General features: G+C 36.7%; 1 protein-coding gene and 2 non-coding genes across 3 annotated transcripts; 2 read left to right on the forward strand and 1 right to left on the reverse strand.

The window, feature by feature from the left end:
- Positions 1-28,999: 28,999 nt before the first annotated feature.
- TRNAS-UGA (transfer RNA serine (anticodon UGA)) lies at positions 29,000-29,081 on the forward strand. The gene has a single exon. It is a non-coding gene; the product is annotated as a tRNA-Ser (tRNA).
- Positions 29,082-40,235: 11,154 nt separating this feature from the next.
- Positions 40,236-41,950, forward strand: LOC131148683 (uncharacterized). The gene is made up of 2 exons (XM_058098561.1): positions 40,236-40,565; positions 41,564-41,950. Exons 1-2 carry the CDS (start codon positions 40,322-40,324, stop codon positions 41,791-41,793), a joined length of 474 nt encoding a protein of 157 aa, XP_057954544.1. The 5' UTR covers positions 40,236-40,321; the 3' UTR covers positions 41,794-41,950.
- Positions 41,951-46,068: 4,118 nt separating this feature from the next.
- TRNAV-UAC (transfer RNA valine (anticodon UAC)) lies at positions 46,069-46,141 on the reverse strand. Its single transcript has one exon. It is a non-coding gene; the product is annotated as a tRNA-Val (tRNA).
- Between the last annotated feature and the right edge of the window lie 25,948 nt (positions 46,142-72,089).

Here is a 72,089-nt window from a genome sequence, read left to right on the forward strand (position 1 = left end):
TGCCTTACCCTAAGATTGGGACGAAATCCAACCCAACTTTTCTAGCAATCAGTTCCAGCAGACTTACAGAGAATCTCGCCAGGAGCGTCGTGGTAGCCTTAAATCTTCGATTCGCCGAGGAACAGGCCCGAAAACAAAGAGAAAAGTGAGAAAGAGTCGTAGAGGGAGAGAAGAGAGAGAGAGGGGCACGGATAAGTGATAAAAATCAGAGTTTTCCCCTTAAATACTGCAGCCTTCGTCGATGAGACACATCATCTCATCGACGAGTCTTTCAATAAATTCGTCGAAGAATCAATGTATTCGTCGACGAATTTCAGGTTGCCCTATAACCCCTCTCAGTATTTTCTCATCGACGAGGCCCTGTATTCGTCGACGAGTTTCCTTATGTACTCATCGATGAAGCTCTGTATTCATCGATGAGTTTCCTTATGTACTCATCGACGAAGCCCTGTATTCGTCGACGAGTTTTGGCAATTCCTTGAAATTATTATTATTATCCCCAACTATTATTATCTCCAAAATGCGATGTCGTCGTTCGTCGACGAAGTCTACTGCCTTCTTTTATTCATGTTTCCATTTTTCCCCTCTCTTTAATATTTAAATATCAGTATTTTCGGGATCGTTACATTCTCCCCTCATAAAATTTCGTCCTCGAAATTTACTAGTTGTATCCCATCAATATACTCCATCATTCTATAGAAGAAAAAAGGTCTACTTATTTTATTTCTTGCTCTCACTTGTGGTGGAGGAATACCATGATTACATTTACGTCCTGGGAGATTAAATATATAAACTAAAAACTATCTACTAAATAAAATCAGTACATGTACCTGCAAAAGAAACCTATCTAACTATTATACTTTACCCAAGTACCTCTATACCTCTTGGAACAACTTCGAGTATCTTTGTCTAATATGCTCCTCAAGCTCCCAAGAAGCTTCCTCTATAGCATGATTCTTCCACAAAACTTTAACTAACTGTATTTCTTTAGTGCGTAAAGTCTGAACCTTTCTATCCAAAATTTGTATTGTTACTTCTTCATATGCCAATGAATCCTTAAGCTCTATCGCTGCATAGCTAATGATGTGGGATGGGTCTAGGACGTATTTCCGTAACATGGCAACATGTAACACGTCATGAATACAAGCCAAAGCTGGCAGCAAAGCTAGCCTATAGGCAACTAACCTTATTTTCTCAAGTATCTCAAAAAGGCCAATATACCTTGGGCTCAACTTGCCCTTCTTCTCAAATCTCATAACTCCTTTCAGAGGAGTTATCTTAAAAAATACTCGATTTCTCACATCAAATTCTAACTTCTGACAGTGAGTGTCTGCATAGCTTTTCTGTCGACTCTGTGCTGTACTAATTCTTTCCCTAATTAATCGGACATTGTCGGACGCCTGCTGTATTATCTCGAGACCCAAAACTCGCCTTTCACCTACTTCATCCCAAAAAAGAGGAGAACGACATCTCCTGCCATATAATGCCTCGTAAGGTGCCATGTCGATGCTAGCTTGATAGCTATTATTGTAAGCAAATTCAACTAATGGCATAAATTGAATCCAACTACCTCCAAATCAAGTACACAAGCACGAAGCATATCTTCTAGTATCTGAATGGCCCTCTCAGTCTGACCATCAGTCTGGGGATGAAAAGCAGTGCTAAAAGCTAGCTGCGTATCCATAGCTTCCTGAAAACTTTTCCAGAATCATGAAGTAAACCGAGGATCTCGGTTTGAGACTATGGATAGTGCTACTCCATGAACACGAACCATCTCCTGAACATATATCTCTGCCAAACTGTCCATGGAATAACCAATTTTAATAGGGATGAAATGAGCAGTCTTTGTTAAACAATCAACAACTACCCAAATTGCATTCAATTCCTGCCGCATCGGTGGTAACCCCGTAACAAAATCCATTGAAACGTGGTCCCACTTCCACTCCAGAATAAACAACGGCTGCAACTGTCCTGCTGGTCTCTGGTGTTCAGCTTTAACCTGCTGACACGTCAAACATTACTGAACAAATTCAGCTATCTCTTTCTTCATTCCACTCCACCAGAAATACTCTCGCAGGTCTTTGTACATTTTAGTACTGTCGAGATGGATTGTGTATAGGGATTTGTGAGCCTCCTCCAGTATAGTCCTCCTGATCTCAACATCTGCAAGAATACATAGCCTAGTACGGAATCGCAGAGCTCCGTCATCTGATATGCTGAACTCCTCACCCTGACAATCACGTACTCTAGCCATCACCGCTTCCAACTATGCATCGTCACCCTAAACTGCTTTAATCCTCTCGTAAAGCGTGGGCTCACTATTAGACTGGCAATAACTGCTTGAGGACTCTCCTCCACCAATTATATACTGAGCCTCTCCAAATCCACCAGAATTGAGTGCTGAATCTCCATGGCTTCTAGTACGGATCCCAATGATTTTCTACTCAGAGCATTTGCCACAACGTTCGCTTTTCCTGGGTGGTAACTAATCGTGCAATCATAGTCTTTATAAGTTCTAGCCACCTTCTTTGCCGCATATTCAACTCTTTTTTAGTGAAGAAATATTTCAAACTCTTGTGATCCGTGAAAATCTCGCACTTTCCACCATATAAATAATGTCTCCATATTTTGAGAGCATACACCACTGTAGCAAGCTCTAAATCGTGGATAGGATAATTCTTCTCATATTCTTTAAGCTGTCTAGACGCATAAGAAATGACCCTGCCATGTTGCATCAACACGCATCCAAGACCCTTCAAAGAGACATCACTGTATATCACAAAACCATCCTCCCCTGATGGAATAGTCAATACTGGAGCTGAAACTAACCGCTATTTTTAACTCTTGAAAGCTTTGCTCACAGTCATCAGTCCATTCAAAATTTACATTTTTCCTCGTAAGTCGTGTTAATGGACCTGATAGCCTAGAGAAAACTTCTGCTAACCCCAGAAAACTCCTGACTTCCTAAACATTTCCCAGCCTCTCCCAATTCACCACTGCCTCTATTTTGCTTGGATCAACTGATACACCTGCTTCTGAGATCACGTGGCCAAGAAATGTGACTTGCCTTAACCAAAACTTGCATTTCTTGAATTTTGCATATAATTTCCTTTTCCTTAATACCTATAACACCAGCCTCAAATGATACTCGTGCTCCTCCCAACTCCTCGAGTAGACCAGTATATCATCAATAAACACCACCACAAACTGGTCCAAATACTGGTGGAACACCCGATTCATCAAATCCATGAAAACCGTGGGTGCATTAGTTAACCCAAATGGCATCACTAAGAACTCATAATGCCCATACTTGGTACGAAATGCGGTCTTCGAAATGTCCTTTACTTTAACTTTCACCTGATGGTAACCTGACTGCAGATCAATCTTAGAGTAAACTTGGGTCCCCTGGAGCTGATCAAATAAATCATCGATCCTAGGGAGAAGATATTTATTCTTGACTGTCATTTTATTTATCTCCCTATAATCGATGCACAATCTCATGGTTCCATTTTCTTTTTCACAAACAAAACTAGCGCACCCCAAGGCAACACACTGGGCCTGATAAAACCCTTATCCAGTAACTCCTGTAGCTGATCTTTCAGTTCTTTCAACTCGACTGGTGCCATACGATACGGTGCTTTAGATATTGGTACAGATCCCAGCAATAGGTCTATAGTGAACTAAATCTCATGATCTGGTGGCAAACTAGGCAATTCTTCAGGAAATACATCTGGAAATTCCCTCATTACTGGTATGTCAACTTGTCCCAATTCTTCTTTTGGCAATTCTTTTATGTATGCGACATACCCCTGGCAACCACCCTGTAACAATCTCCTCACCTGAATAACTGACACTAACTGTGGTGAGGCACGTACACGTGAACCCGCAAATCTAAACTTTGACTCACCTGGGGGTCTAAAAATTACTTCTTTCTGATGGTAATCTATACTAGCGTGATAAATGGCTAACCAATTCATACCCAGTATCACATCAAATCCCTGCATATCCAGGACCACAAGATTGGCTAACAGCACTCTCTCCTGAATGCTTACTGGAAAATTTTGAAGTACCCTCCTGTATCTAATCACAGATCCCATACTCGTACCCACAGACAATTCTACATCTAACGGTTGTATCTCTATCCCAGCTATCTTCACATACCCCGCCGATATAAAAGAATGGGTGGCACCTGTAACAAATAAAACAATCATTCTATATGGTAAGGCAGTAAGAGCACATGTGACAATGTCTCCAACTGTCTCAGCGTCTCCTGGTGTCAACGCATAGACCCTCGCTGGTGCAGTGTTCCTCTGCTAACCATCGCGGGGTGCCTGATATCCACCTTAAAATAATCTGAGATCCTGTGCATAATTCGACGGCATCTGACATGATCGAGCCATATGACCAGGTCTATCGCAGAGATAACAAACATTCTCCTCAAATTGACATTCACCCGGGTGTCTCCGTCCACATCTAGCACAAGTGCCGGGAGGCTGACTGCTCTGGAATCCCCTGTACTCGACCATCTGTCTCTGGCCTCCACTAGATCTACCTCCTCTCCAAGGGCCTCGGCTGGGACTCGCCTGATAACTCGAGGGCTCAGCTCTCTTCTTCTGACTATATGTCTCCGTCTCTCCAGATAGACTCTCCTCCGCTATAGTGGCCCTGTCAACCAGTTCTGAAAAATCCTGGATCCTCAGTACCGCCACCTACCTGTAAATATCACGCCTCAAATTTTTCTCAAACATTCTAGCCTTCTTTGCTTCATCCGGGACAAAATAAGGGCAGAAGCGAGAGAGCTCAATAAATCCCGCCGCATACTATGGAACCGTCAACGACCCCTGGGATAGACTCAGAAACTCTTGTACTCAAGCCTCTCTAACTAAAGTCGGATAATATCTATCAAAGAACGTGTCCCTGAATCGGGCCCAGGTCATCTGCACTGGCATAGCTCTTTGTTCCTCCAACAACCTGGTGGTTGCCCACCATCTCTCAGCCTCCCCCGCCAGCCTATATGTAGCATATAAAACTTTCTGCTTGTCGGTGCAATGAAGTACTGTCAGAATCTTCTCTACCTCCTGCACCCAATTCTCCACAACTATAGGATCAGTCACTCCAAAGAAAGCTGGCGGATTCATCTTCATAAATTTCTCTATGGTACATCCCTGAGCTGAGGATGGACCTCCCTGCACTCTAGAGCTCCGCACTATCTCAGCCATGACTTGCTGAGTTACACTGCGTAGCACAGCATCTGAATCCCCACTTGCTGCACTAGAAGGACCCGCTCCATCATCCCCACTGGCGTGAGCGCTATTGCCTCCTGGGTCCATCCTACAAACACATAGAACACCGTGTCAAAATTCTATCCTCCTACAGACCCAACTTATTTAACTAAAACTCCAAAACCTCTATTAACTATCCCTCCTCATTCTAGTCCCAAAATCCACTCTGGCAACCCAAACACATGACTCGTCGATAGTTTACTATGGTTTTCCTAAAATCGTCACCCCAGGAAAAACACAGAAACGATCACGAAATCCTGTATCCGGATCCCAGAACAAAACCTCAAATCTCTTTCCTATATTCTGGTATTGTTTTCCGTTGCACTCTAGAGTCTATAGAACCTAGCAACCTACGCTCTGATACCAAATTGTAATGACCTTAAAATTCATACCATTTATATATATATATATATATATATATATATATTTTACATATCCATATCCATACCTAAGCAGCGGAAACACAAATCATACAGTCATTCACATATATACTAAACAATACCAGAATCCAATATATATAGACTATAGCCAAACAAAACTACTCCTCCAACATCATCTACTCAGAAATATACACAACTCTGTCAAAAGCTCATCCTATAAATAGGGCGATCAAACTACTCTCTATCCGGGAGCCTGATCTGCTCGCCTAACTGGCTCACCTGAAAAATGGTAAAGTATGGGGTGAGTACGCTCAGTAAGTGGAAATATGCTATTACTAGTGTGTGGCAACTAAGTCAAGAATACTTAAAAATAGTACTGAACTGTAATGCAATAAAACATCAGTAAAGCATATTTTCCTTTCACAATTTAAGATATACTGTATTGTCTGTATTTTCTACTTTTCATACTAATAATATCATATTATACTCATCATATACTATAAAACTGTATACATTTACATATCTATACTTTATCCCTGGGACTCTGTACATCATGATTTGACCCCTCATGACAGGGTTGTGCGGCCCGTAGGCGGGACTTCATCTGGTCGGCCCTCTAGATAAGTCAATATACTCTACACTACCTCAGCTCGGCCAAACTGCATCCTCTCCTAGGCGCGGGACTAGCTGCTACCTCGTCTAACCGGCCCCCTCTACCCAGTGTACTGGAGAGCTACATCCTCTCCGAGCACGATTAGACGATACCCACACACTATCTAAGATATGTGGTTGCACTCTATCTGTATATAGCAACGGTATCGTGCTCTGTAAACTGTATCTGTACTGTATCTGTCTGTAATCTTTCCACAAGGATCTGATACTATATACATATATACATATATACTCTTTTACTATTTTTGCCATGTTTCCAAAGTTACCATAATGCTATCTTTCTATACTGTAAATACTATAATCTATGTATACTATATCGGTAGCATCTTGATGCTACTCCTGTATATCTATCTATACACTCACCCTGTATATCTGTCTATACACTCTGTCTATATACTCTGTATGTTATGATAGTAGGAAACATGATATACTATAACTCTGTATATATATATATATATATATATATATCTGTTTCATAAAACTATTCATATAAAAGTTGTATATGCAGGTACATTTTTCTATATAATCTCTATGAATATATATATCTGTATATCCAGTATAGTATGATTCATTATGAAAACTGTATACATTTCTTCATTACATAAAAATCTGCTCAGGCCACACAAGTATTTAAACTCATGTTCTATAAATATTGTATAATAAACTGGTATAAATATGTATCTATGAAGTCTCTGATAGCATTATGAAAATTCCTAGCACAGCATATTTCCCTTACTTTAGCTTTGAAAAGCCCCTATAAAATTCTGGCTCTATACCCGCAGGGTTCCTAACTCAACATCTTGAAAACACAATCCCCCAGAACAAAACATAAGTATTTTCTTATCTACAACATTTCTCATAACTGAGGGGAGGCAAATATTGAATAAAATACCTTACCCTGAGATTGGGACGAAATCCAACCCAACTTTTCCAGTGATCGGCTCCGGCAAACTTGCAAAGAATCTCTCCAGGAGCATCGTGGTAGCCTCAAATCTTTGATTCGGCGAGGAACAGGCCCGAAAACGAAGAGAGAAGTGAGGTAGAGTCGCAGAGGGAGAGAGGAGAGAGAGAGGGACACGGAATAAGTAATAAAAATATGAGTTTTCCCCTTATATACTGCGGCCTTCGTAGACGAGACACGTCATATCGTCGATGAATCTTTCAATAAATTCGTCTATGAATCCCTGTATTCATCGATGAATTTTAGGCTGCCCCATAACCCCTCTCGGTATTTTCTCGTCGACAAGGCCCTGTATTCGTCGACGAGTTTCCTTATGTACTCGTCGACGAAGCTCTGTATTCGTCGACGAGTTTCCTTCTGTACTCGTCGACGAAACCTTGTATTCGTCGATGAGTTCTAGCAATTCCATGAAATTATTATTATTATCCCCAACTATTATTATCTCCAAAATGCGATGTCGTCGACGAACACTAAGTCTAGTGCCTCCTTCTATTCCTATTTCCATTTTTCCTCTCTCTTTAATATTTAAATATCAGTATTTTCTAGGTCGTTACAGCTATTCCTCATAACAATAAGGAGGTGTCAATCTCGTCCCCGTTGGAAGCTCACATTTTGCTTCCTCCTCCTTCATCCATGCCTTTACCTCTGGGATCCATCCCTGAATATAAATATACAACAGAGGCAATTTAGAATCTCCATATCTTAATATATCTGACATAATCGTATAATAAGTAATTATTTCAATATCCATATCCGCCAGTAGTATCTAATATCCAATTATCTACAATCATATTAACCTTCAAATATAAATTCCAAATTTCAATTCCTCTGCTCAAAAACATCACCGTCAATGGATTTACCGTGGTTTTATGAAACCGTCGACTGATTCAGAAAATCACAGAAGTCCGTCAAGGGCTGTTTGCCTCCAGGCTAAGAAACAAACTCAAACTTCTGTCAACACCTTAATCTACCCATTCCTACCCTCATTCAACTCAACCTATACTCTGGTATTAATCCTTCTAAAGTCCGCAAGACCGTTATGCTCTGATACCAACTGCAACGCCCCTAGACCCGTCACGTGGGGCCTAGGGTGTTTTGAGACCAACACGTGTCTTTAATACCATTCACGCAGCAGAAATAATAAAATAACCTTAACAAAATATACCAGAGTTCTATATTTACACATGCAGTTCCATAATAACTACAACCACATTCTTCATATTATAGAAACCTGAAAAAAATATATAAAACATAAAATCTAAAACATAACCGTTCGAGTACCACACACAAAACTACCCCACCCTGAAGCTATCTAAGCTCGATCACCTGGATAACCTGAAAAGTTTAAATCATTGACGAGGTGAGACACCTCTCAATAAGGAAGAAATAATTTATAATAGTGTGTGGTTGAAGTGTTTTTTATATATAATTAAAATATTCATGCAAACACATTCACAATCCACCCGTAACCAAAATATCACGCCCATAATCATACTATGGTCAACATCTTTGTCATCCAATCACGTACCCACAAACATAAATATTTTACTAATAATTCCTGAGAATAGGGAAGTCTACCCCCCCATACAAGTAGATTCCCTCTGCTCTAGTGCTAACGCCAAGGTACTCACCTTTCTTAGTAAGCCATTGGGTTATGTATCTAGGTAAAGTCACCGAGAATAAGGAAGGCCATCCACCTATACAAGTGGCTTCCCTCTACTCTGGTATCCACAAATAATTACCAGAGTACTCACCTTTCTCAGCAAGCTCTCGGGCGGAGTAATCTACTTTACCATAAATACTTAATTAATTGAAGTCATATGCAGCCAACAACATTCGTTTACAGAACTTCACACATATATGCATATCCAAATCAATCCACACAAGATAATCATACAATATTCAATCATACCCACGCAGGGTCTACAACCATATAATAAGTATTCATCCACACAGGACTCTAACACACACATCATTCACATCCACACAGGACTGTCAATTACAACATACCTATCCACACAGGACTAACCAATTACACAGCAAATATGTCCACACAGGACTAGTCCATACAAGACTAATCAAACCACATAGGTTACAACATAAACACCCCATTTATGGTAAATAGGTAAACAACCTCCTCATACCACTGCCAATGTTTACCTCCCAATATAGACGCCCATATAACAACCTCCTCATATCACTGCCAACGTTATATAATGGATATACCAAGTACAATATAATGACTCCTCATACCACTACCAACGTTATATCGTAATTTACATTAACCACAACACAAATCAATAACAAACCTGACCAATCAATCACATCCACACAATTACCACAATATACACAATCATCCAGTATTTTCAACCAAACAGTGTTTACAACCCAACAATATTCGCAACCATCATGATTTATCATTCCAAAATACCCATAACCATTTAATTAGAAAAAATCATTTCAAGCCACACGATTTTTCCAAATATAATATATAATCAAATCAACATTTTCATTTCCTATATCATTTAAATAATTATACCAATATATATATATATATATATATATATAATTTTGTACCCAAATCTAACCATTTTAAAATTATTAGAGACCTATTATAAAGTATTTTCTCTTACTTGCTCGAAATTCAGCCTAAAATCAACAAAATGAGAGCCTTGTTTTAGGGATGTTTCCCAAACTTCTCAAATTGAAAATCTGCTTCCCCTATATTGCAGAGAATCTTCCCAAAAGTCTCATGGTAGCTTCCGATCATCGAACCAAACTAAATCTGGCTCGGAATCTAAGAGAGAAGGTAGTAGGGCCGAAATTCTAATGAGAGAGAGGATACATGCAAAAGATTTCACGCTGAAATGAAAGAATTCACTATTTATAGGCAGCGATTCGTCGACGAGACATGTAGACTTGTCAACGAGTCCGAGTACACCGCTCGGCAGCGAAACCGAAAACTACAAATTTCAGTAATATGAAAACTCCTCTCGATAATTCCTCATCGACGAGACATGTTCCCTCGTCGACGAGCCAAGACAAAACACTCATCGACGAGACCAATTGGTTCGTCAACGATTCTTTGCTAACATTCTTTAAAATATTTCTCTTTCTCCCATTTTCTCTTCTTTTATTATTTTTATTTATTAAATTTTTCTGATTGTTACAATATGTATGTACTATATTAAAACCAAAAAGATGAATGTTTGTGAAATACTGGAACTGTTTGTAAAAACGTAGGGAGTACTATAAGATGGCTGCGAGGGTCAAGTTTTTATATGTATGATGGCTGCGAGGGCCGAGTTATATATATCGTTGTAATTGGTGTGATCCCAAGATGGGGGGTGAATTGGGTTTTAAACATTTTTCTCTAATTTAAACAATTACGCCAATTCACCACATATCATATCCCATTCAATGTACGCGCATGTAAGTGAAATAATTTTAACAGTGAAAGCAAACATACACGTAGTGCAGTATCTTATTTAAATCAAATGTGTGTATGAAAATAATTTTAACTTTAAATAAACATTCACACACATATTGAAATTAAAGTGTAAGAATTTAAGTAAGATAGAGAGAGCGGCACTAGATTTGTTATCGAGGTTCGGCCAAACCAGCCTACATCCCCGCCTTGGGCATACCCCACAAGGATTCCACTATACCTGCTCACATAACCGGGCATAGTAGAAGTCTTTTACATCTTCTCTTTACGGGGTAAGGAAAATCTCAGCACAATTACTATGTTGAGTCAAACTAGTCTCACTTACAGGGCTGCGACTCCCCAGTTCAATTTTCGCGCTGAACCGAACCGGTCTCACTTACGAGGCTGAGACTTCCCAGTTCAATTAACGGGATGAACCCAACCATTACAATAAAACATTTTTGTACATAAAACATGCTTCTGAAATACAAGCAGATATGTACATGATAAAAAAGTATATGGGGGAACTTTGATTAGTAAAAATATTTGAGAGAAAAATTAGGCTAATCAAAGTTGTTAATATGGAGTTATGAGGCGGTATTTATAGATTTTCATAAAATTTTGACCATTGGGGACACGCTCGGTATTTTGGAAAAGATTAATTAAATTTTAATGATGTTTTAATGCATTTAAAAAATTTCAACCTGAGAGCTTTGGTCGACCACTTTTGTGGTTCGGCCGACCGTGGAGCCAAGTTCGGTCGACTAAGGAAATTTTGAACTACAGGTTTGGTCGTCCAGACTTGAGGCAATTTCCAAACCTGCACGGTTTTGTCGATCGGGTCAATTTGAACTACAAAGTTTGGTCAACCGAGCGGTTGGCAATTCCCACTTGTGGGTTCAGTCGATCAGGGCGTTGCCCATATAAATCTAGTTGGTCAACCGGGAGGTCAACTTGTTGACCGAAGGAGGTTCAGTTGACCAGATCTACCTATATATATATCTGGTCGGTCGATCGAAAGGTCAACCTGTTGACCCGGTGGGAGTTCGGTTGACCAAGGAACTCAGTATAACTGAGTTCGGTCGACCAAACATGTCAATTTGGGCATTTTCGGTCCCTTTTCTCTTATAAAATTTACCTTATTCATAAGATGATTAATTGTAAGCCTATAAGACATATTTTTATGAAATATTTAGGGACCTAAAGTCAGTCTAAGGCCTTTGAGAAATAACCCTAAAATTTGGTATCGGTCGACCTTCAGTCGACAGAAGGGTTCCTTAAGGTCATTCGGTCCCTATGGTCATTCTACGGTCATTTGAGCATTTAAAACATATCATGCAAGATGTATGCATTATTATAGACCAAATATAAAAATAAATGTATATACAAGTAAACACACAAATGTCTTCTTCTTTCTTCTTTGCTCTTTAACTCTATGGAATACGCCAGATATGAGCTTTGAGTCGTGTCATGACTTCCATGTTCTCTTGATCTTATGTGTAACCTGAATTATACCTGTTCACACACTTAAAAGCACACATAAGAACCACTTGTGTTTGTCAGCATCAAAACGGAGATCTGACTCAAAAAACCAACATATATGATGGCCGCGAAGGCCGAGTTTTATACTATGACAAGTTTTATATGAAATGAGTTGAAATATGGTTTTATATTACTTAAATTGCATGATATGCTTTTAAAACCCTGAGGACCATTATGTTATGAGTACGGTACCGTTGCTAGAGGTTCTTTATGTGGCCGTGTGTGCCCACGGTGTACTGCAAGAGTGGTGTGGGTGATTTCAGCCGATTAGCCTTGGTAGATGGTGTACCTTCCCCGAAAGCCTGGACTTTTAGGATGTGGTAGGGCAATTGGAACCACGCAAGCAAGTTGCAGATGCTTGCATAGTTGAAGTTAGATGCAGATGTATGTTTGACTTAGTCTGGGTTGATCACTGCAGGCTTTTGTCCAACTTTAGGGCCACACAACCCTGACCATGGGGGTTTATACATAACGTTTAGTCCCAGGGATCATCTTTATGCACATCTGTAGATTTAGGTAAATGATGTTATGTAATTAATGAACTGTTTATATCAAGAATATGAAGCAATTATTTCCAACTATATCAGCACGTACAATGTAAAGTAGTTATTTTCGATTAAATAAAGAATAGGTGTTTTCTATAAGCACTAAATGCATGCTACCCACACACTGATATTAACTTTATCATTCTTACTGAGAAGTGTCTCACCCTAATATACAAATTATCTTTTCAGGAAATAACAAGTATCGTGCTTAGTGGGATAAGGGGGTGAATGTTAGAATAGTCTTTTTCTGAAAATATGTATAATCTCAGGTGTATGCAAATTATGTTGTAAGTCTCTAGATTTGTATAATGGTCGTATGGACCGAACTAGTTGTCTTTTCTTTTGGGTCAAATTGTAATATGGATGTTTGGAAACCTTTATGTATGAAAGCAACTTAGAACTTTGGTAATGTATGTTTGGAGAATGTTTCATTACTTCCACTGCATTTGTTATGATAAATATGGTATCAGGTACACAAACGTCACTAAAGTAGCACCCCAAGCCCACGTGGCGGGTCGGGGCGTTACAGGTGGTATTGGAGCCTAGGTTTGCTAGGTTCTGCAGACTCTGATGGTTAAGGATTACCAATGTGGGATTACTGGAGTGTAGGTTGAGATGAGATGAGGATAAGAGTTAGTAAGTTAGGTGGGTTTTAGTCTGGAGGCTTAAGGCCAGATTTCTTTTGATGATCTTTTGTGCTTTCCTAGAATGACGATTTAAAGAAAACCACAGTAAATCCATCAATGGTTTCATTTCTAGGTTGAGGGACTAGAGCTCAAAAATTTAGGTTGGGAACAATAGGTTGCAAAAGTATGTATGTAGTGTCAGCGTCATGATTAGGGACCGATACCTTGGTAGTTCTATAGTAGAAATGTATAAGTGGTTCTTTTAACTGCAAATTTGTATGTTTTAACTATTAGTCATTCCATACTTGCATCGAACTTGATAAATGTGGAATTTCTAAGTCGTTTTCTATCCTATATTCAGGATGGATTCCAGGGGAAAGGAGGTCTTGGCTGGAGAGGATAATCATGTGAATACCTCTAGCAAAGATGATGTTGAGGCCTTGGCCGTGCTGCGTAGTATAGCATAGCAGGATAAGAAAGAAACTCAGAGGGATTCTTAAGAGAAGGGTCAACTAGCGGCCGATAGAGGCTGCACGTTCTAGAAGTTTTCTCGGACGAGTCCACCGACATTCTCAGGAGGATCAAACCCGATTGCGATGTAAGATTGGATTCATGAGATGGAGGAACTGTTGGGTGTGCTGGAATGCACAGAGGAGCAGAAAGTGAGGTTTGCCACCTTTAAATTAGTGGGAGAGGCAAAGAGATGGTGAAGACTAAGCTGGAGGAAGAACAGTGGCAAGGGTATGCATCTGTTACCTGGAGCCATTTCAAGGAAGTCTTCTTTCGCAGATACTTCCCCATTACCACTAGAGAGGCCAAGGCAAATGAGTTTCTATATCTGACCCAGGGGACCATGACTGTGCAAAAGTATGCGGTCAGGTTCGTGGAGCTATCTCGCTTCGCTCCACATATAGTCGTGGATGAGCTGAAGAACACTCAAATGTTTAAAAGGAGCCTGAGGCAGGGTATTCGATCATAGGTGGTAGCATTACTGGCGCAGAGTTTCACCGAGCTGGTGGATAGATCCATGGCAGTTGAGACCGGCATTCAAGAGGGGGAGTAGGAGTTTAAATTTGTAGGATCATGTGTGCGCTCCACACCATGGATCCTTTCGCCATTCAAGTAAGAAGATTACTTCTAGAGGTTTGCTAGGGGTACTTAGCATGTGTGAAAGATTCACCAAAGGAGGGATTGAAGCTGGAGGATATCCTAGTGGTAAGGGAGTTCTCAGATGTATTTCCTGAGGACTTACCGAGGTTGCCTCCTGATCGTGAGGTGGAGTTCGCCATTGAGTTGACTCCAGGGATGGTGCCAATCTCTAAGGCTCTCTACCGAATGGTTTCGACTGAACAAAAGGAGTTAAAGGAGCAACTACAGAAACTTCTACATAGTGGTTTTTCATCATACCAAGCATATCAACCTAGGGAGCGTCAATGTTGTTTGTGAAAAAGAAGGACAAGTCGATGAGGATGTGCATCGACTACAGAGAAATTAACAAGATAACAGTGAAGAATAAATACTTGTTACCACGTATTGGAGACCTGTTTGACCAGCTAAAGGGTACTCAGGTTTTCTCTAAGATTGATCTGCGATCCGGGTATCACCAGTTGAAGGTGAAGTCAGAGGATATAACAAAGACAGCCTTCCGAACTCGGTATAGCCATTACAAATTTTTGGTTATGTCATTTGGTTTGACGAATGTGCCTACAACATTCATGGATCTGATGAATAGGGTATTCCACACGTACTTAGATCAGTTCGTGGTGGCATTCATTGATGACATCCTAATTTATTCAAGGAGTCCTGCAGAGCATGAAGGTCATTTGAGGCTGGTACTTCAGGTACTCAAAGAGAAAAGATTGTTTGCTAAATTCTAGAAATTCGAGTTTTGGATGAAACAGGTTGCATTTTTAGGGCATGTAGTGTCCAAGGAGGGAATTTCAGTGGACCTGAGCAAAGTAGAGGAGGTAGTTGATTGGATGAGACCGAAGAACATACATGAGATCAAAAGTTTCATGGGTTTGGTAGGGTACTATCACCGATTCATCGAGGGTTTTTCTAGGCTATCAAGTCCTTTGACACAACTTACGAGAAAGAATAGTAGGTTTGAATGGACTAGTGAGTGTGAGCAAAGTTTCTAGGAGTTGAAGCAACGTCTAGTCATGGCCCCAGTGTTGACTATTCTATCAGGGGATGGTGGTTTCGTGATCTATAGTGATGCATCTCAGAAAGGGCTCGAATGTGTTTTGATGCAATAGGTGAAAGTTATTGTGTATGCTTCTCGCCAACTCAAGGAGTGCGAGAAGAACTACCTTACGCATGACTTAGAGCTGGCTGCAGTGGTATTTGCATTAAAGATCTGGCGGCACTACCTATACGGTGAAATGTGTGAGATCTTTACTAATCATAAGAGTCTCAAATACTTCTTCACCCAGAAGGAGTTGAATATAAGGCAACCCAAGTGGTTTGAATTGATTAAAGACTACGACTGTACTATTAGTTACCACCCCGGGAAAGCTAATGTGGTAACTGATGCTTTGAGTTGGAAGTTAGTGTCTGCATCGGTCTCAGAAATTGGAATTCAGCATAAGATTAGGATGGACGTGGAAAGGTTGAAGGTAGAGTTAGTAGAAGGAAATCACTAGGCATTCATTGCTGGTCTGGTAGTGCAACCAGCCTTATAGGAGAGGATCAAATTAGCTCAGCAGAAAGATGTAGAGCTAGTAAAGATGGTGAGTGGAATACAGGATGGGATGAATGTAGATTTTAATATCTCTAATGACGGGGTGTTGAGATTTCACACCCGAATTTGTGTACCAAATGATGACAAGATTAAACGAACCCTCCTGGAAAAGGCACATCGCTCTTTATATACGGCACATCCAAGAAGTACAAAGACGTATAGGGATCTACGAGTTGCTTTCTGGTGGTATAACATGAAAAAATAGATTGTCCATTTTGTAGAGCAGTGCTTGACATGTCAACAAGTGAAAGTCGAGCACTAGGGGCCAGCAGGACCACTACTGTCACTTGACATCCCCAAGTGGAAGTGGGAGCATATCTCGATGGACTTTGTGTCGGGATTGCCTTTAGCGGTGTGTGGGCAGAACGTTATCTGGGTTATTATGGATCGGCTGACAAATACTAAGCACTTCGTTTCGATCAGAGTCAGTTACTCCATTGATAAGCTAGCAGAGCTTTATGTACAGGAGATAGTACGGCTTTATGGCGTCCCGATTTCTATAGTTTCAGATCAAGATCCACGGTTCACCTCTCATTTCTAGAAGAGTTTGCAAGACGCCCTGGCATCTCAACTCACCTTCAGTACCGCCTTTCACCCATAGACAGATGGATAATCCGAGATGACTATTCAGATTCTGGAAGATATGCTGCGAGCATGTGTACTGGATTTTTGTGGTAGTTGGATAAGATACCTGCCATTAGTCGAGTTCGCATATAACAATAGTTATCAGGCCAGTATTGAGATGGCACCATATGAGGCTTTGTATGGTTGTTGGTGCCGATCTTTTTTGTACTGTAATGAGGTAGGCAAGCGACAAGTGTTGGGACCAAAATTAGTTCAATAGACCTCTGCAAAGGTCGAATTTATCAGGGAAGCGGCACAGAGTCGACAGAAAAGTTATGCAGATACTCGTTGATGGGAACTAGAGTTCGAGATTAAGGATATGGTATTCTTTAGGATTGCTCCGATGAAGGGAGTGATGAGGTTCAGGAAGAAGGGCAAGTTGAGCCCTCGGTACATTGGACCATTTGAGATATTGGAAAGGATTGGTCCAGTTGCTTATCGAGTGGCACTACCCCCAGCATTATCTAGAGTTTATAACATCTTCCACGTATCAGTGTTGAGGAAGTACGCATTAGATCCTACGCACATGATCAACTATGAACCCTTAGAGATTGAGGATGTTTTGGCTTATGAGGAGGTACTAATTCAGATTATGGATCAGAAAATACAGGAACTGCGTACTAAGGAAATACCATTAGTGAATGTATTGTGGGGTAACCATGCGGTCGAGGAGGCTTCTTAGGAACTAGAGACAGAAATACTCTAGAAGTACCCATAACTTTTTAGTGAGGATCAATATTAGAAGGACCAGTATTGTTGAACAGGTAAGGGTTAGTTTTATGTGCAGGTCAGGTAAGGTAAGTATGTTTATTTTGTCAATTGTTATGAGTTTATGTATGGATAGTCTCTGGGAGAATTATATATGGTATTGTGAACTCCAAAGACATTATGTGTAACCACGGTATTCCTCCGCCATAATTGAGGGTATCTAATAAACTTGGGACGGGGCCGCTATGTGGGTGGCTATCGACTCTTTGGTAGAGACAGATCGTGAGTTTAGGAAGTAATCAGTATCAGTTAGCAAATTTTGAGGACGAAATTTTTATAAGGAGGGGAGATTGTAGAAACCCAAACTCAAAAAATAGAAGAAAATAAATATAAAAGAGATGAATAAAGGAAAATAAAAGAAAAAGGAAGAAATTCAGCTAGCAGAACCAAAACTGTAGATGGTTTTTGAGAGCAGAGAAAAATCGTCACCAGTTTTAGGTCAATTGGGCGAGTCAACCACAAACCGACGATGGTTTTGTGGGAATAGGGGAAACCAACATCGGTTTTCTCATAAGCTGCTCACCTATAAATAGAAGTGAGCTAATTTTTTAGGAAATTTCAAAATCCTCCTTTGGAGCTCTGCTATACCAAATGTCACGGTCCGCCTTTTTCACACCGTTGTGAAGGGCCGTGCGGCGCTAGCTAAAGCACTCTTGCTTAACTAGCCAGCCTTTTGCTTACCAACATTCATCCACGGAACACTTTCATTAACATTCAATCAGATAGCAGCGGAAATAATAATCAATTCATGAAAGCCGTGGCAACCAAACAGTAAATATTGAAGCAAACGTAATTCATTAACAAATCCTCCGTTAACATGTTGTACTTAGCGAGGGAGGCAAGTAGGCTAAGCACGTTGACAATTGCTAGTGAGTTTTACAATGACTGATGAACACTCACCCTCCCCTGAAGAGCTTTCTAGGCCATTCTCACTCTAGCACTAGGAAACATCAAAGTGACCGAGGAGTCATACTGCCTTATTTGGCTTACAATGAAATAAATACTAGAAAATAACCCTACGCTAGTATTTACATGATGGAAACCCATCCCAAACACACGAGATAAGCGGTCATAGGCAAGCATAATGCCCTGAACAAGCTTAGCCCGTGACATCAATTATTTTTCACTAAAAGGCTCTTACGAGCTCTCTTTTACTCCCAGATCACTCTCTCCCTTCCCGGCTCATAGGATCTCATAGTTTCACTGGTTCAAAAAGCTAGGGTTTCAGTTTTTCCGTCCATTTTGGTTTCATTTTCAGAATCAGGTAAGGGGATTAAATTAAGTCAACTTTTTAATGAATTTGAACTGTACAAAATGTTTTTGGAGTAAGTATTTTTATGTATTCAGTTGTTGTTTCAAAAATCGACCACTCCAAAGACCTATTTTCAAACCTAGGATATATGTTATGATAATTTCATTAAAAACGAACAGTAGGAAGTTTGGTTTTATCTTCTAAACCGATGATGCTATGTTTTTCTTGATTGCCTGCGGGCTATATTTTAAAATACTGGAAATTTTGTGGCAGGTGAATGATATGTATATACTATTTTATAACTGAAATGATGAATGTTTGTGAAATACTGGAACTATTTGTAAAAATGCAGGGAGTACTATATGATGGCTGCGAGGGTCGAGTTTTTATATGTATGATGGCCGTGAGGGCCGAGTCATATATATGATGGCCGCAAGGGCCGAGTTTTATACTATGACAAGTTTTATATGAAATGAGTTGAAATATGGTTTTATATTACTTAAATTACATGATATGCTTTAGGAACCCTGAGGACCATTATGTTATGAGCACGTTACTGTTGCTAGAGGTTCTTTATGTGGCCGTGTGCACCCACACTGTACTGCGAGAGCGGTGTGGGTGGTTTCAGCCGATTAGCTTCGGTAAAGGGTGTACCTTCTCTAGAAGCTTGTACTTTCAAGATATGGTAGGGCAATCGGAACCAGGCAAGCAAGTTGCAAATGCCTGCATAGTCAAAGTTAAATGCAGATGTATGTTTGACTTAGTCTAGGTTGATCACCTCGGGCTTTTCTCTAGCCTTCGAGCCGCACAACCTTGACCACGGGGGTTTATACATGGCGTTTAGTCCCAGTGATCATCTTTTATGCATATCTGTAGATTTATGTAAATGATGTTATGTTATTAATGAATTGTTTATATCAGGAATATGAAGCAAGTATTTCCAACTGTATCAGCACGTAAAATGTAAAGTAGCTATTTTTGGTTAAATGAAGAATGGACGTTTTTTTAAGCATTAAATACATGTTGCCCACACACTGATATTAACTTTATCATCTTTACTGAGAAGTGTCTCACCCCAATATACAAATCATCTTTTCAGGAAATAACAAGTATTGTGCTTAGCAGGATCAGGGGGTGAATGCTAGAATAGTCTTTTTGTGAAGATATGTATGATCTCAAGGGTATGTAAATTATGTTGTAAGTCCTTGGGTTTGTATAATGGTCGTGTGGACCAAACTAGTTGTATTTTCTTTTGGGTTGAATTGTAATATGGATGTTTGAAAACCTTTATGTATGAAAGGAACTTAGAACTCTGGTAATATATGTTTGGAGAATGTTTCATTACTTCCACTGCATCTTTTATGATAAATATGGTATCTGGTACACGGACAACACTAAAGTAGCACTCCAGGCAAACGTGGCTGGTCGGGGTGTTCCATCATCGCCTTGGGTAAACTACCCAAGGATTCCACTATACTGCTCATTAACTTAGGACGGAGCTTTCCGTTACAATAATTTTATCTCAAAAAAAAAAAAATGCATCAACGTGAACACTTAGGCTATGCAATAGGTAGTATTTATAGGGGATGAATGATACAATTGTGGTATTTTGAATTAAAAAAATTAGGCTCCTTGAGACTCCTTGAAGATTGGAATCCGATATTCAATAAATGTGCAGCAATGGTTTAAATTCTTCTTTAATTGGTGAGGGATTTGCTGAAGTGTCTTCAGGGATGGAATTGAAGTGTCGTCATGGGTGGAATTGAAGCGTCTTCATAGGTGGAATTAATTTCTTCATGATTTGCTGAAGTATCCTCATGGGTGGAACTGATTTCTTCATGATTTACTGAAGTATCTTCATGGAGGGAATTGATTGAGGGGAGTGTGTTGCTAATACAACCTACCATCAAGGCAACTTGCCCTTTACCTCCTTGGTAAACTACCCTCTTACAAATAGAAAAAAATATTTGATCCTCGGGTTATTTACTAGCATACTTAGAAATATTCTTTATTAGAATTTGTGAAACTAAAGAAACATATGTTAGTCTCAACCTATTGAAATGATGTTACAATAAGCTTAAAATATTTTTAAAAAATACAATAGGAAATGAAACACTTGTAGTACGTGAGAATTTTAGAGTATGATTCATAAGAGTATGTATTTTGATGATTTTCACACATAGTCGTGCCTTCATGTTTATATATAAAGCGTTATGTTGTTTGACAGTTAATCAATGCTCAACAAACATAAGAAATTGAAAAAAGAACCGTCTTTCCATCTGTCTTCAAGAATACTGATTTCCATGAAGATCTTGAGTTCTAAGATCTAAATTAGTAGTCAAACATCCAGCTAAGCTATATTCTAATTAATTTGAAATATGACATATTTGTTAGCGATATTTAAATCACATAAAAGATTTAGTCCTTCAAAAAAAAACATGACTACATATCATTAGTCCAACAACAATTTATTAAATCAATATAGATAGCTAGGACTAAAGGTATTCATTCTGATAATATTTTTTATTAGCTCATCATTTATAAGACCTCTCGCAAGTCTTCTTATATTGCTTCTTATGAAGCTTCTTGTAATACTTCTTATCAAACTTCTCATAAAGAATCCTACCTTCTTTTCCATTATAAACATTTTACTTTGAATGTCTTGATATGGGTATAAATATGAAGCCAAATTTCAATAGAAGATGATACGGAACCCCAAGAATGAACGTCCGGAGACCCCAAATCAGATTTACCAAAACCCCAAACCCAAAATAAGATTCAACATGACAGTGGATCCTTGACCTATTGCTTGACGTGAAACACAAACCAAGAATATCAAATTAATGGATGAACGCCACCAAGGTTCAGTGAAAGTTGAATGAAGAACTTGAAGAGAAATAAATCTCACTAATTGTATTCAACCAAAAATAATCATGCTTTAATACAATAGAGAGTTGGCTACTTATAGAAAATAAAAGAAACCCATGACATCAGTTCGGTCAATAAAAATAGGCTATGACATCAATCTGGCCAATAAAATAGTCCCACATAACCTTAAGCATGCCATGTCATTTAATGAAACATGTGCAAGTCACATTTCATGCTTAATTGACACAATTGGCCCACTATTTAGTCCATAAAATTCCCCAAACAGCCCTTATTGGCTTAAGGTTCCAGCTTCACACGTCTTTAGACAATTTACCATCTTAGGCACTTCAAGAAAATCCTTTTCTTTAGTGTCCATGGCCCTCATTAACTCTTGCTCAAGCAACTTCTCGATTAGTCCTTGCATAGCCTCCTTGACCTTCTTGGCTCTAACTCTTGTGATGGGTCCGCTTGGCATGTGCAGATCATTGTATGCAATCGGAGCTTGTGGGTTCATATCATTCCCCCTATCTTCAAAAAGATTCGTCCTCGAATCATCACCTACATCAAAAGAGGATAAATCAGAAACATTGAAAGTTGCATTGACCTTATACTCACCCAGTAGATCCAACTTGTATGCATTATTGTTGATCTTTTCTACCACTTGAAAAGGTCCATCACCCCTCGGGTGTAGCTTTGTTTTCCTTTTAGTAGGAAACCTCTCTTTTCTCATATGCACCCATACCCAATCTCCCAGTTCAAAAGTAATGAACTTGCGCCCCTTATTAGCTTGAGATGAATATTGTCGGTTCTTCTTTTCGATGTGCTTCTGTGCTTGTTCATGGATCCTCTTCACCAAGTCAGCCTTGTGTCATCCGTCTAAGCTAGCTATCTCATTCACAGGTAGTGGCATCAAATCTAATGGAGTCAAAGGATTAAAACCATAAACAATTTCAAATGGAGAAAAATTAGTAGAAGTATGCACAGTTCTATTATAAGCAAACTCAACAAGTGGTATGCATTCTTCCCATGATTTTAAATTCCCTTGAATGACCGCACGCAATAAGGTAGCTAAAGTTTGATTAACTACTTCCGTTTGACCATCGATTTGAGGATGATAAGTAGTAGAAAACAATAGCTTAGTTCCTAACTTTCCCCCAAAAAACCTTCCAACAATAGCTAAGGAATTTAACATCCCTATCACTCACAATTGTCTTAGGAATGCCATGCAATCGCACAATGTCCCTAAAAAATAAATTAGCTATATTTGTGGCATCATCAGTTTTATGGCAAGGAATAAAATGTGCCATTTTAGAAAATCTATCAACCACCACAAATATAGAGTCCATACCCCCTTTGGACCTAGGCAAACCTAATATAAAATCCATTGAAATGTCTACCCAAGGTTCACTAGGTACAGGCAAAGGAGTATAAAGGCCATGAGGTAAGACCTTAAACTTAGCTTGTTTACATGAAATGCATCTAGAACACACTCTCTCTACATCTCTACATATATGTGGCCAAAAAAAGTGTTCATGCTAAATATCTAAAGTCTTTTGTACCCCAAAATGTCCCATAAAACCCTCGCTATGTGACTCTCGCACAAGCAATTCTCTTAAGGAGCAGTTACGCACACAAAGTTTATTCTCCCTAAACAAATATCCATCATTCCTATAGAATTTATGAAACGCAACTTTATCACATGCCTCATACACATTAGCAAAATTAGAATCTTTAGCATATAAATCCTTTATGTACTCAAAATCCAATAGCTTAGTGCTAAGTGTAGTAATTAAGGCATACCTGCGAGAAAGCGCATCAGCCACGACATTTTCTTTCCCTTGCTTGTACTAAATGACATATGGGAAGGTTTTGATGAACTCTATCCATTTGGCGTGGTGGCAATTTAGCTTACCTTGCCCCTTTAAATGCTTTAATGATTCATGATCAGAGTGGATCACGAATTCTTTAGGCCACAAGTAGTGTTGTCATGTCTCCAATGCCCTCACCAAGGCATACAGTTCTTTATCATACGTGGAGTAGTTCAATGCTGCCCCATTGAGCTTTTCACTAAAATATGCAATGGGACGCTTATCCTGCATCAAAACAGCTCCAATACTAATCCCGGAGGCATCACATTCAATCTCAAAAGTTTTAGTGAAATCAGGTAAAAGCAACAATGGAGCAGAACATAACCTATCTTTAAGCATTTTAAAGGAATGTTCTTACGCATTACCCCATTTAAACCCCACGTTCTTTTTTATCACTTCAGTTAAAGGTGCAACAATGGTGCTAAAATCTCTCACAAACCACCTATAAAAACTAGCCAACCCATGAAAACTACGTACATCAGTCACAGATTTAGGTGTTGGCCAATATTTTATTGCTTTCACCTTTTCCTCATCCACTTCTACGCCTTTAGCACTCACCATATAACCTAAGAAAATAACTTTTTCCATGCAAAAATTACATTTCTTTAGGTTAGCAAACAATTTTTCTTTTTTAAGAACATCCAGAACACTTTTCAAACGATCCAAGTGATCATCAAGATTCTTGCTATACACTAGGATGTCGTCAAAGTAGAGAACAAAAAATCTGCCAATAAATGCACGCAACATATGATTCGTAAAGTGCATGAAAGTACTAGGTGCATTGGTCAGACCAAAGGGCATAATCATCCATTCATACAAACAGTACTTTGTCTTAAATGTAGTTTTCCATTCATCACCCGTTTTCATTCTTATTTATTGGTAGCCACTTTTTAAATCAATTTTAGAAAAGATGTAAGAGCCATGCAGCTCATCTAACATGTCATCTAGTCTAGGGATAGGATGACGATACTTTACAGTGATATTATTGATGGCTTTATACTCGACGCACATCCTCCATGATCCATCTTTCTTCCGTACTAGTAGCACGGGTACCGCACATGGACTCATGCTCTCCCTCACATGCCCCTTGGCAAGCAGCTCCTCAACTTGTCTTTGAAGTTCCTTAGTCTCCTCGGGGCTGCTCCTAAAGGCTAGACGGTTGGGAATCATAGCCCTAGGGATGAAGTCAATCTGATGCTCAATTCCTCTAATTGGTGGCAAACCATTGGGCACGTCCACAGGAAAGACATCCTTATATTCCTGCAGCAAAGAAACAACAACATTAGGCAAGGAAGAGGTGACTTCGTTAGTGCTCAAATATACCTCCTTGTACATGAGTACAACTAGAGGCCTTTGTGCATAAAAAGCTTTCATACACTCTTTTTCTTTTGCATACAAACTCACTTTTTCCTCTCTCGTTGTTTTTCCCTCATTTTTACCACTCTTTTTTTTTTTTTTTTTTCTAATTTCAATGCTCTCTGCCTCTCCTTTTGTTTTATTCTCAGCCTCTTTTTTGTTTTTCTCATCATTTGCTCTTTTCAGTTTTACTTGATCTTCATACACTTGCTTAGGAGTCAATAGTACAAGGGTCACACTCCTCCCATCTTTTATAAAGGAATAAATATTCTTGAACCCATCATGAGTGACACGTCGATCAAATTGTCATGGCTTGCCTAATAAGATATGACTAGCATGCATAGGGACCACATCACATAGAATCTCATCAGAATATTTTCCAATTAAAAATACAATCAGCACTTGCTTATTCACCCTAACCTCCCCACACTTATTCAACCATTGAAGTTTGTAAGGCCTAGGATGTTTTATGCATTGCAACCCCAACTTCTCTATTAGTGCAGCTCCCTCCATCGATGATCATGTTACACACCTTATCATGGATGTAACATCGAGTATGAAATATATTCCCATGCTGCTCCTCATTTTCATCTTTCACCACATGCATGTTTAAAGCTCTCCTAGTTACTAATGCCTCGCCATGGACAGCATACTCAACATCACTAGAATCTTCTAGTGAAGGCATGGACTCATGATCACTCTCTTCATCATTGGTCTCAATAGTACCATCATCTCTCATAATCATTGCTCTTTTATTTGGGCATTGTGATGCAATATGGCCAGTCCCCAAACACCTAAAACACTTGATATTTCTATACCTACTAGGTTGAGAAGAGGTTATACCTTTTTCATGGCTACTCACTTTGTCTTTGCCTTTCTCCTTCTCTTCCTTGGATTTGGAAACAACCATTTCTTCTTTTGATTTCCCCCAATTCGGTTTCCATGTGGAATGGGAAGCCAAAGTTGTTGTAGCATACTTGTTTCCACCCTTGTGTTTGAGTTGCCTCTCTACTTTCATTGCCATATGTACCATGTCCTCTAACTCCACATAGTGCTGCAGCTCCACTATGTTAGCAATTTCCTGGTTTAACCCACATAAGAATCGTGTCATTGTAGCTTCTCTATCGTCCTCAATATTTGCCCGAATCATAGCCATCTCCATCTCCTTGTGGTAGTCCTCCACACTTTTGGTACCTTGGTAAGGCTTTGAAGACGTTGGTGTAAGTCTTGATAGTAGTGGTTTGGTACAAATCGCTTCCTCATCACCGCCTTCATTTCAGCCCACGTCTCAATAGGTCTTTCCATGTTTCTACGCTTACTAAGAAGAATTTAATCCCACCATACCAGTGCGTAGTCAGTGAACTCCACAACTGCCAATTTCACCTTCTTTTCTTCAGAGTAGTTATGACACTCAAAAATGAGCTCAACCTTCCTCTCCCATTTAAGGTATACATCTGGGTTATTTTCCCTTAAAAAGGAGGAATCTTCTTTTTTATGCTTCTAATGTTTCTATCGATGTTATCTCGACCCTTTGTCTCCCATCGAGGTTGTCGCTCTTGCCTAGCACCTTGATAAGCAAATATGTTCATACCATCATGTTCATCATCACTTGCTTCATTGCTACCTATATCATGTTCAAATTCAGCAATCGGAGGAGTATGTGGCCTTCGCCGCCTTTCATTGGATTGCCCTCTTCTCAGTCCATCAATTGCAGAGTCTTGTCTAGCCAATCTATCTCTGAACTCCCCCAAGAATAAGTTTTGTGGAGGGTTCTCATTCTCGCTACCTTTGCTGGAAGTTTTAGCGCCAACCACCTTTCTACTCATAATTTCAAACCTACAAAAAGGATATTAGAGAGAAAAAAAAATTCTTCACTTACTCCCTTACGTGTTTACCCTCCAAACAATGACACTCAACGCTCGTGTTTTTGACACAAATTTTTTTTTTTTTTTTTTCCCTCTGATACGCTCACACACTCGTGCCTCTTACCACTCAGGATTTCTCTTTTAGTTCTTTAATGAACTAATCCCAAACAAATCAAACGCAACTAAATCAATGAAAACAACTAAATCAAGACACGAAACAACGAAGGAAAGACAAAAAGAAGTCAAGAAAACAATAATAACGCAAACAAAATAAAAAGAAATTCAATGGAACAAAATAACCAACTCGACCAAGGATATATTCAAACACAAATCAAAATAATAAGTTGTTGCCTCCTCTCTCTTTTTTTTTTCTTTTTTTTTTTTTTTTTTGAATGCAAAATACTGCATTTTCTCTTTCTTTTTCTTTTTTTTTTTGAATGCAAAAAATGGTTTTTTTTTTTAATGTGCTCTAATCGGCCTTACTGTATTTCTTGCAATTTCCAACCACAAAAGATTCAATCTTGATGATGGACGATATTAAAGAAGAGACGGAAAATTTCGAAAACAAGAAAACAAGATAGGTAGATTGGATGATAGAAGAATATGAAATAAGGATAAATGATTATAAGATAAAAGAATTTTCGAAAGCAAACAAGAAAAATAAGATAGATAGAACCTGATTTTAACCAAAACTCTTATACCAAATGATGCGGAACCCCAAGAATGAACGTTCGGAGACCCCAAATTCGATTTATCAAAACCCCAAACCCAAAATAAGATTCAACATGGCAATGGATACTTAACCTATTGCTTGACGTGAAGCACAAACCAAGAATATCAAATTAATGGATGAACGCCACAAAGTTAGTACCTTTGATAAGTTCGAAGAAAGTTCAATGAAGAACTTGAAGAGAAATAAACATCACTTGTAATTGTATTCAGCCAAAAATAATCATCCTTTAATAAAATAAAGAGTTGACTACTTATAGAAAATAAAATAAACTCATGACATCAGTTTAGCCAATAAAAATAGGCTATGACATCAATCTGACCAATAAAATAGTCTCACATAACCTTAAGCATGACATATCATTTAATGAAACATGTGCAAGTCACATGTCATGCTTAATTAACACAATTGGCCCACTATTTAGTCCATAAAAATTCCCTAAACAGCCCTTATTGGCTTAAGGTTCCAGTTTCACATGTCTTTAGACAATTTACCATCTTAGGCTCTTCAAGAAAATCCCTTTCTTTAGTGTCCATGGCCCTCATTGACTCTTACTCAAGCAACTTCTCGATTAGTCCTTGCATAGCCTCCTTGACCTTCTTGGCTCTAACTCTTGTGATGGGTCCGCTTGGCATGTGCAGATCATTGTGTGCAATCGGAACTTGTAGGTTCATATTAGAAGATCTAGAGGGAACATAGGAGTGTTGACTCTTATTTCTATATATGGGTAGAAGAAGTTTTCACAAATATCATTGTAGTGAGCCAATCAGAATTATAGATGTAGGATCAGATGGAGGCACCAGTGGACCCATGCTAAAACATTATGAAAATAGAGAGTCCCGCTAGAAATGTAATATATGCCCCCACATTAAGACTTACAACAAAGGAAATGTGGGTATTTGTATAAATTACTAAAAGTAAACAAATAAATTTGAAAGTTTTGATTATATTTTGATATCTAAGGGATCATTAAATTGTGGAAAACTGTTTTTCTTTTAATAAAAAAAAATCAAGAAAATTTAGTTTTTTTTTTTATTTCTCAAGATTTATATTTAAAAAATAGAAAATTATAAAGAGTTTATTAGTTGTACAAATTTTTTTTCATTTTTTTTTCTAGAATTCAAAATACTTATAAAAAAGACAAGTTTTATTTTTTTGCATTTCAAAAATCATAAATCATATTTTTTGAAGCATGAATTTTAGACATTGAATTTGAATTTAAAATACAGAATTGTATTGAATTTCTTTCAAATTGATAGAAATTTAAGTCCAAATTTCAAGATCTATACTCTCAATCACTATTATAATGTATTGTTGGAAAGCGTGGATTTAGCTAGTAAGAAAATGTGTTGAATTTATATAAATTTATACAAATAATAAGGAAGAGTGTTGTGTTTTTTTTTTCAAAACACCTGGGTAGGCCGCGCTGGTTAGTGCGGTAAGGAAACAGTAAATTAAAATATGTTGAAAATGTTCTACGCCATCAACAAGTCGATATGTCCGAGTGGTTAAGGAGACAGACTTGAAATCTGTTGGGCTTCGCCCGCGCAGGTTCGAACCCTGCTGTCGACGTTTCCGGCTGTGTGTTGCTTTTGCCGGTTTCGCTCTGAAGTGCAAACGGAGAAACACCGTTTTTCTTGCGACGTGAAGAAGGCAAGAAGCCGTGGTCTCCTCTAACCCTAAAATTCTAACCCCAAAAAAAAAAAAAAATCCTCAAATCGCTAAATTGAGTGGGCCCAAAAAAAATTTGGACCATGTTTGGCTATGTAAAATATTTTTTTCATTTTTAAAAATTATAAAAATACCAACTTATTTTTTTCAAGATTTATATACAAAGGTCGAAATAATTTGAGTTTGATTAGTTTTAAAAAATATTTCTTTCATAATAAAAAGATATTTTAGAAGTTTCCTATACAAATTTTAAAAATTAAAAAGAAAACAATGTGGTAGTTTGTAATTATGTGAAAATTTGAAAATAAAGAATAAATTATTTTTTTCACAAGTGAATAGTGTCAAAAAAATTTATTTTTTCTAAGTTTTTTGGTTTATACAAGAGTTGCAAAACCAAAAAAAGTAAGCTAACTTTTTTTTATAAATTTTTGATAAATAATAAATAAAAACTATTTTAGTTTTCCCACAGCTAAGCAAACAAATTACGAACATGCACGTGTGCTCTATTATTTTCCGAAAAACCAAACAAAAGATAAAAAAAATATTCATTTACAAGTTTATATGAAATCATAAAAATAAACTAATGCAATTACTTAAAAAAAATCATACATGAATGAACCAATACTTTACTTGTAAAATTATGAATAAAAACAAATTTTGATATTTGGCATTGTAGTACACCTATGTGAATATCAATTTATAATTTTTTCTCTATAATTAATTAAAAGAACCTCTTATATTTTTCAATTGCAATTTTTTATCATAATATTCCCCAAAAAAAAAATTAATAGTGATATACAATCACTCAGAACTAAAGAGTCGTTTGGTATCACTATCAAAACTTATGAAAATAAAAATTAAAAATCAAAAATAGAAACTAAAAAACAGAAACCAACAATATGTATGGTTAATATTTTAAAAATTAAAACAAATTAAAAACTCGGTTAAACAAATGCTCATTTTTGTCTTAAAATCAAATAACAATCACAAAATATGATCAAAATTATAAAACTACAAAGTAATATAAATTTAATAAAACTAAAAATTATTATATTATTTTACTTCATTACTATTATCTACGCGTCCTGGAAATCAGACTGAAGTGCCTCGATTCAGATGGGGAACCAAGAGGGTGGTTGTTGAGGTTAATGCTACATGCGGGAGCATGAATTTCGGGTTTTGAATTTGGATTTGGACAAATTTCTATACGATTTTATATTACATTTTATCAATCTAATACAATTCCAAATCTAAGGTCTCTCCAAACATATAATAAGTGTTTGTCCAAAGTCATTACTAACCTGTTATTTTTTAGGTGTTGTTAAATCACCTAATTACTGCAATGTTGTTCACTAAACTAAACTTAGTTCAAAGAAACTTGTAATCTCGATATGTGTAACCAAATTATAGTTCTTATTTATAATTATGTTAGGAAAAGACATTAGCGTCCCCTACACACTTGTCCAAATGAATGATACCACAAATATTTTGAAGAAATGATATTTTCCCATATTCTAATTGCATTTTCTAATCATCGGAAATTACACGTGCGCACAAGCTCATGCAAGAGGAATAACTCATGCGAATAAAAGCACATAAGATTCTAAAAACTTCACTTCCTTTGAAGCTTTCCGAAGACTTTTGACCATTTCATGAGATTTGCAAAAATAATACAAACATCAGCAAGTATGCGTTACCATGATAAACTTAAGCATGCAAATAAACGCACACTAACTCCCTTGCATAGATATATTCATTTCCACTTACATATGCATGGTTTCATGCACTCTAAATTATAAACATTCATGTTATCCCTTACACACATGTTCATACAACATTCATTTTCTATACTCATATTGCTCTTACATTTATGTCTAGCTGCACCAAGATACAAGCAGGGATTTATCGACGAACTAGTTCTCCTCATCGACGAACATCCTTCTCGATTTCATCGACGATTATATGTATCTCGTCGACAAGGAATTACCAGGAGTAGGGAAAATTCAAGTTTTTAATTGTTTCGTCGACGAACATGATGACCTCATCGACGAATGTTCTTCTTGGCTTCGTCGACGAAGTTTTTAAACTCGTCGACGAACGCCATATTATAAATAGGCCTTGGATCTTTTTCTTCCGCGAATTTTCTCTCCTCTCTCATTTTCTATTTTTAGGTTTCGATTTCCTTCTTTTTTTCAAATCTGGCCCAGATTTTACCCGATTCGACGATTGGAAACCACCATGAGGTTCCTGGGGAGTTTCTCTTCAAATTAGCCAAAGCAGAAATTTGATTTAGAGTTCTTGGGCACCACTCCAAAACCAGGGTAAGTAGGATATTTTAATATTAAATTTAGTATTGGGAGTGTGTGGACCTAGGAGATGTTAAATGATAAATATTTTGGGGTTAAACTAATTAAGATAGGATTTTTGGAATACAGGGTTTCATTTCTATTCGATTTGGGCAGAATTTTAGGGAGCGGGTAAGAGGAATTAATTATAGCAAGTTTTACTAAGTTTGAACTGGTTAAATTCAATTATACAAATTTATATACTTAGGTATGATTTTCTGAACAGTTAGGTATTTGGAAAATAATGATTTTTGATATATATTATATATGGGAAAAATTGTGTGGCATGAATATAACTTTTGTAATTTAACTGGTTGCAAATACTGGCAACTTGTGATTACTGTGTGGTGAATAATTTGATGTGCGTGAATGGGTCATTTTGTGTGGGTATCCATGTGTATCACAATATAATGTTGGCAGGCCTAAGGAGTTCGTTATATTGCCTAGATATAATCACGATATAACTTTGGCAGGTCTACGAAGTTCGTTATATTGTTGTTATATATTGGGGTAAAACATTGGCAGGCCCGAGGAGAGGTTGTTTTATTGATGTACTATGGATAGGTCATTTTGAAAGTATGACAGTGATGGTTGGCGGGGAAGAACTTGTGCAAAATCCTATATGGATGTGAGTCCTGTGTGGACAGTATTTCATGTGTGGATGTGTATAGTTATGTATACGCATGGATCTTAGTGAAATGGTTTATAAATTACGTGTGTGAACTTAATTACATAAATATTTAAAGCAAAGTAAAACTCTCCATCCGAGAGCTTGCTGAGAAAGGCAAGTGCCTTGGTAATTTTCAATCTGGTACTAGAGCAGAGGGAAGCTACTTGTATTGGTGGATAATCTTCCCAATTCTCAAGGACTTTGCCTGTATACATAACCTAAGTGCTTACTGAGTAAGTGTTTACTTTGGTGTATACCCAAGAGGGGAGGTGAATTGGGTATTTAAAATTTCCTAAGTTGATTTCAATTTCACAAGTAGTAATACACAACCTAGGATCTATCTATGGAATCCTAAATGATCAGATAAATAAAATGTGCAGAAATTAAATCATGTGCTACATTCATAATATAACATACACGTGCAGTAAATAAATTACAGAAATATAGTGTGTACACACGATATGTTATCGAGGTTCGGCCAACTATACCTACGTCCTCGCCTCTAGCTCGCAAGTCCGAGGATTCCACTAATGCTCACTTAACGGGTGGAGCTGCACCGGTAACAACTAGATCAATTCATGGGGCTGACCTCAACCTAACCACACTTTACCAAGATGGTGCACCTAATTTTTCTAACCGGGTCTAAGTCAATCCGAGACTATTCCACAGGGCTAGTCTCCCTCTTCAGGTCCACACCTAGAATATAACGAATATAAAATTTATGTACACAAAAATCTTACACAAGCTGATATGTACCACTAAGCACAATAACAAATCAATGCACACCAACAGTATAGGAATTGTAAGCTTAGTGATGTGTATATGTGCTATCAACACTCAGAAATGTATAATCTCAAATATGCTCAAGAGTATACAAACAAGCTATTTCTTTGAAACAAGATATAATAAATCTCAATATTCTGATTAGGGTTTCAAAGATGCTGATAAAAATATTCAAATAAACTCAAAAGATTTTGCTCAGTGAAATAAGCACAAAAGTTGTTTGAAATATAGCTTGTAAAAATTCTTTGCACACAAAAACTATTGCTTTAGGAAATCTTGCAATGACAATGCTAAAATCCTCAAGCTAATGAGTTTTTTCAACACAAGATTTATCAAGTTAAATCTATAGGAAACATTCTTGCTTGACTCTCAAAAATCAAACAAATAACAACCACATAGATGAGAGTTTTAAGTAATGTAAAATAAAGCACTAGCACATTTAGGAACTCTCACAATGCTTGAATGATCAAGGAAATGAGTGAGTGAAAGTATTTGGAAGTAGTATAGGCAAAATAGAATTTTTAAATTTGAGAGGATTTTTCGTTAATGATCTTGCTAATATCTCACTAATTTTCAAAAATGAGCCCCTATATATAGAAGTGGGTCAAATTATGATCGTTGGGGACACCAAGGTAATTCTTAAATTTGTTTTAAAATGGTTTAGTAAAAATAATCCTGTTTAACCATCTAACCGTGGTAAAAATATAAAACAACCCGAGAGTTTCAGGTGGCTGAACCACGGTTTGGTTGCCCGAACAGACTCAGTCAAAAAAGTTTTTTTTGAAGGTTCAGGTGCTCAATTCAAGGTTCGGTTGGCTGAACCGAGGCGATTTCCAAAAGGTCTGCAATTCATTCGTTTGATCTAAAGTTCAGTTTTCTGAACTCATAAGTTCGGTCGCCCGAGGCTGTTTTGAACGTGAACGTTCAGGCGCCCGAGTTGGTGGTAAAGTACCTGACACAGGTTCGGTCGCCCGTGGAAGATACGTTCCTTTTTGGTTCAGTTTTCCGAACACAGGTCAACATTTTGACTCGTCCATGGTTCAGTTCCCTGAGGCAGTTTGAACTACTAGGTTCGATCGTCTGAACGCCTTCTAATTTTTACCTTTTAATCCCAGACATAATTCAGTTTATTCCCATGATAATATATTTGATATTGGGGACTATCTTAAGAGTAAGTGCAATGGCCTAGGGTCTTTCTAAGGTCTTTGAGTTCAATCCCAAAAACCTAATGTCAGTCGACCAAAGGGTCATCCCTAAGGTTTTTCTAAGGTTTTGAGCTTACAACTACCTACATGCATGACATGCAGAGATTATTACAGACCTTTTCCTATATTTACTATTACTGACCCAAATTGAGAAATAATATAAATTACAACAAAAGAAAATTTTAGGGTCTTTATACTTTGAGTCTTTATGTGTCATCAGTTGATCTGCTAATATATACTTGCACACAAACTCGATAACCATCAAATACTTGAGTATTTGTCATTATCAAAACCGGGTATGACCTATGAGGTCAATAGTAAGGTGAGTTCCATGGTATTGGTACTAAAGTAGAGGGAAGCTACTTGTATGGGCGGGTAATCTTCCCTATTCTCGGGAACTATCACTAAAAATAATTATGTACGTGTGAGTGTAATCTGTATGTGCTTTATTTATTAATGTTGAATAGCAAATGATTATATTTTGTATTTATTAAAGTCTCTGCCACACACTGTTATGGTTTATTCTTCCTTACTAGGATGTGTCTCATCTTAGTGAATGATTACATTTTCAAGTCCTTCAAGTGACCGAGCTTAGAGCTCCAGGCAGGGTAGTATTTTTGGTAAATTTTGGGGTGAATGTAAGAACAGTTTATGTATAGTTTATATTTTTAAATGCTAGGATGTAATATGAACAAATGGATGTTGTCATTTTATTTGAGATTTATAGATAAATTATGTTATTTAAATAGAGATTGTTTATTTATTTTCATTGTGTGAATGTAGTTTATGATATCAAAAACAGAGGAATAAAACATGTAACCTTTGGGCCCCACTTGGCGGGTTTGGGGCGTTACAAATGGTATCAGAGCCTAACGGTTCTACAGACTTTAAGGATGATTAATGCCAGAGTATAGGTTCGAGTTAGGATAAGGATAAAAGTGGGTAGGTTAGGTGGAATAGTGGTATGGAAACTTGCAAGTAGATATCCTTGATGGTCTTCTGTATTTTTCTAGGAATGACGATTTTTGGAAAACTACGGTAAATCCATTAATGGTTTCGTTTCTAGGTTGATAGACTAGAACTTGGGCACGTAAGTCAGAGCGATAGGTCGGTTGAGTATGTTTGTCGTGTTGGTGTTATGATTTTGTGGTAAAACGGTATGAACGAATCATAGTACTAGTAATACACAACCTAGGGTTTTTCTATTCAATCCCAAAATCCAACAATATTAAAAGCATGTATGTAAAATAATGAAGACAATAAATATTTAGACATACATGTATAGAAATTTAACGTGCGGAAATTAAACAGTGTAGGGAAGAGAAAGCGCAACACGAAATTTGTTATCAGGGTTCGGCTAATCCTGCCTACGTCCCCACCTTGAGCCAGCAGTCCAAGGATTCACTAAGTGCTCACTTTAACTTGGCGGAGCGATGCCACTTACACTCTCCTTATAGGGTGGAAACTCCCCAGCTCAATTATGGGACTGAGCCACAACCAATTCTCCTTACGAGGCGGAGACACCTCAGCTCAATTACCAAGCTGATTCAAACAGTGCACACTTTATAGGATGGTGCAAATTCTAACTTTCCTAACCAAGTCTGAACCAATTTGGGACTTATTTACAGGGCAGAGTCTCCCTAGCTCAATTTACAAGCTAAGCCAAACTGGTAAAAATAAAATAATATTTTTTGTACAAATAAATTGCTTCTCAAATAAGCAGATATGTACAACTTTAAAGCTCAAATATGCACTCCAGTATGATATGATTTATGCTCAGTAAAGTGAGGGCATTTTCAAAATAATTTTGCAATCTTTGATTATATAAATAAATAAATATATATATATATATATATATATATATATATATATATATATATATATATATATATATATATATACATGTGATGAAAAGCTTCAAAGATTTAAACCCTACAAAATATTTTTGCAAAAAAATATTTTTCAAAGAATAACATGAGAACCTAGGGTTTTGCTCTTAAGATGATTTTAGTAAAAACCAATATGTTTGATCTTTGATGTGAAGTGAAATATGCAATAAGAGCTTCAAAGATCTAAATGTAATAAGTATTTTCTCCAACAAAGATTTGCAATGAAAATGTTTAGAGAAATTAGGATTTATGCTAAAAAATGTCTTTGTAATAAATACTATATGAGCATTTGAATCTTGCAATAGATGTGCAAAGATTCAAAAGCTACGAAGAGTTTTTCCAAAAAAATTTTATCAAAGAAATAATATAAGAAACACTCAAAGCTTGCTCTCAAAAATATTTTCAAAGTTATTGAACAAGTGAGAGTAAATGCTATGGATACAAAAATAAATGCCCAAAATAAATACTCTCTTTCCATAAAGATTTTTCTAAACAATGAGTGAAAGAGAGTGGGAGAGAGTGTAAAAAATTTTGCCCTAGCATGCTTATGAGAGGGGCTATATATATAGTTCTAAAAATTTTGACCATTAAGGGACATGCTTGGTATTTTAGAAATGTTTAATCACAAAATTAAACATGTTTAAGCGCTGAAAATTGCTGAAACCCGAGAGATTCAGTCGGCTGACGCTAGCATTGGTCGGCTGACCTCACACACCAAATTTGAATTTCTCAATGGGTTCAGTTGGCCAAGGAAAGAGCCGGTCGGCTGTCCTTGGGTGATTTTCCCCCCTTTATAGGTTCGGTAGACTGAGGCCTAAGGCCATTTTCCGCTCTAGGTGGTCGGTTGGCTGGGGCCCTTTTTGAACTAAAAGGTCGGTCGGCCGGGGTATGATAAAAACAAGCCTAAAAGTGAGGCCGGTCAGTTAGGGTTCTATGTTATAAAATGGTCGGTCGGCCAAGGTAGTCGGTCGACTGAGGTATTGAACATTGAATAGGTCGGTCGACCGGGCCTAGTGGAAACTTAAGGTTTAGCCCTATTTTTTTATCCTAAATGATTTAAACTTTTTTGTATGATTTTAGTTGTTTTAGGAAAAGGCTTTTCATAAATGATGTGGTCTCCTAAGGTCTGTCTATGGTTGTTGATTCCCTATGGTCAGTCTATGGTTTGTCCTGAGCATTTTAATTACATCATGCAGAACATGGATTATTACAGACCAAATATAAAAACTAAATGCAATTACAAAAGAAATAACAAGTATTCTTTATTCTTTGCTCTTTTGTCTTCATGGAACACGCCGGACGATATGTTCTTTAAGTATTTCAGGCTTCCATTTTTCCTTTCCCTTATGTGTGTTCTGAATTATATACTTACTCACAAGTTAAGTACACACATAAAATACTTGTACTTTGTCAATATCAAAACAGGGTTTATACTCAAAAAGTCAACAAATGGACGAGATGAGCGTGCTGTTAGTTGTGTAGCATACATTGCCCTGGTACAGGTTTGAGTTAGACATGCACTGGGAGCATGAGGTATAGTCCAATTAAAGTCTAGCACATCATAGTTTTTTTTTCTACCAGATATGTATAATTCGCTTAAATTTTACTTATGTTTAAGTGCAATTCATATTGAGGCCCTACACAGATGATATTATAGCCGATCTACCCACCGATTATGTAGTTGGGAGTGACTTGTGGGTAGTCCAAGTGCCACTCATATGCTTTAATATTATCGAGTGGTATCTCCCTAACCGAGTTCTGCAGTAGTTTGGCTATCGCCAAGGCAGTCCCGAGCCCTTTTTGACATCTAGTGTAGATGTACATAGGCAAGACCTACATAACATTGATGGATGCTGTCGAGGCGTAACAAACTGGACGATTGTGCATGAGATGTACGTGACTGCATGGGAGCATCGACAAGAGCATATCATCTCGGTCGAGGCGAAGGACAGTCATTTGCATTCGGATGACCCATACTTTAGCTAGTATAGGTCTGTCACATGACGCTTTGTGGACAGGACTGCTATTGTATATATGAGCCTCGTAAGAAGACGTTAACCCACACGTACCTGTCCACGAGGACAGATGACAAACCCATAGACCTCAACCTGACCCAACTACACGAGGAGGTTGAGCAGCTCTAGTATGAGAAGGACATGCTTTGTGTGCCTCCAATTGTCCATTAAGCCACTCTAGTGAGCCGCCTATTGTACAGGCAGAGTACGTGTTTGGTACGTCAACATCGTATGCATCTTCGCCATGAGCTGACATTACGGGACCGTCTAGTAGACAGCAAGATGCCTCGTCTAACTCTACTGCCACCCCATCCATGTCATACCTGCTGGATGACATTTTAGATTTGGAGGATGTGGATGCACCCACAATGTCACCTCAATCTCATCCAGAGTCATTATATGAGTCATCTCCCCATCCTCTTCGCATGGATGCTAATTATGCAGTACCTCTTGGCGGAGATGATAGACATACATGACAATGACGAGATAGGACACCAGATGCAGATGACCAAGAAGGAAAGGGCAAACATAGATGGCAGCCACCCCGACACCGGAGACAACCTCCCTGCGGCACTTGACTAGTCTCATTCTTTTGATTTCATGTGTATAACATTGATTATTTTTATTTCATTTGTATAGCATCGATTATTTTTATTTCATTTGTATAGCATCGTTGCATTATTTATGTATAATTGGGAATGTTTATTTATTTTCCCCAAGATGTATATGCGAATGAAAGTTGTGTATAGTTGTTGTGAATGAAAGTTGTAAATAGACATTATGACCATACTAGTATTCTCGATTAAAATTTTTTTCTTTGAACAAGTGCATGGATTTGAATAGGTGCTTCTAATAGATTCATTATGTTAATAAATGAATCTAACAAATATATTATGTTAATAACTTTTGAGGGCAAATAAGTTTGCAACTCTTGACTCCAAAAGAGAGTAGAGTTTATTGATTTGAAAATTGACATCTTTATCATAGCATCAATTTGGGCCTTTAAACAAGTCTATTAGCAAGCTTCTAAAAGTGTTTGATTAAAATTTGTAAAGTTTAACGCACCCAAATGAGAGTTTATAAAGTAATGCTCAAATGCCTAAATGAGTTGAGCTTAACCTTGTTCAAGCTCGAATTTGTGACATAGAACTATCAAATTTTTGGCTTTTGCCTTTTAGGAGTAGTTAAATTATTAATAATCAACAAACATCTTGTTTGTACATATAGCTGCAATACAACCGGGCCCTTTTTATTCAATCACATTTCCATTCATTTTGTATTTTCCACAAATAACAAAATACAAGGGTACAAGAATATAGGGAAATACATTATGGGTAGGATAGTATAGGGTTACATGGAAATAAAATTTGAGTGATTCTACAAATTAATTAGAGAAAATTTCAAAGGATTAGAATGTATCCCCTCAATTTAGTCTTCTAATTTTTGATCAACAAATCACTCCATTACCTAAAGTATGGAAGGTTGGTCATGATATTGGGTAGGCATGCATGGTGTTGCATAATTGCATGATAAACATGTCACGTTGATGTATGATACTTCCTTAGCATTTATGTGTTCTTTGGTCCAAGTACGCATGCATAATCAAGAACATAAATTAATGAACTTTTTATAAAACATTACATTTTTCAATGGTCTATTTTATTTGCCATTTCAGAAACAAAAGAAGGTTTGAATTAAGTGTTACCTCGTCAGTCACAATGATTAGAGTAATTCAAAGTCACATCTCGTTGGCCCTGGATATGCCCAGTTTTGTCATTGATTGATTAGTGTTTGCTTGGGAGCTTTTGCTTCCTTTCTCAGGGTATGCCCACATATTGTACATATCATTTTTTATCTATACAATTTACTTTTAACTAATCACAAAAAAAAAAAAAAGACTCGCAGGTAGTGTAAATCTCGCTGGATGATCCAGCGAGTTTTACTTGACATGCGTTAAGAGCAGGAAGGCCTCCTCGATTAATCACTGGATTGTCCAACGAGTTTTAAGTGCCACACATCAACACACAAAGAGTCCTGACCATTTAAAACTCGCTAAATGATCTAGCGAGAAATGCATCAAAATGAAAAAAATTGTTCCAATCAAATTATTATTTAATATTTTATAAAATAATATATAGTTAAGAGTACAAACCATAATTTCAAGACGTTTGATGTGGACCGCGACACAACATAGGGCATGGAAGATGGGCAAGAGCTAAAACGTCGAGCAACTCATGGCGGCTGGGGTCATTGTGGAGCTTCAGAGAAACTCCCCTAACTGGGCAAAGCTAGTGGAAGACATAGTGAGGTTGGAGAAAAAGATCTTCCCTAAACACGAATCCCTATCTAGTTTCTTCGAGGAAGAACTGAGAAAGAAGAATTCTGGATTGCTTTACTGCGAGATTGATGGCGAACTTATAGGGTATGTCATGCACTCGCGACCCTCTTCCTTGTGCACTTCAATCACAAAACTCGCAGGTTACCATCTCATCCTTCAAAAAGAACATGTTTTTTCCTATCTTGAATTGTTTGGTCGATTTTAGGAAATACGCATAATACTAATTATTCATTTGATGCAACTGTACAAAATGTCCAAAAAATCTTTTATTCTGTTCATGGGAAAGGTTCAATATTGAGGAATTATTCGGCACCTGCTTATGCAGGCACTGTTAGGAATTTATCATGAGATTTTCTATGATCAAATTACTGTATCTTTGGGGGAATTTAGTGGTTCTGTTTTGCATGTGAAATTGATTTGAATAAACTTTATAACGCTGATACGATGAAACCCAATTATGCGTATATGATGAGGTCATGAAGGTATATAAAAATTGATTATGTTCATCTGAAAATAAAAAAGAAGAATAAATTAAGATTCAGGAATTATCTTGTATATGCGTGCACTATTGAGAATAGTTTGGCGAAATCACATTAAGTTAATAAAATGGATGTGCTTCACTGCATCATTACTCACAATTAATTCAAGACTTGGGAAATTATTCAACTTATTTTTTGTTGGCTAATAATTCAAAAGTCATTTTGCGAGCTTTGTGTTTGGGAATAATTTGTTAACTATTCTCACATTCGAGGTAAATTTAGATTTCAGATGTTTGGTGAAAAGGGTAAATTACAAATACATTCATCTTATGTTCGGAGAGATCTTAGATTTGGATAAGGTGTGGTATAAAATTATATTGAAATTTATCTAATTTACCCAAATCCAAATCCAAGATCCAAAATTCATGCTCCCAAATGCAGCAACATTTTTGGGAAAATGGTCAAATATTTTGTTTGTTTGTTTATGGTATTTACTTTTGTGAATTACTCATTTATTGCTTCTAAATTGAATATTATTGATTTAGGCACAGATGACTTTTTGATGATAGAATATAGAATATGCATCTCTTGTTTTTGTTATTGACCAAAATCTGTTATCTTACATGGGATTTTCTCTTTAACTAATGGAAAATAATTAGTGAAGGAGAATTATAGAAGGCAAGGCCATGGGGAAGCACTGTTGAAAGCAGCAATTGGTATATGCAAAAGTAGAAAAGCCCTCTGTGTATCTCTCCATGTTGATCCCTCAAGGATTCCTGCCTTGAATCTCTACAAAAAACTAGGTTTTCAGGTTGATAACCTGATAAAAAATTATTACTCTTCAGATAGAAATGCCTATAAAATGTTCTTGAATTTTGATGCTGAATAGCACTGGAGAATTTGAAGCCTAGTCCAAAATTTTGCTGTAATACAATCTTTGGATGAATTTTTTCTGTCTTTAAAGATTATCTAACAAGATGTAAGCGTATAAATGGAAAGCTACTGTGAAGCAATTGATAAATTACAAACTATTGTGTTCTCTATTATATATCCTTTATTTCCTTTGTTTTTTTATTGACAATATATTTTCATTGTCAATTAAGAATTGAAGCCACTTCTTTCTAAAATAGTAACAGATTCTTGCAGTAATAATATTTCACAATGCATTTTTTTTACAGTGCTTTGAGTTTATTGAGCCAACCGGAATCATGTGCTGATTTAACACAGAATTTGCTTCTGGCTTATTTATGAGCCTTTTCTCGTGGTTGCTCCAAAGGAGCTTGTTTTTTAGAGTTTCAATGAGATTGTTGATGCTGTTATTTTCATAGAATTTTTTTTTTCTCTTTGTATTTCTCTTATTTTTTAATAAATGTTCTTTTTCTAGAAAAGATATATCTTGAAAAAGTACAAAGAAACAATTGAATAAAATTACAAATTGTTGTGTTTTCTGTCATATACCCTATACTTAATTGTTTTATGGGATTGAACTTTGAAGCCATCCCTTAATAAAATAATATTGTCTGTTGAATATGTGGATGCCACAGGTTTGGGAATACCTTTAACTTGCATTTGAGACCTTGGATTTCGAACCTTAGATTTGTATTTGGATTTGGATTTGGGCAAATTTGAATTCAATTTGTATTACATCTCCTTTAATTCAATACAAATCCAAATCCAAGACCTCTCCAAACATAGTGTTATAGTGTGTTAGGATAGACAACTAGGGAAGTGTTGTCCTTTTTTGTTTTGAGTTCCCAATAGAGAATGTGCATGCCATAGTTTTATGAGCTGTAATTTCTTTAGATTGCGTTTGGGAACATGAATTTGTATTTGACATGTGTATTTTAAAATACACCATTTTAACTATGTTTTAAATTCTTGAATTTGAAATGCATGCAATTTATATTCATTGTTTAGATAATATTTTAAAGGATATGAATTTGAAATGCTTGCCTTTAGAAATTCACTATTTGGATACATTAAGAACTGCTATATTTTAAAGTTGGAATATAAAAAGGTGCGTCAAATTATTAAAAAAAATAAAGATATTGAAATGTATAGCTGAGTTCTCATTTTGACAAAAGATAACCAGCCAAATAATTGTGAGATCCACAACACAAATACATGATATAAATGTGAATATCAATCTCCTTCAAGCAAATTGCATTTGCATTCCTATCCATTGAGAATCTGGGCTAAGTGCATAAAACTTTTATCCTAAGGAAATGGGTCCTTTAAAGGTTGAACTACTCCAGTAATAGGTTGGTTCAAGACTGAACAGAAATTCCAAGTTTGGTGATTCAAGGCAATCAGAAATTCCAAGAATTTCCATAGAATTTTCCACCTCCATTTCCCGCAGAAAAGAATTGTTTTGTTTTCTGCATTAACGTTTTGCTTTGACCCCATGGTTTCTTCAGAAACCAAGCTCATATTTTCAAACCTTTCCACAGAGAAATCATCATTTCCAAAGTCTCCCTTGAGCATTCATTACATAATGGACAAAACCTTTTCACCCATCCTTATATTTTTCATTCTTCTTCCTCTGTTCAAACTCGTTCAAATTAAACTTTTTCAACGAACAGTCTTTGCAAACTGTAGTGACCTTCCAAATCTATGAGCTCATCTCCTCTGGAACTACATTCCCTCCACCATGCACAACTAAACACAAAACTGCATCAAATACCATATCTTCACCTTGGATCACAGTGTCCATTAGCATCTTCATCATTTTCTTCCATTCCAACCAAAAGGTCCACTAAAAATCCTCAATCACAACTAAATCCCCAAGACTTGGGCATCCATCAAAAAGAAAAAAGAGTAGCAAACTGAGGCCTCACCTGTAGCCGCAGCCCTCACCCACGTCAAATTGTTCCACTGAAAACCAATTGCTGAAGCCCCACCATCACAAGGCCATTGCGAGCACTGTTATTGCTTGATCCTTAACCTTTGCTGTCAAAACTCCTATGAATCCCCAAATTGAAACCCCACATCCAGCAACCATAGTTTCACAACCATTGAGCTTGGACTTCTCTCTGGTTTCATTGAAGAAGCTGGAGGTTCGCTTGAAAACTCCAATTCCAATCCTAAATTTGAGTGGGGGACTTGGATTTGAAATTCATGGGGTCATGGGTGACTTCAAACCGATGTATTTGGTGTCTTTAAGTACACTTTGAACTTAAATCAAACTCATTCACCCTTTAAACTAAAGCAAACATTGTATCTGTACGTGGACTCTCTAAATTCAAATACACAAACTTCAAATTTCTCATTCCCAAACAGACCATTAGTCCTTGTAATGATAGACAGGCTGCTGAGTTTAGTTTTTTGATTTCTATTTTGGACTGGTGCTGGCTTTTCTTCACTTTGGAAGAGAAGCTTTGGTGTGCTAACAGTTCTATAATTTGTACTGTGAGATTCTTTTGCTCAGACACACCAAACTTTGGCTGATGGTTCCTTTCCTCAAAAGGAGTTTATCTAGAATGCTAAGATTCCTTTCCAAGTTAGGCTTTTGTTTAGTGCATGATTTCTCATTAAGATAAATACCAATGACTATTTGCAAAAGAGGAGGCTTAATGAATAATAAGTTTTGCCACCTGATATTTGTATCATGTGAGCAGAGTACTATGACTAAAGCTCATCTTTCTTTGGATTTGCCCTTATGCTTGGCAGTTGTGGAGTTGCTCTTTTTAGCATTGGCCCTTGGGGCAACCCAAGAGGAGATGAATTGGGTTTAATAAGGGAGGAGAGTTTGGGGTGTCCGAGCTCTGTGGAGGAGTTGTTTTCTCTTTAGACATAGGAATAGTTTTGAGTGGAACTCGGATTGCAGGATTTTATGGGATTCACTCCTACGTACAACTACCAAATGTATATACACCCTGTAGTTAACTAAAACATATAATTACAATACAACCTCTAATTAATAAAGAAATGCAAAATAATCAAAGTTTACTGGTATCTTGGGATCCAAAACATATACCTAAAGAAGTATGCCAAATAGGCAGCCCTAATGGTGGTGATTGCCCTCCATCACTATGCCTTGTTTCCTATTCTCTGGTGTGTACAATTTACTTATTTTTGCTTCTTTGTTTTTATTTTTACTTTTATTTTTCTACTGCCAGATTTCTTTCTTGTTTGTTCTTTGTACTCTCTCTCTCTCTCTCTCTCTTACTGATGCTCTTCCTTTAATATCAAGAAACAAAATATCAGTCGTAGGTAGGATGGTAATAATAGTTACATAGAAAAAGGTTGGAGTGCACGTCACGTCGTTATGTAACACGCAGGTGTATAAGCTGTGAATTTATTTTGCAGTCACATGCAAATCAACCTATCCTAGATTTGCATGTTTATTTTTTTCTTGTTTGGGCAAAAGAAATATTATTACGGCAGGAAGAATACATGAAATGGAGGATGATGGATCCTCCTACAGTAAATAAAACATGAAAAAGAAACAAATTAATGAAAAGCACTTATGTAGGAAAACCCTACAAGGAAATGCAGACACTACTGAAAATAACACATCCCCCAAATATCTGTCCTTCCTCTCTACCATAGCCTCTAAAATTTTGAAGGAAAATGTTTTCCAGGGAAGAAGGGCACACCTAATGGTATGGTCCTCAAAACACCCGACAGCCTGCAGCGAATGTGGTCAGAATAATAGCAATGCAGAAGCAAATGTGCATTTGCACTCTCACCACTTTGGAAACAATGAAGGCACATTGGCATTAATCCCAGTTGAGGAAGTGCCCAAAGGTTTCTTGCGTCTTGAACTTGGAGTTGACCATTGGCATTAATCGCTGTTGAGGAAGTTTTCTTGTTGCAGACAATGAAATGCTTTATTAACTGTCAATGCTTGCACATGGAGCAATAATTTGGGAGGAGAGAGAGAGAGAGAGAGAGAGAGATGCTTGCGAAGGAGTATGGAGGAATTTTTAACCAGGGAGGAGGCTTGGCCAAACAGGATGCAGTCTAATTGGTGTTGTGGCCAACATTTATTTGACTTTTCCCTTTACTAGCGTGGGGAAAAAACAAAAGAAAGGAGACATTTCTTTCAGTGAAAATTAAAGATAAATTTGTTGATTTTCAATTTATTTTGTTGCAGTGTATTTTACATTTCATTAAATACTAGAATGAGAAAAATGAGAAGCAAAAATAGCTAAAAACTGAATGACGCTGCCCGGGTTCGAACCGGGGACCTTTAGTGTGTAAAACTAACGTGATGACCATTACACTACAGCGTCTGGCAGCCTGTGCGCTTTATTGGTGCTATAAATCATTTTATTTGTGAATGACCGGATGACGCTTTAGCTGGCGTTGGGCAGGAATTATTTCTGTTAGCTTACCCAGCTCTACTTCATATGCCTGTTCTTCTTAAGCTAGAAACCAAATAAATAAATATATGTACGTATGTATTTGTTATATGATGCACCCACTTATTCTTATTATTATTATTATTTGGGTAACACATGCTTACTTCATGAAACTAACCGCACACATTGGTACATCAGGATGGAATACAAATTCTATCAAATAAATCGAATTTATTATTTGCGTTTGTCAAAATTTATTAGAACCCAATTGTGATAAAGGATTTCATGACAAACAAAAAAAAAATTATGCCAAACACCATAATTGGAGGCTGTTGGTAGGATTGTACACGGTTCGGTGCAGTTTGATTTTGGCCAGAACTGAAAATCGAATTGAAATTTTCAGTTTTGGGATTTTTAAACCGAAATTATGCTTTAATTGAAAACCGAAAATGTGGCAGTTTGGTTGCGATTTTTGGTTTTAAACCGATTTTTTTTACAAAAAAAAAAAAAAAGACCTTTATTTTTCATAAAATTGAAAATTTTTTGTGCATTTTAATTTTTTATAGGGACTCATAATTTTAATAAAATAAAATATGTTTGACACTTTTAACAAAAATAACATTTATTTTTCATAAAGTTCTTAAAAATTTATTAAGGAATTTTATTTTCTATAGTGACTATAAGACTATATTGCATGCTATATTTTTATTAGCCATATTATATATATCTTATATAAATCGGTTTTTCGGTTCGGTTTCAACATAAAACCAAAACCGAAATTGAAACCGAACTTTTTTATTTTTGAAAATCGCAACCGAAACTAAAAATAAAAAAATTGAACAGTTTATGGTTTCGGTTCGGTTTCGGTCCCATTTTCAATTTTTTGATAATTTTTGTACACCCCTAACTGTTGGGATCGGAGGAGCCCATGAGTGGGTTTGATACACATGGGTGAACACCAACTTGATCCAAAAGTTTAAGTTTATTAATTTTGAGTCTAATCATGTATATAAGCACTCATCATCCACTCTAATTTTTCAATGTGGGATAAGCTCACAAGTGAATTCTCAACAATAACCGAGTGAGGAGTATCCAATCCACCAAATTTTCTCTAGATCACCTCCTAGCAAACCAAAAAAAATATGAAGCTGCTTTTTAACTTTTTCATGGTTGTACAAACATACCATAATGAGCAAATACAACACCTCAAACGCGTCCATTTCAGAAAAAAAAAAAAAAAAAAAACAAAAAAAAACAAAATTTTGATTTTTTTTTTTAGTTTTTTAAAAAATTAGTTAATTTTTTATTTTTATTATATTTGTATGAAATAAATGAACAACACTAAATAATTTTGATTTTGAAAATAGTCATCACTAGTTTTTAAAATAATTATAAAAATATCACTTTTTTTCTAATTTATATATAATAAGTTTTATCATTATTCGTCTAAATTTTTAACTCTTATTTTACATATAGGAACATGAAATTTGGATCTAAAACCTTAAATTGTGTGGATTGCGTATAAAATTTCTTTTAAATATACAACAACAACAAACAAAATCAAGCCTTAGTCCCACTAAGTGGGGTCGGCTATATGAATCCTTTTCCGTCAATTTATGCGATCATGGACCATTTCTTTTGATAGATTCAAAGATATTAAATCCTTACCCACTATCTCCTCCCAAGTTATTTTAGGTCTACCCCTATCCCTTCTACTGCCCCCCACAGTAACTAAGTCACTCTTCCTCACAGGTGCACTATAAGGCCTACGTTGCAAGTGTCCATACCATCTGAGTCGTCCTTCTCTTATCTTATCTTCTATAGGAGTTACACCTAACTTACCACGAATATGTTCATTCCTTAATTTATCTTTCAATGTTATACCACTCATCCATCTAAGCATCCTCATCTCGGCAACTTTTACTTTTTGGATATTATGTTTTTTCGTCGCCCAACATTCTGATCCATATAGCATAGTTGGTCTTATAGCTGTCCTATAAAACTTCCCTTTCAATTTTAAGGGTATTCTACGATCACATAGAACACTTGAAGAACTTCTCCATTTTACCCAACCTGCTTTAACTCTATGCATTACATCATCTTCAATTTCTCCTTCAACTTGCATAATAGATCCAAGGTATCGAAATCTACAAGTGCTATTTATTTCCTCATCATCAAGTTTAACTTTGTCTCCAATATTCCTCCTATCATTACTAAAATTACATTTCATATATTCTGTTTTATTTCTACTTATCTTAAAGCCTCTAGATTCCAAAGCTTCTCTCCATAATTCTAACTCAGCCTCTACTCCATCCCTAGTTTCGTCAATTAATACAATATCATCTGCAAACAATATATACCATGGAACCTCATTTTGAATACTCTTAGTCAATTGGTCCATCACTAAAGCAAAAAGATAAGGACTCAAAGCAGATCCTTGATGTACACCTATGGTAATTGGAAATTCTCTAGTTTCTCCATCTATAGTCTTTACACTAGTCATTACTCCATCGTACATATCCTTAATGACATCGGTATACCTACAATATACACCCTTTTTTTCTAAAACCCACCATAGAACTTCCCTAGGTATCCTATCATATGCTTTCTCAAGGTCAATAAATATCATATGCAAGTCCCTCTTCTTTTCTCTAAACTTTTCCATTAATCTTCTTAAAAGATAAATAGCTTCTGTGGTAGATCTCCCAGGCATAAAACCAAATTGATTTTCTGAGATCTTCGTTTCTAACCTTAATCTTTGTTCAACTACTCTTTCCCATAGTTTCATCGTATAACTCATAAGTTTAATTCCACAATAGTTATTACAATTTTGAATATCTCCTTTATTTTTGTATATAGGTATTAAAGTACTTTTCCTCCATTCATCTGGCATTTTCTTAGTTTTTACAATTGTATTAAATAAATTAGTTAACCATATAATTCCGTTATCACCCAAGCATTTCCAAACTTCAATTGGGATGTTATCTGGTCCCATAGCTTTCCCATTTTTCATCTTTTTTAGTGCAAACTTAACTTCGTTAACTCTAATTTTTCGAATAAATCTTATATTTTCAGTCTTTTCCTCATTTGACAATTCTAAATTTAAGCCTTCTATTTGGTTTTCGTTAAACAACTTATTAAAGTAACTTCACCATCTTTCTTTAATATCTTCGTCCTTAGCCAAGACAATATCATCCTCACTTTTTATACATTTTACATTTCCTAAGTCCTTGTTCTTCCTTTCTCTAACTTTAGCAAGTTTAAATATATCTCTTTCCCCTTCTTTTGTACCTAATCTATCATACAAATTATTAAATGATCTATATTTAGCTTCACTAACGGTCCTTTTTGCATCTTTTCTTACCTCCTTATATTTTTCAAAGTTATCGCTGTTTCTACATTTTTGCCACGTTTTATACCAAATTCTTTTTGTCTTTATGATTTTTTGTACATCTTTATCCCACCACCAACTTTCTTTATTATTTGAGAATCTTCCCCTTAATTCGCCTAAAATCTCTTTTGCTATCTTTTTAATAGAGCTAGCTAATCTATTCCAAAGAGTATTTGAATCTATCCCATCCTCTAAGGTCCAATCCCCATCTTTGATCATTTTATTTTTAAATTTTATTATATTTTCTCTTTTTAGGTTCTACCATTTAGTTCTCCTACACTGGTTTATTTTATCCTTTTTCTTCCATTTTTTAATGCATATATCTAACACTAAGACTCTATGTTGTGTGGTTAGACTTTCACCTGGAATAACTTTACAATCCTTACATGATACACGATCTACCCTTCTAGTTAAAAAAAAATCTATTTGACTTCTATTTTGTCCACTTTTAAAGGTTATTAAGTGTTCTTCTCTCTTCTTAAAACAAGTATTCATTATACTAAAATCATATGACATAACAAAGTCTAAGATCATCTCCCCAAACTTATTTTTGTCTCCATATCCATATCCTCTATGTATCCTTTCATAATTTTTATTATCTCTTCCAACGTGTCCATTCAGATCTTCTCCTATAAATATTTTTTCAGTCCCTGGTATGCCTTGTATAATACTATCCATATCTTCCCAAAATTGTCTCTTAAGATTTTCTGCTAAGCCAACTTGAGGAGCATAAATACTAATGATATTTATTATCTCTTGTCCTAATACCATTTTGATTTTTATAATTCTATCCCTTACTCTAATTACATCCACAATGCTATCTTTTAAGTTTTTGTCTATAATAATGCCTACTCCATTCTTATGTTTTTCTTTTCCAGTGTATCAAAGTTTAAAACTTGATTTATTGATTTCTCTAACTTTCCCCCCCACCCACTTAGTTTCTTGAAGGCAAATTATATTAATTCTTCTTCTAATCATTGTATCCACAATTTCCATGCTTTTACCCGTAAGTGTCCCTATATTCCAAGTTGCTAATCTAATCCTAGTTTCCTGAACTAACGTCTTTACCTGCTCACGTCCAGAATGATGCAAGAACCTTAGCATATTTGACACCGTACCCAGGCGCCGACACGGTGCGTCGCTTCGGGGCGACGACCTAGCCCACCCTCGCCCACTTTTCACTACACCCGGGTGATTCAAGTGTAACGTGTCACTCGTAGGGGACGCTCCAGCAAATATTCGGTAAGGATTCATATCATAGTGATTTGACAAATTTTACGCTGGCTGTCAGCTACCTAATGCAACCCTCCTCCTTAACCCGGGCTTGGAATCGGGTGTGTGTGAAAAAATTAGGACATTTAAGTGCATCATAGGCGGAGTTTTTAATAGGGGTGCAACACGAGGACTTCCCAGGAGGTCACCCATCCTAGTACTACTCTCGCCCAAGCACGCTTAACTGCGGAGTTCTAATAAGACCCCCAAAAAGGAGATCTCATTAGAAGCCCTCCCCCCCCCCCCCCCTCCCTCCCCCCCTTCAGAGCTAATACAGGTAAGGTCTGAAATGTCCATTGCCATTTTTATAATCATAGGGACACACCCACCCAAAAAAACAATATAATATAAAAATATTAAAAATACAGCAATAATATAAACTAAAATACTAAAAATACGTAATAATAATAATAATAATAATAATAATAATAATAATAATATACCATAATAAGCTCTACCATATATATAAACTACGTGATAATAATACCATAATATACATGATAATGATACTATAATAATAAGCTACCCTAATACATGGTAAACTACCATAATAATGCACTATCATAATATATAATAATAATACCATAACTACATACTAACAATAACATAACAATAATAAAGGAAACATAATAATAATAATATCACATAAATACAATAATAATAACATGAAAATAATCAAAATCCTAAAAATAATATCACATAACTACAATAAAAATAACATGCAAATAATCAAAACCCTAACATAATATCACATATGACAATAATCACAACCCTAAAAATATCACATAACTACAATAAAAACATGCAAATAATCAAGACCCTAACATAATATCACATATGACATTAATCACAACCCTAAAAATATCACATAACTATAATAAAAACAACATGCAAATAATCAAAACCCTAAACATAATATCACATACGACAATAATCACAACCCTAAAAATATCACGTAACTACAATAAAAATAACATGCAAATAATCAAAACCCTAACATAATATCACACATGACAATAATCACAACCCTAAAAATATCACATAACTATAATAAAAATATCATGCAAAAAATCAAAACCCTAAACAAAATATCACATATGACAATAATCACAACCCTAAAAATATCACGTAACTACAATAAAAATAACATGCAAATAATCAAAACCCTAAACATAATATCACATAAATATAATAATAATAACAATATAAAATAATAAACAATAATTTCACTTAAATATAAACACGATAAAAATAACAATGTAAAATAGTAAACAATAATATCACATAAATATACACATGATAATAATAACAATATAAAAAAATAAACAATAATATCATACAAATATATACACGATAATAATAACAATATAAAATAATAAACCATAATAATACAAAAATATATACATGATAATAATAAAAGCATAAAATAATAAACCATAAATATATACATGATAATAATAACAATATAAAATAATAAACCATAATATTACATAAATATATACATGATAATAATGACAATATGAAATAATAAACCATAATATTACATAAACACATACATGATAATAATAACGAAACAAATACAAATATAACAATAATAATCATATAAAGAAGAAAAAAAAAAAAAAACCAATACCATAGAAAGATCTCACCTTTGGGAGAAAGAGAAGAATGTGAGGCCGGAGCAAGGCGGGGCTGCGCGGCCCCCGGGGGGGGGGGGGCGTGCTGCTGTGGGGTGACCATGAGGGAGAGAGAGAATGCCGAGAGGGATAGAGTTTGTGTGCCACTGCCTCCTTACATAAAATTTTAAAAATTGAAAAAAAAATATTTATTTTTCAGGTAATTATTTAAAATTTTAAAAATTAAATTAAAAATTAATTTGCACATTAAAGAAGAAAGCTCTTTATTTTCCACTTTTTAAATACGAATTTTAAAAAATTAAAAATAAGCTAAACATTTTATAATCCTTTGAAAACTTGAAAATTTAAAAGTAAAAATATTTTTGCAATTAAATGGGTTCAGTTTTCACGCTTGTAAATATTTTTAATGCATGAAAGCATCTTCCTCATTTTCTTTTCCTTTGACACTTATAAATAATAGGAAAAGCTCAATAAGCTTTTTGAGATTAGAATACTTTATCTATATAGATAAATAATTACATATAAATGTGTTTCAACTAATAGTTTTAACGGTAATATCATAATTTAATATATTATTTTATATTATTTATTTAACATAATTGACAAGTATTAATAAATTTATATGAATGATGTAATATTTATAAAAATTACATCATGTAGTACGTAAGACTTTAAAAATATTATGAACAACTTAACAAGTGCATATGATATAAATTTATGTACAAAAAATCAATTTAAATATAAAACTAATTGAGAAAAATAAAATGTTGATGTAAACTACAATAATATTGGATGAGGATTTAAAAAGTAAATTTTAAATAAAATTTAAATTCGTTAATTTTATAACATATGGAAAGTTTAAAACTTATTAAATGACATTCGTTTATATATTTGTATATAAATATATATATATATATATATATATATATATATAATTGTCATATTTTGATATTGGAACTTTTTGGTTGAAGGAAGGTGAGAAAACAATCACTTCTTTTAATTTTAATGTATAATATATGTATATATATGAATTGATATGTAACACAATATATGTATTTTTATATTTTTATTAATTCTATAATTTTCGTGGAGAAAATTTTGTTAGTTTTACTGTAATCCCAAGAGGGGGCTGAATTGGTATTTTAAATTTCTCCCCTAAGTCAATTAACCAGTTGCAATATTACATAACCTAGTGTCAATCTAATACAGATATAAAATAAATCAATATATATATGCTAGAATTAAATTACACAAGTAAGCTAATTATGCATGCAAGGTAAAGCAGGTAAATAGAGATAACACCAGATATGTTATTGAAGTTTTATAAACAACCTACGTCTCTGCCTTAGCTCACAAGTATAAGAATTACATTAAGGTCCACTTCACGGGTGGAGCGGCACCATAATATAACCAGGTCAAATTAACACAGGGCTAACCTCAACCTTTTACAACCAATCATTTAGGGCTTGATCAACGCCACCTCAGGGCATGCCTGGAATACAACAAAATCACAATACAATTTGTGTACAAAATATTTGCTTCTCAATTAAGTAAATTTGCACCAGCAACAATCAATGCACACCAATAATGTAAGAACAATAAGCTCAGTTGTAAAGACCCAGAAAATAATAGTAATTAAATAAAGAGGAAAAGGAAAATTTAAAGGAGGTAAAGCAAGGTTCGTCGACGAATGCCCTGGCTTCATCAACGAACTCCCTTATACGGTTCGTAGATGAGGTTCAGTGCCTTGTCGACAAAGAGATACTGAGAGGGGGACATGCAGACTCTTTGGTTTATCGACAAACTCATTATTCTCGTTGATGAACTTCCTTCTTTAGTTTGTCGATGAGTCCATATATCTCATCGACGGGACTCGTCGACAAAGCCACGTGGCAGCAGTCTATATATATATATATGCAAAATCGAATTTTGGGCAAAAATTCAGTTGACTTTCTCTCTCTCTCACTAGATTTTCGATTTCTCTGACTTCTCTCTAAGATTCCGTCTCCATTTCTCCCTGGTTTGACCACCAAAAGCTACCATAATGATCCTGGGGAGATTCTCTACAGCTTAACCGGAGCAAAATTTCGATTTGAGAAGTTTGGGAACCATCCCAAAATTAAGATAAGTAGGTTATTTAAGAGTTATTTGGCTTGTAGGTTTTTCTAAACCCAGATTTGGTTTTAGATGTTGTTATACTGGTGTTTGGGATGATGTAATTTGAGTGTTGTCAATTCAAGATTTTGGGGTTTATACTGTAGGTAGGTTAGAGAACCAAGTGGGTGTTCTCACGAATCCAGGTAAATGATAATACTTTATAAATTCAAGAAATGTGAGTATGGAAATTATTCTGAAAGTTTAGTTGATTGACAGGAAAATATGTATGCATATAATTTCAGGATGGTGAAATTATGAACGCCGTGGGCTTGAGTTAGAAATTAGTAAACGAGCCTAATTTGTTAGGTAAGGGAAATATGCTATGCTATGAATTTTAGAAATTTTATTAGTAATATATATGTGTTTCGAGGTAAATTCTACAAAGTATTAATTATCTTCATTATCAGAAAATACAAATTTCAGTACATAGGTTTTATTTTTTTTAGTTGTGTGGCATGAGTTAATATCAGAACAATTCAGAAGTTATACAGTTTTTCAGAATATCAAGATTTACAGTATTTTTGCATAGAAATATGCTTTACTAGATTTTACAAAATTATGAATTACAGTGTATATACAGACATATATTTTATAGATAGATATTTTACATATAGATATTTTATAGACAGATATTTTACAGTATTTATAGAATACCATGATTTCCAAAATTTCAAAACCATAACACTCAGATAATACAGTTTGTTTAGTTCAGATATTATAGATTAGATATTTTAGTTTATTCAGTCAGATATTACAGATCAGATATTACAGTCAGATATTACAGTTATTTCAGTCAGATATTACATTATTTTCAAATCAGTTTTATAGTGTTATGGTTATTTTTGGAATCATGATGAAACAGCAGGACAATTATATATACTAGTACTATACAGTATCTGACCCTGATGAATTATTTCAGTCAGGTTCAGTCAGCAGAGTATAGTATCATTGCTATTTCAAATCAAAGTGCAAATACATATCTCAGATAGTGTGTGGATTTCCGTCAATCGTGCCTTTGGAGAGATTGCAGGCTCCCTAGTATTCTAGGTTGAGGTGGCCGATTTGATGAGGGAGAGATCAGTTGCCGTGCCTGAAGGGATTGCTGGCTCCCCAGTATTCTGGGTTGAGGAAGTCGGTCTGATGATTAATAGAGTTTTAGTTGACTTATCCTGGTGGGCCAACGAGAGTTAAGTCCTGCTTATGAACCGCACAACTCTGTCATGAGGGGTTAAATCATGACATACAGATTTCTAGGGTGGTTTTCACAAATACATATAAATATATATAAATATATATATACAGATTTATAGGATAACAGCAGATATATTATAATACTAGAAGTATGAATAAATAGAAAGGTCAGATATTACAGATATATTTTTAAGCCACATAGGTGTGAGTTATACTGTATATTATTTCTACAGGTTATCTCAGTTTCAGTTATTTATTAGTAAATTATTTATGAAAACTCAGTTGCCACACACTAGTAATACCATATTTTTTCTTACTAAAAGTTGTCTCATCCCAGTAAACTAACATTTTTCAAGTGATCCAGCTAGACGAGCAGATCAGGCTCGAAGATAGGGAAGTCGGTTGCATTGCCTTGCTTGTAGGGTAAGTGTTTTCAGGGAGACGTATCTTTTGGTAGACTCCAGGAGTTTTGATAGATGAGACTAGAAATATATGTATTTATGTATGTATATTTTGGAGAAATATTGAATTCTGGTATTGTGTATATGGTTGTACAGTATTATGTTTTCCACTGCATAAGTGTTTTTTAGTAGTCATTATAGGGGTATCAGAGTAAATGGTTATCAGTCTATTCATATTTTATTTTATTTTTTAAAAATGTTGTGAAATTTTGAGGTCATTACATTTTGGTATCAAAGCCTAGGTTGTTAGATTCTGTAGACTCTAGAGTACAACGGATAACATTGCCAGAATATAGGAATAGAATTTTGAGAAGGATATAATAGAATATTAGTAAGATAATGTTGGGGAATTAAGATGAGAATTTAGGGTTCAGTTTTGCAGTTTGGAAGTAGGAATTTCGGGGTGGTTTCTGTGTTTTTCTTGGGGTGATGATTTCAAGAAAATCATAGTAAACTATCGTCAGTTTCTTTTCCATATGGTAGGACTAGACCTTAAATTAGTAATAGGTGGTACGAGAGCATTTTAGTTAGGTAAAAGTAAGGATAGTATTATGAGGCTTAGATTCTTAGAATAATTTGTTATTATTGCAGGATGGTCCCTAGAGGTAGTAGTGCTCACATTAGTGGCAATGATGGAGCAGGGGCCTCTAACATGGGCGATGGGGACTGATTACGGGTCAAAACTGTTTAATTGGGCATCTTAACCCGGGCTTTTCGGTTTATATTTTTAATTAAATGTCCAAAATTGTCCAATATTTTAATAAAATGCCAAAATCATCATTCTTGAACTTTATTGCACTATTTATGAAGTTTTGGTAATTTTTTTGTCGCAGGAAAATTCCCGGGAATCAAAACCGATACCTGTTCGTATTTCATACATAACTTTTCCGTCCGAGCTCCGATTGATACAATTCAAATTTTTAGAGAAAGAGGAAAGGATTATCTACAACTTTTGTGTTTTGAGTTTTGTGAGATACGGGCTCCAGAAGAGCAGAATTTGCGACGAACAGAAAACAAATAAAATGAGAAAAAAATATATATATAAATGGGTATTTGATGTGACCCGGGCATGCATGGCCGGGTCGGGTTGGGTAATCCTGGTCATAGGGTTTTTCCCCATCCCCTTTAAATATTCTCTTCCTCCTCCTTCTTTTAAAAGGCAGCCCGTGGGGGCTCTCTCATGCTCCTTGTTCTTCTTCTTCCTCTTCATCCTCTTCATCTTCTTCATCTTATTTTTCTCTTACTTAGTTTTTTTTCTTGTCTTTCTTTCCCGCTGGCCTCTCTATCCTGCTCCTCTGTTCTTCCTCACACCAGCCCCTACACCAACTCCTACCCGCAACCCCTGCTTCCCGCTGCAACTCCTACCCAGCAGAGCCACGGCCAGCCTCCCTCCATCTTCACCCTGCTACAGCCCGCACAGCAGCAGCTCCTCTGCTGTCTGCTCCAGATTTTCACCCCTCCAGCAGCTCCTCTGTTACTACCATAGCAAAGGCCAGTAGCAACTCAGCAGAAGACAGCAGCAACTCAGCAGACCAGCAGCTGCCCTCTCCAGCAGATCCTCACGGTTCTTCCACAGCAGCCGTGAACACAGCCGCCCATCCTCTGTTTTCTCTATCTCTCTCTCCCTTTGCTTTTCTTTTATTTCTTCTCTTATTATTAAGTTGGTTATGATTAATGTTTTATTGAAGTTAATTGGAAAAAAAAAATTGATCTTGAATGATATTGTATTTCAATTATTTATTTGAATTCTCAAGTAATTTTAGTAGTGAATTTTTATTCGTTTTAATTTAATTATTTTTATTCGTAATTTTTTGTTAAAGGTTTGATTTTTATTGTTTTATGTATGTGTTTGATTAAGTTTTTATTAGTGCGTGTTTTAATTTCGTGTTCAAAGTTATTGTCTTTAGTTAGCGTGAGTTTTGATACTTGCTTAAGTAGACTAGGATTTCCATACTTGTTTTTTTTATTGCAAGCATGAGTGGCTAAGTTCGGTAACTCGAGTTGTGAGTCGATGTCGTTTGCGTTTCATGGTTTATTAGTTTCCCTAAAATATCATTGTTAAACTTTTATTTGGTTAAAACCGAAAATTGAAAGCATCGTTGATAAATCACTAGCTCTTGTTTCTTATTTTGTTGTTGACGTTAGGCACATCAAAACCTTGATTTAATCTAGGATTTTCATTAACTAATTTACACGAAATTCGGTTGATGCTTAATGAGAGTTTATATTTTCTTCCGTTTGGATGTGGCAAATTTACTCGAGTTTAGTAATAAAATTTCATCTTATTAATGCCTTGATTGGATTAACAAGAAGAGGAGTACGGCCTAGGGAATTAATAAACGATGGAAGCAAGTAGACATTGACCCGTAACCCGAGTATTTGGTAAATTGTTTCAGTTAATCCGTTTAATTTGGTTGCGTTATTAGATTTACATTTTTGGAAAATTGATAAAATTTTAGTTTCATTTTGATAGTTTACTCAACCTTTTCTCACTTTGTTTACTGTTTTCAAAATCGTAAAAGATCAAAAAGATTTTCAAACTCCATTTTACAGCAACAGGATTTTACTAAACTTTCGCAAATACTTTGATGCTCAGTGGTCCCTGTGGAATACGATCCTGGACTCATCCTTGATACAACTTGACACTTCTGCACTTGGAAGCATAACTCAGAACGAGTCAAGTTTTTGGCGCCGTTGCCGGGGACTAATTGGTGTCATCAAAGTGTTTCTTAGATTTCAGAGAGGTGTTTTCGAGCTGTGAACGTCTTCACAGCCTGGGTGATATCTACTTCCTCTCCTTTGACCTGTTTGCTTTTATTGCATTTATACTGCGGTTGTATGACTAGTTGGGCTAGAGATAACACATTTTGACTAGTCAGGACAAACTCATCCATCTCATCATCGAGTGAACCTGTTTCACTTAAATCACTATTTGATACACATAGCATCATGGCTGAGAATGAACCTCATGATATGGAGAACCCTAATAGGACACTCAAAGAATATTTGCAACCTGTTAGGACCAGTACCCCATCCTGCATTGTTCTACCGTTGAATGCAAATGTTTTTAATTTTAAACCTGGGATGATTCCATTATTACTTCATTTTCATGGCATTGAATCTGAAAACCCATATTTGCATATTAAAGAATTTGAAGAAGTTTGTGCCACATTCATGGATAGAACATGCACTGAAGAGGTAATAAGGCTAAAATTGTTTCCCTTTTCTTTAAAAGATAAGGCAAAAACCTGGTTTTATTCCTTGAGGCCAAGATCCATTGGGACTTGGCAAGAAATGCAAACTAAGTTTTTAAAGAAATTTTTTCCCATGCAAAGAACTAATGTTTTGAAAAGACAAATCATGAATTTTTGCCAAAAGGATGTGGAAACATTTTATCATTGTTGAGAACGTTTCAAAAACCTTTTAAATGCATGTCCTCACCATGGGTATGAGAATTAGAGGGTCATCAGTTTTTTCTATGAGGGGTTGAAACCAAAGATGAGGCAATTTGTAGAAACAATGTGTAATGGTGAGTTTTTCAATAAAGAGCCTGAAGAAGCTTTTGACTATTTTGATTATTTGGCTGAAAACGCCCAATCTTGGGTTGTCTCTGATGTGTATGATAGATCTGAAAAAGCAAAAATGTATTAGTGGGGGTGGTAAGTATCAATTGGAAGAAGTTGATGATTTGAATGCTAGGCTTGCATTGTTGTCCAGAAGGTTAGATTCCATTGAGCTTAAGGAGGTAAATGAAATGCATGTTTTACCATCATTTTCTAAAAAATGCAGCATATGTGAGGATCCAGGGCATGCGACTGATGCATGTCCAACTATTCCTGCTCTTAAGGAAGTTTTGCTTGATCAGTCTAACCCGGTGTATATGGTTTCTGAGATTTCTTATGAACCTTATTCTGATACTTACAATACAGGTTGTAGAAGTCATTCAAATTTCAGTTGGATGAATGACCAAGTGGAGCCATCTCCCCAGGAACAAAGTCAATACATTCCTTATGCAACATCTGGCCAAGACTCGGGACCCTCTTACTTTGCAAATCAGCCTCCTCCAATGCAAAGAAGGAAAATGGAAGATTCCATCCATCATCTAACCGTTAGCTTGCAACAGCTCATGGCAAGCCAAAATGTGATCAATTCTAAAACTTCTCAAGCCATCAACGAGATAAGCACCGAATTGACTCGGCTGAACACATTATTGAATGCTTTGGAGATAGATGAATCCTAATTTCAAGCCCAGCCAGATACTCAAGTGCAGATTGCAATCATGGAATCGTCATCCTATATTGAAGCAAATGTCAATGATTGCAATGCCGAAGCAAATCTCAGCTATGGTAAGGTGACTGGTGCACTAGATGAAGAAGTTGAGCAGAATGGTGAGACTTTAACCTTCAAGGAATCAGGTACAAATTTTAATATTGATGCTTCTGAAGATCCAAAGGTAATTGTTCTGAAAACTTTTCCTCAAAAGCCGGTTCTTAAAGAAGTATATTTCTTGGAAACTATACTGGATAAGGATCCTTTCTTGTTAAAACAAGAAAGACAATTTGAAAATGTGTTGTCTGATATTGTGGAAAGTATTGATTTATTCATAGATAACTTTTGTGCAGATAACAAAGCTGATGCATTATGGCGACTCAAATTTGGAGATTCGCTAGTTCAATTTATAAATCTACACCCACCAGACGAAATTCCTCCCGAGCCTCCTCCAGACACATTGTGACGTTTTGCTTTCCTTTGTTTTCATTTTGTTTCATTATGTCTTATTTTTAGTTTATTGATAGGTACAATTTCCTTTAGTTCAGTTTTCCTTTTCCATTATTTCTTCATCCAGGTACGCCCCACTTTTCCCGTGCACAATTTTTCTATTTCCCCTATGCTTTCACATTGAGGACAATGTTCCATTTTAGTTGGGGGGTGAGCATTTGCAAGTGACACTATGCACGTACACGTACCGGTTTTTTTTAATTTAAAACAACAAAAAAAGAAAAAAAAAAAGAAAAAAAATCAAAAAAAGAAAAAAAAAAGAAAAAAAAAAGAGAAATAAAGGAGGAGTACTGAAGGAATTACATTGCACTATGCTATGCTTAACATTGCCCCGTAACCCGAGTATTTGGTAAATTGTTTCAGTTAATTCGTTTAATTTGGTTGCGTTATTAGATTTACATTTTTGGAAAATTGATAAAATTTTAGTTTCATTTTGATAGTTTACTCAACCTTTTCTCACTTTGTTTACTGTTTTCAAAATCGTAAAAGACCAAAAAGATTTTCAAACTCCATTTTTCAGCAACAGGATTTCACTAAACTTGCGTAAATACTTTGATACTCAGTGGTCCCTGTGGAACACGATCCTGGACTCATCCTTGATACAACTTGACACTTCTGCACTTGGAAGCATAACTCAGAACGAGTCAAGTTTTTGGCGCCGTTGCCGGGGATTTAACATTGACTTGTACCCTTCACATACCTGCATATAACCTAAGAACTACCCACTTGAGTCATTTATGCGTAGTTTCTCTTTATATGATTTTATGACTCCATGAATAATTGATTGGTAGTACATTCGATTTAATTTGTTTATATAATTTTTTGTATTTACATGACATCTCACGAGGTTGAATACACACTCACGTGATTCATTACACTTAGGGTTTCTTGTAAGCACTGAGAGAACATCCATGACGACTATGACACCTTTGTGAGATATTCTTGAGCTATTATCGTCATTTTGAGCGTTAATATCAAATCAGAGTTCATGGAACTCAATTTTTTTTTTTTTCTGGATGATTCCTTGTACACTAGTCTCTGTCTTTGATTTGCTAGCCTAGAGGTGACACCTAGTGGGGAGATAGAAACCTAGGTCTTGTAGCCTACTCAAGATGTGAAGGCTGAGCCACTCCTAGAGATAGACTTAATTCATGGACCCCTATTCAAGCTCAATTCCCATTGATTGTTTGACGATTACAAAAGAAGTGTTATGATTGTGTTAATTGTTCAAGAAAAGGTAGAAAAATAAAGAATGAGCAGAAGAAATGATAAGAAATAATATGCGCGTGAAATGAAATGCTAATGTCTGCTCCGCAGAAATATCACAAAAAGTCAAGGACACAACACATGTTCTCTACGTACGAAGATTCTTCAACCGATTAATGCCTCAGATGTATTCACGACAAGTTTGTGAATGAGTTGATCTAGGGTGGTCTCAGTTGGATATGGCGAGTAGGTGAGAAGATGCTAGGGTGAAGGACCCGACACCTCATAGATAGGCTAGATCCTTTCCAGACTAGTCCACTCCATATACTTAGCGTTGTTCCTTTTAATGTGGGATGTTTGATCGCGACACTCCTCCTCACATATGATGAGTGAACCCATTTTCTTTGAGTGTTCTTGAGGGTATACCAGTTAGGCTGAGTCAAAGTGACCGTTCTGTAGGTGTCCACTGGCATCCTTGGTGTACTGAGTCACACACATCACACACACCTCGAGAGTTTACCTGTTTATACTAGAACTTATATGATTGCATTAACTCTGAATGTGCCACTGATTAACTTCATGTGAGTATACTACTTTCAAATCACATATAAACACTGAAACTTGCATGAGCGACGTGCTTTGGAGTCGTGTGCATTGAATATGAATAAGCTTGTGTGAAATTCAGTTATGTTCTTGTATGTGAAGTGGTATAGTTATATCGCATGTGCATTGATTTCATGATTATTAGAGTTTGTAGTTGTAGACACCACCCTGAGATTCATTCACGTCATTTGCTAGAGACTAGCAAAACGTTAGTTGGGGGGTGTGATTACGGGTCAAAACTGCTTAATTGGGCATCTTAACCCGGGCTTTTCGGTTTATATTTTTAATTAAATGTCCAAAATTGTCCAATATTTTAATAAAATGCCAAAATCATCATTCTTGAACTTTATTGCACTATTTATGAAGTTTTGGTAATTTTTTTGTCGCAGGAAAATTCCCGGGAATCAAAACCGACACCTGTTCATATTTCGTACATAACTTTTCTTTTTGAGCTCTGATTGATACAATTCAAATTTTTGGAGAAAAAGGAAAGGATTATCTACAACTTTCGTGTTTTGAGTTTTGTGAGGTACGGGCTCCAGAAGAGCAGAATTTGCGACGAATAGAGAACAAATAAAATGAGAAAAAAAAAATATATATGAATGGGTATTTGATGTGACCCGGCCATGCATGGCCGGGTCGAGTTGGGTAATCCGGGTCATAGGGTTTTTCCCCATCCCCTTTAAATATTCTCTTCCTCCTCCTTCTTTTAAAAGGCAGCCCGTGGGGGCTCTCTCACGCTCCTTGTTCTTCTTCTTCCTCTTCATCCTCTTCATCTTCTTCATCTTATTTTTCTCTTACTTAGTTTTTTTTCTTGTCTTTCTTTCCCGCTGGCCTCTCTATCCTGCTCCTCTGTTCTTCCTCACACCAGCCCTTACACCAACTCCTACCCGCAACCCCTGCTTCCCGCTGCAACTCCTACCCAGCAGAGCCACGGCTAGCCTCCCTCCATCTTCACCCTGCTACAGCCCGCACAGCAGTAGCTCCTCTGCTGTCTGCTCCAGATTTTCACCCCTCCAGCAGCTCCTCTGTTACTACCACAGCAGAGGCCAGCAGCAACTCAGCAGAAGACAGCAGCAACTCAGCAGACCAGCAGCTGCCCACTCCAGTAGATCCTCACAGTTCTTCCACAGCAGCCGTGAACACAGCCGCCCATCCTCTGTTTTCTCTATCTCTCTCTCCCTTTGCTTTTCTTTTATTTCTTCTCTTATTATTAAGTTGGTTATGATTAATGTTTTTATTGAAGTTAATTGGAAAAAAAAAAATTGATCTTGAATGATATTGTATTTCAATTATTTATTTGAATTCTCAAGTAATTTTAGTAGTGAATTTTTATTCGTTTTAATTTAATTATTTTTATTCGTAATTTTTTGTTAAAGGTTTGATTTTTATTGTTTTATGTATGTGTTTGATTAAGTTTTTATTAGTGCGTGTTTTAATTTCGTGTTCAAAGTTATTGTCTTTAGTTAGCATGAGTTTTGATACTTGCTTAAGTAGACTAGGATTTCCATACTTGTTTTTTTTATTGCAAGCATGAGTGACTAAGTTCGGTAACTCGGGTTGTGGGTCGATGTCGTTTGCGTTTCATGGTTTATTAGTTTCCCTAAAATATCATTGTTAAACTTTTATTTGGTTAAAACCGAAAATTGAAGGCATCGTTGATAAATCACTAGCTCTTGTTTCTTGTTTTGTTGTTGACGTTAGGCACATCAAAACCTTGATTTAATCTAGGATTTTCATTAACTAATTTACACGAAATTCGGTTGATGCTTAATGAGAGTTTATATTTTCTTCCGTTTGGATGTGGCAAATTTACTCGAGTTTAGTAATAAAATTTCATCTTATTAATGCCTTGATTGGATTAACAAGAAGAGGAGTACGGCCTAGGGAATTAATAAACGATGGAAGCAAGTAGACATTGACCCGTAACCCGAGTATTTGGTAAATTGTTTCAGTTAATCCGTTTAATTTGGTTGCGTTATTATATTTACATTTTTGGAAAATTGATAAAATTTTAGTTTCATTTTGATAGTTTACTCAACCTTTTCTCATTTTGTTTACTGTTTTCAAAATCGTAAAAGACCAAAAAGATTTTCAAACTCCATTTTACAGCAACAGGATTTCACTAAACTTTCGCAAATACTTTGATGCTTAGTGGTCCCTGTGGAATACGATCCTGGACTCATCCTTGATACAACTTGACACTTCTGCACTTGGAAGCATAACTCAGAACGAGTCAGGGACTCAGATGCTGTTTTACGCAGCGTAGCTCAACAAGTCATGGCTGAGATTGCACGGAGCTCCAAGGAGTAAGGAGGTCCATCTACAGCCCAGGGTTGTACGATAGAGAAGTTTACTAAGATGAACCCTCCAGCATTTTTAGGAGCAGATGATCATGCAGTTGCTGAGAATTGGATGCAGGAGATAAAGAAAATACTGACAGTGCTTCACTGCACCGATGAGCAGAGGATCCTCTATGCCACGTATAAGTTGACAGGAGAGGCCGAGAGATGGTGGACAGCTACTAGATTATTAGAGGAGCAAAGATCTATACCAGTGCCTATGACTTGGAGTCGATTCAGAAATATATTTTTTTTACAGATATTTTCCTGCCACTATCAAAGAGGTTAAAGTGCAGGAGTTTCTGAGTTTGACTCAGGGACTGTTGACAGTTCAGTAGTATGTGGCAAAATTCATCGAGCTGTCATTATTTGCTCCATACATAGTGTCAGATGAAGTTAAGAAGGTCCAGATGTTTGAGAGGGACTTAAGACGAGATATATATAAACAGGTGGCAGTACTAAAGATACGGGACTTCATTGAACTAGTTGACAGAGTCACAGTAGCAGAGGAGAACGAACAGAAAGATGTGGGAGTACCAAGCCAGAGGAAGAGGCTCACACCTCCAAGTTTCCAGATAGGTCCTAGCCGAGGCCCATAGAGGTAAAATTGGTTCAGAGGAGGCCAGAGACAGATGACAGGACATCGAGGGTTTCAGGGTGAGCAAGCTTACCCCATTTGTTCCAGATGTGGTTAGAGGCATCAGGTGAATGTAGGATGGGAGAGAACGTCTGCTATCATTGTGGGAGACCTGGTCATAGGGCTTGGTCATGTCAGGGACCACTGGCCTAGGCACCAATTCACAGACCATTTTGGGGTGGTTACCAGGCACCCCATAGAGGCCAGCAGAGGAACGCAGCACCGATGAGAGTCTATGCATTGACGTCGGGAGATGTTGAGACTGCTGGAGACATCGTGACAGGTATTATTATTGCTTTACCATATAAAGTTGTTGTTTTTCTTGACACAAGTGCCACTTATTCTTTTATGTCGTCGAGATATGCTAAATTAGCTGGGGTTGAGGCACAGTTGTTAGATGTTGAATTGTTAGTAGTCACGCCAATTGGATCAGTAATGAGGTGTAGGAGAGTGCTTAAAAATTTTCTAGTAGGCATTCAGGAGAAAGTACTACCAGTCGGTCTTGTGGTATTAGATATGCAGGGGTTCAATGTGATATTGGGTATGGACTGGCTGACTGCTAACCACGCCAGCATAGATTGTCATAAAAAAGAAGTGATTTTAAGACCCCTAGGTGAGCAAGAATTCAAATTTATGGGTTCATGAGTGCACGCCTCACCACAGTTGGTGTCAACTATTCAGGCAAGGAGGCTGCTTTAGGGTGGTTACCAGGGTTATATTGCATATATAAAGGAGATGCCAAAAAAAGAATTGAAAGATACTGACATTTCGGTAGTCAAAGAATTTCTAGATGTATTTCTAGAGGAATTACCTGGCTTACCACTGGACCGAGAAATTGAATTTACCGTGGATCTACTACCAGTTTCGGCAACAATATCTAAAGAACCATAGAAAATGGCTCCAGTTGAATTGAAAGAATTGAAAGATCAATTGCAGGAGTTAATGGATAAAGGGTTTATTAGACCTAGTGTGTCGTCTTATGGAGCACCAATTTTGTTAGTGAAAAAGAAAGATGGGGTTATGAGGATGTGCATTGATTATGGAGAGATAAACAAACTAATAGTCAAGAATAAACATCCTCTTCCTAAAATTAATGATTTATTTGATCAGTTCCAAGGACCCAAGTCTACTCCAAGATTGACCTTCAGTCGGGTTACCACCAGGTGAAAGTTAGAGCAGAGGACATTTCAAAGACAGCATTCCGACCAGATATAGCCACTGCGAGTTCCTAGTAATGCCGTTTGGATTGACTAATGCACCAGCAATGTTTATAGATTTAATGAATCAAGTGTTCCATCAGTATTTGGACCAGTTTATTGTAGTATTTATTGATGATATAATGGTCTACTTGAAAAGTTTTAAGGAGCTCGAAAATCATCTGAGGTTGGTTTTATAGGTATCGAGAGAAAAGAGACTGTACACTAAATTCAAGAAATGTGAATTCTGGCTGAGGCAGATCACTTTCCTCGGGCATGTGATCTCCGGGGATGGTGTATCAGTTGATTCAAATAAAATAGAAGCACCGGTGAGTTGGGTGAGACCAGGGAATGTTTAAGAGGTTAGAAGCTTTTTAGGTCTGGCAGGGTATTATTGACATTTTGTGGATGGTTTCTCCAAATTATCAGGTCCACTAACATGACTCGCGAGGAAGAATGTGGGGTTTGAATGGTCCGATGATTGTAAGCAGAGCTTCTAGGAGTTAAAGCGGCGGTTGTTCATGGCACCATTGTTAGCTATACCATTAGGATATGATGGGTTTGTTATATAAAGTGATGCGTCCCAGAAGGGACTGGGTATGTGTTTATGCAGCATGGAAGAGTTATTGCGTACACTTCTCGATAGCTTAAAGAATATGAAAAGAACTACTCAGAACATGATTTAGAGTTAGTAGCAGTGGTTTATGCTTTGAAGATATGGAGGCACTACCTTTATGGAAAGAGATGTGAAATTTTCACTGACCATAAAAGTTTGAAGTATTTCTTCACCTAAAAATAATTGAATATGAGGTAAAGAAGATGGCTAGAGCTTATTAAAGATTATGATTATACGATCAGCTACCATCCAAGGAAAGCAAACGTGGTGGCTGAAGCGCTGAGTCGAAAGTTAGTGAGTACAGCATTGTCAACAATGGAGATTCAGCATCTGATTCGGAAGGACCTAGAGAGGCTTGGTGTAGAGTTAATAGAGGGTGGTCACCAAGCATTTATTGTCAACCTAGTGATATAGTCTACCTTGCAAGCAAGAATTAAAGTTGCCCAGAGGAATGATGCAGAATTAGTTAAGCTGATAGAGAAAATGCAGGATGGATAGGGGAAGGAGTTCAGTAAATCATATGATGGAGCCCTATGGTTCCGTACTAGACTATGCGTGCCTACAGATGTTAAGATTAGAAGGGCCATCTTGGAGGAGGCACACAAATTCCTATACACAGTACATCCTAGCAGTACTAAAATGTATCGGGATCTCTAGGAATCCTTTTGGTGGAGTGGCATAAAGAGAGAGATAGTATAATTCGTGGAGCAGTGTTTGACGTGCCAACAGGTAAAGTCTGAGCACCATAGGTAAGCAGGACAGTTGCAGCCACTCCACATCCCCGATTGGAAGTAGGGCCATATATCTATGGACTTCGTTACAGAGTTACCGCAGGCGCTACACGGATAGAACGCCATTTGGGTGATTGTAGATCGGCTGACGGAGACTGCTCACTTCCTACCTATTAAAGTTAGCTACCCTATGAATATACTAGCAGAGATATACATTCAAGAGATAGTTTGACCTTATGGAGTGTTAGTATCTATAGTTTCATACCGTGACCCACGTTTTACATCACGATTTTGGAAGAGCCTACAGGAGGCTTTGGGGTCTCAGTTATCATTCAGCACAACTTTTCAACCTCAGACTGATAGGTAGACAGAGAGGATGATCCAGATACTTGAGGATATGCTACGAGCATGCGTGCTGGATTTTAGGGATAGTTGGACCCAGTATATGCCGCTAGTTGAGTTTGCGTATAATAACAGCTATCAAGCCAGTATCGAGATGGCACCTTACAAGGCATTGTATGGTAAGAGGAGTCGTTCTCCACTATACTGGGATAAAATGGGTGAGAGGCAAGTTTTGGGACCAGAATTAGTGCATGAGGCGTATGATAAAGTTCGACTAATTAAAGATAGGATCAATGCAGCTCAGAGTCGATAGAAAAGCTACGCAGATACTCGTCATCAAAAGTTAGAGTTTGATGTGGGAGATCAGGTGTTTTTGAAAGTGGAACCACTGAGATGAATTATGAGGTTTGGGAGGAAGAGTAAGATAAGCCTTAGGTTTATTGGTCCATTCGAGATACTCGAGAGAGTGGGTCCAGTCACCTACAAGTTCGTTTTACCACCAGCTCTATCCAAAATACATGACGTATTTCATGTTTTCATGTTGAGAAAATACGTCCCAAATCCCTCCCATGTGATCAGCTACGAGGAGATAGAGCTCAGAGATACACTAGCATATGAGGAGACACCAGTACAGATTCTAGACTGAAAAGAACAGGAGTTACGTACTAAAAGAATTCTATTAGTAAAAATCCTGTGGGGGAATCATGTAGTGGAGGAAGCCTCATGGGAACTAGAGGAGGAGATACGATAGAAATACCCACAGTTGTTTGGTGGGGATCAGTAGTGGCTAGGGGTGATAATTCAGAGAAAATTAGCATTACTTATTTCAGTGCAGAGTAATTAAAGTATGAATAGAGTAATTAAAGTATGAATGTATATTAGATTATAGGATAGATAGTGCTTTTGGTTATAGGAGAATTTTCTTTTTATGTATATATATATATATATATATTTAATCTCCTAGAAGCCTAGTTGTAACCATGGTATTCTTCCGCCATAAGTGAGGGTAAGTAATAAAATAAGTAACCAATTTTCCTTAGAGGATGGTGTATAACACAGGTAGCAATTTCGAGGATGAAATTTCATAAGGAGGGAAGAATGTAAAGACCTAGAAAATAATAGTAATTAAATAAAGAGCAAAAGGAAAATTTAAAGGAGGTAAAGCAGGGTTTGTTGACGAATGCCCTCGCTTTGTCGACGAACTCCCTTATACAGTTCGTAGATGAGGTTCAGTGCCTCGTCGATGAAAAGATACCAAGAGGGGGACATGCAGACTCTTTGGTTCATCAACAAACTCATTATCCTCGTCGACAAACTTCCTTCTTCAATTCATCGACGAGTCCACGTGTCTCGTCGACAAAGCCACGTGGCAGCAATCTATATATATATATACAAAATCGGATTTTGGGCGAAAATTCAACTGACTCTGTAAGAACCTGACCCAAGAATTTTAGATTAAATAAATAAGAAAAGGTGAAGGAATTTTAAAAGGTGAAAACAGCAAGGCTCGTCGACGAGGCTCCTTCTCTCGTCAACGAAGTCCCTTCTACAGCTATGCGACGAAATTCAGAGGCTCATCGACGAGTGAATATTGAGAGATTTTTGGAATTCTGAAATCTTAGGATTGTTGATGAGGCCACTCTGTCATCAATGAACGCCTTTCTTCTGCTTGTGGATGAGCGCTCCACTTTGTCGACGAGTCTGGTCGAGTCAACTAAGTTTTAAATATCCTATTCATTGCTTAAGTGCTAAGAAACCAAAGATTCTCTCTCTCTCTCTCTCTCTCTCTCTCTCTAGAATTCAAAGGAGACTCTCTCTCTCGATGATTGCGGGACGTCTGTTACCTGAATCAACAATCTAACATTACCACGTGGATGAGGAGGAGAATCTCTACATTTATAGTGGATCGAAATTTCGTTTCAAGGATTTTCGGGTTTTGTTCCAAAATCGAGATAAGGGTTTGATTTTGGTTTTGGTTCGGTAGATCTGTAGTGGTTGGGATTATATTGAAGTATTTTTCTTCGATTTTTAGGTTTTGAGGATCCTGTGTCATTGTTTTGGACCGATTAGTTTCGTGTTTCGGCTTTTGGGAAAAGGTGAGGGGTTTTTGTTTATATAAGTTATTTTGTAATCCAAAGCGATAAAACTATGATTTATGATTCTACGGATGTTTTGGTTACTTATTTAGGAAAATCTATTGGGTGAAATGATGGGATTTTCGAGTTACATTTTTTTGGAAAAATTGGGGGTTTCGGGTATCATCTCTGTTTCTGTTGGAAAACTATGTATTTAGCTAAACCTTAATATAGAGATGACCGTACCCTAGATTATTTAAATTGTATTTTTGAAATATCTGATATGAGATTTTTTGTTTACCCAAATAACTTTGGAATGAGCTGATATGTTGAATGATGTATTTTGTGAAAAGCGTGTCAGTTAACTACCGTAGGCTGTGAGTGATTGAAATGAGATATAGGAACATGAGTTCCAAAATGTTCCAGGTTTTGTGAAAGTGCCAAGTCAGGATAAAACCGAAGGCCTAGGACAATCGAAGAGTGCCATCCAGTTAACTACCAAGGGCTAAGATATGAGGCGTACCGGAATAATACCATAGGCGGCCGAGTCGATTAACTATCGTAGGATCAGATATCCGGCTTGAGGCCGAGGGTGTGAAATACCGCCTATGATTTCGATTGGTCACCGAAGGGTGTGAGTTTGCACCATGTTTGCACTGGTTGAACGTTGTGAGGCTTAAGGCTTAGGCTATGCCAGGTTACTTGGGGCACCATGTCGTGCGGCTGGCTTAGGCCGAAAAGTGTGACGACACTAAACCAAGGTGTTTTGTAAGATGTATATTGGAACTGTATTGTGAAAATACTGGAATTGTGAAATATTTATGTTTTACTATTGAAATAACACTCATGTATCCACACACTGATATAACATGTTTCTCCCTTACTGAGAGGTGTCTCACCCCTATTATACAAATTTTTTTCAGGTCCCTCAAGTAGCAGACACTAGTAAGGCAGGTATTCTTCAAGAGATACTTCTCGGCTTCCGTCCGTGATGCAAAGGCAGGTGAATTCTTGAGTTTGACTTAGGGGACCCTGATAGTGCAGAGTTACGCAGTTAGATACATTGAGTTGTCTCAATTTGCGTTGTGTATAATCTCGAACAAGTACGAAAAGACTCGGAGGTTCAAGAAAGGCATGAGGAAGGACATCCGTAGGGTGGTGGGAATGCTGCAGATTCAAGAGTTTCCTGTTCTGGTGGATAAAGTCGTCATAGTTGAGGCTGGTCTTTGGGAGGATAAGATGG

The sequence above is a fragment of the Malania oleifera genome, chromosome 2, assembly GCF_029873635.1.
Source record: "Malania oleifera isolate guangnan ecotype guangnan chromosome 2, ASM2987363v1, whole genome shotgun sequence".
Taxonomy (NCBI): Eukaryota; Viridiplantae; Streptophyta; class Magnoliopsida; order Santalales; family Ximeniaceae; genus Malania; species Malania oleifera.

Bases quoted from the DNA above. Each gene is read 5' to 3' on its own strand.
- LOC131148683 (XM_058098561.1), top strand. From the start codon at position 40,322: ATGGCGGCTGGGGTCATTGTGGAGCTTCAGAGAAACTCCCCTAACTGG. The intron at 40,566-41,563 runs GTTACCATCTCA...GAAAATAATTAG, and splicing joins TTCAATCACAAAACTCGCAG to TGAAGGAGAATTATAGAAGG.